Below are 72,089 nucleotides of genomic sequence, written 5' to 3' on the forward strand. Positions count from 1 at the left end.
TTTTAAGCCAAGCATGTCAAACTCAAGGACTAACAAGGGCCAAATAAACAAGGTTTCAGTTTATATGGGCCACACAAAAAAAACACAAAGGCTTCAATTTTCATAGAAATGTAGGTTTATTTAGATAGAGACATGCTGAATACAAAGAGCTGAAATCAATGAGTAATTGTTAATATAAAATGATAGAACATTTTAATAAAAATTAATATTTTTTTGAACATTAACTTACCAGACACTGAGTAACTACACAAATAAACCTTTTTTTCTTGTTCTCCAAAAGTGAAATATTTCTTGTTTCACACACCAAACAAGTCAGTCCAAGACTAATGACTTGGCAATCAGCTGCTAAAATATTTGCTGCTAGTATTAGTGGAGAGAAATGGTGTGTCTGTGCATAAGGTGGGTAAGGGAAATGCAACGATTACAGTTATCAGTCATTAGCAAACGTGGTTCGTTATTAATGTGTAACAGGATATTGTAAAAATTAAGTTATAAAATTTTTATTAAAACGTTTCTTACATATTGGCTGGGCCTTAAAATATTTGTGGACTGTGAGTTTGACATGCTTGTTTTAAGCCATTACATCTTGGGGTAATTTTTATGCAGCTGATGTGATCTGGGCCAAAACCTTGAAAAATAGAGGAAAGACGTTCTTTGCTCTCATTATATCTAAAATCCCTTTCTTCTGGAGAATTCTTCAATTCTCCTGTGATATGGATGGAAGTTCAAGGAAGGGTGTGAAATAGGACAAACAGTTGAAATGTTTAATGGAGGTCAATATTAATGGAGTTAATTATTTAATGTTTAATTCAAGTTCAGGGTTGAGTAGTAACCTCAGCTTCTATTTAAGGAAGACCATGTTGGTGGCAGTGTGTAGAATGGATGGAAGGAGAAAACATTAAGCACAGAGAACAGTTTGAACACTTTTGATCATCTGAGTCAGGGCAAAACAACAAACAAGAAGAAAGGACTTTGGATTCAAATGGATGGGGTGGGTGAGATTGTTATTTATTTGGAAGAAAAATTTAAAATGGAGTCTGAGATTTCCTGGTGGGACATCTGAGAGGATGATAATATTTACCTGAGAACAGGAGCAGAGAAGTTGTGTGTGCTTATTAAGGAAAGTAATAATATGCAAATTAATAAATTCCTCACTAGTTCCTCATCACCATACCAACTCCAGGATGTTTAGCATCTTACATAAAGTCATGATATAAGCTCTGCCTACCTCCTTGAATTCCTGTCTTGGCACTCCTCCCCTCCAATAGATGTTTTCTACCTCTGCCCCAGGAGACAAAAGCACACTGCTGTTGCCCTCTGTTGTCTTCCCTTGACTATGCTATTCCTTCAACCTATAATTCCAATCTCTCCCTTCCCTACCATCCTCACTCCCAACTCAGCTCATCCTTTAATAGGAGGCACTGATGGTCTCCTACTCCAAACTGTGTTTTCTGACTGTTTCTACCTACCCCCCACCTCCTGGCAAGTTAATCACTTCCCCCTTTCTACTACTTCTGTTTCATATACAATATAATTCTAGGAATGTGTAATAGCATGTCTGGAGAGGCATGTCATTGCTCTGATGAAGTAAACATATAAGTCACCAGGAACATACCAGAAGCTCCTCTTACTGATACAAATGGAAGAAGAGTTAGGTACCCAGTGCACCAGGGAGAGTATGTAATAAGATATCCTGACAAAACAATTCCTATTAGCCCAAACCTATACAGGGAAAGTTTGTCCGGGAGAGCCTCTGAGAGGAAAGAGATATCGATCTCAGCCTCTTTCTTGTCCAGGTTCACCATGATTAGAACCGCTCTGATGACTGAGATAGTCCTTGTCTCACTAGCACAGGGTCCTAAAGAGAAACTCTTCAGAAGGAATAGAAATCTGAGCTAATCAATAGTTCAACGGCAGAGCCTCATGGCCACAGGTAGGGCTAAGTTATGAAATCCACCCCAATTCGGTCACCTAGGAACTACCCATGTTTTGGGGGGACAGTGTCCCAGCGTAGAGAAGCTTTGGGAGCCCGTGCTTCCACCATTCTACAACCTGTGCTCCTGGTGCACTGGGGCAGTGCAGCAAGGGTGCTTGGGACTGACAGAGCCAACTCTCAATGGCAACACCAGCCAGCAGCCAAAGATTTTTATTAGCTGAAACTCCAGTCACCAAACTACTCAGAAATCTCAATTCCCTCTCTTTTTTTTTTAATATATATTTTATTGATTTTGTACAGAGAGGAAGGGAGAGAGATAGAGTTCGAAACATCGATGGGAGAGAGTCATCGATCAGCTGCCTCTTGCACACCCCCCACTGGGGATGTGCCCACAACCAAGGTACATGCCCTTGACCTGAATCGAACCCGGGACCCTTCAGTCCCCAAGCCGACGTTCTATCCACAGAGCCAAACCGGTTTCGGCTCAATTCCCTCTCTTATCTGCAAACAAGTCTAATAACCTCTTTGGGCTGATTAGCTCCTATTAGTTTTGGTGAACTAGGTGAAAGAGGCAACACCAAGAGCAAAATTCTGGATTTCCTAATAAGGGAATTAATTGGGCAATTTGTTGGGAAAAATAAGTCATATGGAATGTTATGTGACTTTTACTCCAGACTAATGAAGCAGATCATACTGATTAAAAATGTATGTGCACACTTGTGTCTTTACAGTAGCTATATCCTCAGGCTCTGTACCGTGCTAGCACATAGCAGGTACTCAGTGGAGGAAGAGAGAGGGAGAAGGGAAGAAAGAGAAACATCAATGTGAGAGAACAACACCGATTGGCTGTCTCCTGCATGCCCTATACTGGGGATCCAGCCTACAACCTGGGCCTGTGTCCCTAACCTGGAATCGAACCAACAACCATTCTGTGCATGGGACAACACCCAACCAACTGAGAGCTCCCTGACAGGGCTGTCTGATAATTCTTGCTTGTGCACTCATGATCTTTGGTTGTGTGGAACAATTTTTAAAGCCCAAAACTAGCACTGATTAAAAAGAAAATTGCTACCAACATTTAGCTATTCAACTGACTTTGTTTATTTACTCTTTGGTATCTAGTCTCACATTACTTTGTTTCTTTTCTGTGAAACAGATACCAGAAGATGATTATTTAAGCATTAATGGAGAGCTATGAGAAAGGAAGCTATAAAGAGACAAACAAAAGAGGAAGATTTCCGGGCTGCAATGGACTTTGACATCCAGACCAATGGTCTTATTTACAGATGAAGACAGGTCATAGGGAGAGGTGAGTTCAGGAGTTGAAGCGACTTGGCCAATGTTTTGTTACTAATTAATGGTAGAATCAGTATTACCTCTCCTATTCAATCACCTGTTTCTATGCTTTCCCACTTCTTTCCTCTATAATATAGTTACATTAAGATAGACCCATTCAGAATAGTAATGTAATCAGTGTTGGTACCCACTATATTTAGATATTTCTACTTAAAGTTATTAAATTCAGGCTTTAATAATCAAAATAGGGTTATTTAAAATTAAATTTTAAGTGACACCATAGATAAATAATGAGTTCCATTAAACAATTTTATTTAAGATTATTTCCTGCAGCATTATTTGGAATTACAAAATAATGGAAATTAATCAAACATAGGACATAATTTGTAAAATCTTTGGTAAAGGTGCAGAATGAATTCTATGCAGCTATAAAAAATAATAGAGATCTCTGTGAACTGAAATGAAGTAATTTCAGAAGAAATCATTAAGTTACAAAAAAGCAGACAACTTTATATAGAATGCTATCTTTTAAATAAAAAAGAAGGGAAAACAACACACACACATTTTCTAATCATTGTAAAAGAAACACTAAAGGAGAAAACAGATAAGCATGAATCGGTGGTATCTGGGGGTGGCAGGAAACCGGATGGAAGGAATGTGAAGGGAGTATCACTTCTCTGAGAGTAGGTGTTTTTTTTTGTTTGTTTGTTTTTTGGGGTTTTTTTTTTGCATAATTCTTACTCTTGAAGTATATTTATGTTTTACATATGAAATTAAATTATACTACTAAGAACGAGAGGGGAATTAAAAACTGAAAGGAAAACAAAACAAATGAACCTAATTGTATTTCAGATGAAACCATAACCCAAACTGGAGTGGGGGGGCAACAATAAGAAAAAGAGCTAAGGAAGGAAGGAAAGGTGGAAGGAAGCCAAGTAAATGATGAACAAATATTTGAATATTCAGTCATGGCAAGATGAAGGATAAGAACAAATTACAAATGAATCCTGAGCTCATGTTAGAAATGTCTTTATTGTAGTATTATGGACAGAGTGATTCTGAAGCTATTTTAGAATATATTATAGGATTGAGCAAATGTATTGATGTTATTGGTAACTGCAGATCCCAAGAAGGTAGAAGAGACATAGAAATATGTAATGGAAGAAGACAAAAAAGGGATCTGAGGGGATGGATTAGAACTGGGGTTCTCAGGTGTGAATTTATGAAATCTAAAACATGTAGATAGTGTGTATATGCATATATAAGTATATAAGTTCATGTATGTAAGTACACTAGAGGTCTGGTGCATGAAAATTCATGCACTCGAGTAGGGGGGTGTCCCTCAGGCCAGCCTGCCCCCTCTCACAGTCAGGGAGCTCTCAGGGGCAGGAAGCAACCTGGCAATCAGGGAAGGAGATGTCCCATCACACCTCTGCTGCTGCCACTGCTGGCAGCGCAAGCCTAGGCCGGCCCTGGTTACTTGAGCCTTGGGTAACCCTGGTGGCTCTGGACGGCTGGGCAGCCACCATCTGAGGCTTGCCTGCGCCTTGGGTGTCAGCTGGGAAGCTGCCATCTGAGGCTTACCTGTGCCTCGGGCCAACCCTGGACAGCTGAGGGGCTGAGGGGACTGGGCACCACCATCTTGTGGCTGTGGGTGCTGCCATCTTTGAGGGCAGGGCAGTCAATTAGCATATTCCCTCCTTATTAGATAGGATTTGTTTATGTATTTGCAGGTATTGGTGAGGAATAAACTTTCCTCTACCTTCCAGGTTCTTTTGCCTGGTCTAATTAAATCTGCATCTGACAGATTAACAAGAAAAAATTACCAAATTTAAATACACATTTATGTATGTATGTACGTATGTACGTATGTATGTATGTATGTATAAGAAAGTCAAAAATCCTATATATACATGAGAGGTTCAGAGATAGAAAGAAAAATGAGTTTGTATGACATTCTGAACTAAGGATGAAGTAAGGCGCTTTGGGCTTTAGTCGGGAGGAAGGTCATTTCCAGGGCAATAAGAAGAGAGTTGTTCCGTAATTAGTGGTTTTCCCTGCCATAGAGATATGTTGGTAAGTTTATCTCTGATAATCTCTTATGGGCAATGCCCCGAATTTAAATTCTTCTTAGTAGTTGAGGGAGGGGGTGAACTGAGCTTCTCTTGAGCCCATAGTAGCCTTTAGCTCAATCCACATACCACAGAGCCACATCTTGGGGTCATTCATTCTGAACCCCTACACAGGTGTATAATTGTATATCTGTATAATATATTTCTTAATTTTGTTCACTAAAGGGGCAAGAAGCAAAAATACTTTGTTACCTAGATCTTGATCTTTTAAAAATATTTTATTGATTTTTTTACAGAGAGGAAGAGAAAGAGATAGAGTTAGAAACATCTATGAGAGAGAATCATTGATCAGCTGCCTCTTGCACACCTCCTACTGGGTACCAAGGTACATGCTCTTGACTGTAATCCCACCTGGGACCTTTCAGTCCGTAGGCCGACGCTCTATTCACTGAGCCAAACCAGTCAGGGCTAGATCTTGATCTTTAACATCATTCTTTACTGACAAACTAGAGCTCCTCAAAAAACATCCAGTTTCATGGATGGAGCAGGTTAAGTATAAGATGAGCCTAGAACATCTAGTTAATCCAGAAAATAAGGAGATGATTGAGAAATTATGAGCATGTGTCACATGAACACAAGAGCCATTTAGAGGATAATCCTTTTGCCTAAACATGGAATAATTTAGGCACCAAAATAAGTACAGTAATTGAAGAACTAGAAATTAATAACTTAATATCTATAATAAATAAATAATGCAGAGAGAGAGCTCTTGATACAGTGGAATGCTAAGGGCCAAATGGTAAATGCGTAGGAATACACAAGTGGAAAATTATCATTTTGCAACATAGTAAGGATTAAGTAGGACAAGAATTACCAATGGATGTTAAATCTAGGAGGAAATTTTGGTAAGAAACAGGATATTTTCATAATCCTAAATTATCCCCCCATAGACCAACCATTAGTTACAACAGAGAGAAAATAGTAATTTTACAGTGAACAAAATGAAAAATGTCTTGACTAGGCAGTCCAAATTAAAGTCAATATGGCATAGATAGATATCTCATTTCTGTAAATGAGCTCCTCTATAAAGGATATATCTCTTATGCAGTATTCTGGTCTAGAAGGCATAATGTGAATCTAATCATGAGCCTATATAAGGCACATTTAAAAAGGGCAGGTACTGTATTTGTCAATCTAATCAGAACCTATATAAGGAATATTTAAAAAGGGTGGGTACTGTATTTGTCAAAATATCAATGTCGTAAAGGCAAAGAAAGGCTTTAGAAATACTCTAGATTAAAGGAATCTAAAGAGAGGTGACAATTAAAAGCAATAGCTAATCCTAAACTGGATTTTGTATTGAGGGAGGAGAGAGTAAGAGACTTTGTTAGGACATTATTGGATTAATAACTGACAAAATCGGAATATGATTGGTAGAGTATTATATTGATGTTATATTACTGAAATTGATAAATATACATGGTTATATTAAACCATATCCATAGTCTAAGAAATACACATTGAACTTTTAGAAGTAAAGGGCCATAATTTGGGAGTAAAAGGATTTAAAATGGTTCAGGGGAAAACACATATACATATACATATACATATACATATACATATACATATACATATACATATATACATGTACATATATCAGTACATATACATATTAATATACATATACAAAAAGAGAAAGCACACACACACAAATGATAAAGCAAAGGTTAAATATTTATAATAGATAAATCTGGATAAGGAATATGAGTGTTCTGAGCTATTTTAATTTTTGTAACTTTTTGTAAATTTGAAATTCATTCAAAAGAATAGGTTTTTTAAGAAGAAAAAATTAAATATTAATTCATGAAACTCCATAGCAACCTTATTCATAACAGACTAAAACTGGATATCCCAGTAACCATCAATAAGAGAGTGAGTAAACAGCTTGTGTTATATAACTACAATAAATACTATTCAACAATAAAAGAAGAAATATTGATAAGTACAGCAATATGGACGAATATCAGAAACAGTGAAAGATATGTATATGCATACTCACAAAAACATGCACACACACAAAAACATCCTTGATTAAATGAAGTACAAGAACAGGCAAAATAAATTTATGATAGAAGTCAGAAAGTGACTGCATTTTAAAGTGGAGTAAAATTGGCTGGAAGATAGCATGAGGGAACTTTTGGGAGTGATGAAATGTTCTATATTTTGCTTGTGTGATGGTTTCATGGGGCTTACTAATGTTAAAATATTCTTAAAATAAATCTACAATTGTGAAATGTATAATTAATTTCAAAACATAAGCCAGTTTGTAACACGGAAAAATGAATATATTGCTACACTTCCTGGAAGGACTTCTAAATTCTGCTACTTGGGGTTTTGTTTCATACTTGTAAGGAGTGGCACATCTTCATAGAATTGGGGCCTTTTTGGGCAACATTGTGTCCTGGGCATGTGGGCCCATCTGCCTATGCTGGGCACCCACTAGGGCTGCAACTACACACGTTAGCAAGTTCCCCACTTCAGGCATTTATCTTTAACGGCTATGGAGTTCGTTTTATTCAAGTGATAAAAGGATTTGTTAGAAAACGAAACTCCCCCATAGAAATAATGTGTTTAAATATCTGTGCCATATTTCAAGTACTCACAGCGAGAGTAGTGATTTATTGTAGTTCTAGAGCTGCAGCAGCTGGTCCAGATCCCGGCGGAGCTTCCGCCTGGCGGCGGGCGGGTGATGTCCTGCGCTGGCCCTGCGGCAGCACTGTCTTCCATCAGGCTGCCACTGTGGGTTCTTTCTCACCTTTCTGGCTTCAGAGTGCCACACTGGTCCAGTCGTGGGGTCGTTTCAAAACTAGTATACAAATTCTAGAGTTTCTTTTTCTTTTCTGTTCCTCAAACTTCAGTTTCAAGGGCACAGATTTTACCAATGATACTTTTAATGGTGTGGAATGTTGTGCTTCTAATTGCTACTCCTTAAATCTTTGCAAAACAGGGACTTCCATAAGAAAACCTTTACTGATGCCTTGTGTCTGAGCTCCTCTACAAATGCTTACAGACCCCTTGCTACAGCCAGAGGTGAGAGAAATAAAAATCATGTGGATTAAGACTCTCCCTCATCACACAAATGCCTCTTGATCTACAGCTATAGCAGTTGAAATCAAAGCAACCGACTTGCCTACTACCTGGTGGGTGTTTTACAAATTTTCCATTTCACACTCACTCATATGTGGGTTGCAGACTGATCTGAGTTCGTGCCTTTGGACAAAATACCAGGAAGCAGAAAGAACAACGTGCTGGGAGGCTTGAGTCTGATTTTCACCTCAATTTTTGTCATAAATAACTGGTTGACCTTAATATCTGATTCTCAGCTTTCTTACATGTGAAGTGAAAGGGTCGATACTAGTTACTTCCGAAAACGGGACTTGGAACCATTAGCTGCTGGGAGAGACGTCCAGACTCAAAGGTCTGACACTGGGGCAGACAAGGACATGCCAATGGAATCACCAAAGGAGACGAGCTCTGACATACTAACACATACAAATGACCAAGAGAGAACTATTTTTCATATTATACCTTTTCTACCACTAAACAAAAATGTACATATATTACTTGTAAAAATTTTTAAAATACCAAAAATTTTGAAATAGAAAAGTTTTAGGCAAGTTGATTCCTAATATATCTTAGTCCTTAGAAATGTTATTGAAAATGTTAGCATATGTGTTAGGCCAGAGGAAGGAGTTCACCCAAAGGGGCTGTGGTGGTGAACACTTGACTCCATGCATTTAGTAAAACTAGGTTGTATGCCACAAAGAGCAAACTTTACTGCAGGCAGCTTTATTTATTTTTTTAAATATATTTCATTGATTTTTTTACAGAGAGGAAGAGAGAGGGATAGAGTTAGAAACATCGATCCGCTGCCTCCTGCACACCCCCTTCTGCGGATGTGTCCACAACCAAGGTACATGCCCTTGACCAGAATTGAACCTGGGACCTTTCAGTCTGCAGGCTGACGCTCTATCCACTGAGCCAAACCGGTTTTGGCACTGCAGGCAGCTTTAAAAAAATAAATCAGGACGTCAGGAATCCCAAGTTGAAGCACAGATTAACTATGACAAATGCATCTAACTGTATGAAAAATGTCTAACAAAACTACATGGGAGTGGGGAGGAGCTGACCTAGGTAATCTGGGAAAGCAGTGCTCTACAGTAAACTGTAAGCCAAAGGCAAAAAGAACCGACAAAAGCTCTGCACTCTTCCTGATAATTGTTTCCCACAAGAATACAGGTTAGCAAGTCTGATACTGCCTTCTGAGTACATTGGGGTTGAACAACAAGTGCATAAATTGTAGAGAACGGAAGTGATGTTTCTCATTGTCAGAGGAAATAAGATAACAAATAAGCCAAGGAGGGAAGGCTAGAATGAACTGTGTGGAGTTGGAGGAGTCAAGGATATCAGCATGAATTCATATAGACAGAGAGCTAGATAGGCAGGAGAAAGATGATACAGAATAAAAAGAGCTCTTATTGACTAATCTTGGAACAATTTGAGCAACAAAATTAATGACAATAACATTCAAATATAACCCAAAGAATAAAATAAGTATTTATTAGTAGATACTGATACAAATAAATGATTGAGTAAATAAATGGTAGAGAAGGGAAAACTCTTCCTTACAGAAAAATTTCAAAACTTCAAATAACAAATGTAGACAGAATGAGGGCAATAGAAAAACCACCACTTGAACTCCATAGCAATAATTATTGTGGACAAGATTCAAGGTTGAATAATAAGATTAGTGGGTGAAACTTTAAAAAGAGACAGAATAGAAGCATAACCCCAAACTATCTCTCCCAAAATATTTGTTAAATGCTTTTGTGGTTTTTAAAAAATGTCCACAAATTCTTTGATATTCCTCCCTCCAGGAGATGTAATTTATTTTCCCAGCCCTTGAGTGTTATTAACTGGACTTAATAACTGTTTCTAATGAATAGAGTATAAAAAGAGTAAAAATACTATTTTTACAGTTGAGAAAGCTGGCAGACAGCACCTTAACCAAGCAATTGAAGTCACCACCTCCAGTAATAAGCTGACTAGTACATGCTTGCCTCGTGTTTCCCTGATATGATACAATGAGAAGGGCATTTCATCTCTATGGTTTTCTAAAAAACAAAAAATCCATACTCCCAGTCTAAACATGAGAAAACATCATACAAGTTCTGGTCCCAAACTGAAGTACATTCTATGAAATATCCGACAGTGCTCTTCAAAAGTGTCAATTAATGAAAAACAAGGGAAAACTCAATGCGACACAGATTGGAGGAGACTAAGAAAATCTGATGACTGAATGCAATGTGATATCTTACTAAATCCTTAAGTGAGAAATGGGTGAAATTCAACTAAAGTCTGTAGTTTAGTTAATAATGCTGTAGCAATGTCAATTTTTTTTAGGTTTGATAAGTGTAATAGATAATGTAATAACAGAGGAAGCTGAGTATAAAATATGTAAGAGTTCTATAATATCTTTGTAACTTATATCTAAACCTTGATTGTTTCAAAATAAATAGTTTAGGAAAATGTTATAATAAAATGCATTCAGGCCCTAACTGGTTTGGCTCAGTGAATAGAGCATTGGTCTTCGGACTCAAGGGCCTCAGGTTTGATTCCAGTCAAGGGCATGTACCTTAGTTGTGGGCACATCTCCAGTAGGGAGTGTGCAGGAGGCAGCTGGTCAATGTTACTAACTCTCTATCCCTCTCCCTTCCTCTCTGTAAAAAAATCAATAAGATATATATATTTTTAAATGCATTCAGTATCACACACACAAAAAAAGATGCATGTCTAAGCATTAGCCTTATTGTTGAATTCAGAAATTACTTAAGAAACTAGCATAAATAAATAAATCCTAAAAAGATTTAAATCAAAAGAAATATGGACAACACCTGTCTTTTTTCTTGAAATACTGACCAACAGCATCTCACACCTATCAGCAAAGCCTGGGCACATAGCTTGCACATCATGTAGACTAGACTTATTATTTTGTCATTAGCTTGCTTTTTATATCTCTAAAGTAACCTCAAGAAATCATCTTATCAAGGTTGGGGAGCACTTTGTTCACACTCAGGCCCATAGACCATAAAAAAAAAAAAAATCATTAGCCTTAGTACAAAGCAACTTAATGCCACTTTGTTAGTTTTGAAGTGTTGTGGGGTTTTTGTTTTTGTTTTTCTTCAGAAATAGAAATATGTGACATTATATTCATGTGATTTTTAAATTAAGAAGAGTTTACTTAAAATTGTTTCATAAATATGAAAAAGTCTATCCACAGTAGAAAGTTATGGAATGAAAAAGAGACAGGAAGGGTCCAAAAAGGAGCTGCCTGACACTCCCGGTGGCGTTGCCGGCCTGGCTAACCCCCTTCCGGTGACAAAGAGAATGAGGTTGAATGGGGTGTTAGAGTGAAGCCACCCAGAGGGAGAAGCACCCGAGAGGAACTGCAGTCTGCGTCCTCATAGAGGATGAGCATTCAGGGTCAGTAGTGAGGTGTTGCCGCCAGGTCCCTGGAGTGAAAATGGAAAAACAATATAATAACTAAAGCTTCCATGTGTAGTAGCATATCTCACTTTATTCTCACACTAGCCCTGAGAGGTAGCTACTACTATTAGTCTCCTTTTATTACTGGGAAAACTGATGCTAAGGTACATTAAGAAACTAGCCCCAAGTCCCACAGCTGGTAACTGGGGAAGCCAGAACTGGAACCTGGATCTGTATGACCTCAGAGTTTGAGCTTATAACCACAACACAAGAAAGAGTCTGAAGTTGAGCAGACACAAGGAACCAAGAAGAAAAAGAAAGGACAGGCAGGAATAATGAGAGAGAGTTTTAGCATTTGCCTCAAGTACTGAATTCACTTTTAAACAGCTGCTGGGATTGGTTTCCTGGTTTAAAAAAACAACATTGGAGCAAACAAGGAAATAACCTGGAGACAAAGACAAAATGTTCTTTCTCTCTCCCCTGCTCCTCTTCTCTGCCCGCAGGCATGTGGTGTGTGTGTGTGTGTGTGTGTGTGTGTGTGTGTGTGATGGAGGGAGGGAGGGAGGAAGACAGACTCACAGAGCAAGTGGAGTTATTAGGTCTAGTAATAATTAATGTCGTTTTCTAATATGATACTTTTAAAAATCGAATTTATTTAAACAATACAACAAAATTTAATCAACAATATAGTTGCCATTGTTTTCTACTACTTGTGCCCAACGCTCAGGAAGCATTTTAATCCCTCTGTTGTAAAATTCTTGTGATTTTGATGCAAAAAATTCGGTCAGTGCATTTTTGAGGCATTCTTCATTATTAAATTTTTTTCCAAGAAGAAAGTTTTGCAAAGAACGAAACAAATGGTAATCGGAAGGGGCAATATCAGGAGAATATGCAGGTTGAGGGAGAACTTCCCATTCCAACTGGCGCAGTTTTTCAGCAGTGATTCTTGCAGTATGCGGTCGTGCGTTATCATGGTGAAGAATTACGCCCTTCCGACTAATCAGCGCGGGTTCTTTTTCTCTTAAAGCTTGGGCTAACCTTTCCAATTGGGCACTATACACTGCACTTGTAATGGTTTGGGTAGATGGTAAAAGTTCATAATGAAGAATTCCTTTAAAATTCCACCAAACACACAACATCACTTTTTTCGCATGCAAGTCAGGTTTTGGCGTGGGCTGCAGAGCCTCATTTTTGTCCAACCATTGAGGCCGCCTTTTCAAATTAACATACAGCACCCATTCTTCATCTCCAGTAACAATTTGCTCTAAAAACGGCAAACGGTTTTGACGAGAGAGGAGCGAACTGCAAATTGTGACTCTTTGATTACGGTTGTTGTCAGTCAACTCATGAGGAACCCATTTTCCAAACTTTTGGACTTTGCCAAGTGCACGCAATTGATTGGAAGTTGTTTTCTGTGAACAATTTAAAGTTGTCGCAAGCTCTTGTTGGGTAATTTGAGGATTTTGCACCAAAAGAGCTTGAAGAGCTTCTTGATCAAAATTGGACACACGGCCTCGACCACTCTTGTCATCTAACGAAAAATTTCCTTCGGGAAATTTCTCAAACCAATGCTGGCATTTTCTGGCGCTAACTGCATCTTGACCAAGAGCACTACAGATGTTTTTTGCAGCCTCACTTGCTTTTCTTCCTAATTGGAACTCGTAAAGCATGCAGTGCAGAATATGCTCTTCATCCGCCATCTTCTTAGCCCTAGTTTTGCAACAAAAACCAAACCAAACACAAACTTTTTCAAGCAAAACTTGTTAATTGCACTTCACACATTCTGTAGATACCACGTGTTTGAAGGTTATGTCAATACAAGTCAACGCCAAGCAAGATTTTAAACGAATGTTGAAAAACGACATTAATTATTACTAGACCCGATAGAACCACCAAAGACAACCACACACACCTACAGCAGCTGTTCTGTTTCCTCTACCCTCTTCCAGCACCAGCTCTGCCTGGCTCTCTCCTGTGCAGGCTGGAGCTCAGCGGAGCACAGGATAATGACTGGGAGCTTTTAATGACTGGGAGCTTTTCCACCACTACAGAAGTGGTTTGTTGTTCTCATGTCTACCAGCTCGTGATCCTGAGATAAATGTGTCTCCTGAGAAGTCTTCCGTGACTCTCTGTTAGGTAGGGGCCCTGTTGTGGGTTAAGATAGCACCCACAGTTCTCCACTGCGTGCTTTATTGTAATGATTAACTCAGCATGTGAATGAATGTATCTGAACTGTGCCTTTCTCACCTCTACCTAAGGCCCACAAAGACAATGATTTATTTTTCTTTTCTTTTTTTTTTTAAACATGTGTCTCCAGTGTTCAGGACAATACTTGCCACATAAAAATACTCAATATTTGTTTATTAAATAGGGTGCCACACGAGCAGTGGCACCCTGTCTAATCAGTGCTGGCAGAGGCTAGTCTACTCAAACTTCTATAGTGTTACAATCTAGAATTAGCACCCAGCCCTGCACACCAGCCTAACAGGTTGGAGTTCTAACCTCCCCCTCACGCTACTTTTTGCCAGGTCCCTTCTCCGGGTCTGGATCCTACTTTCCTCTAAAAAATGGGGGAGGTCATGCTGACCAGGACTGATGTCTCTGAAACTGGATCTCGACCTTGAAGACAAGCCAGCTCAGTCTCCGGGTTTGGCCTCTGCCCCTGGGGTCCTATGTATAATTCTTTCTTGGCCTCATCTCCACCTGATAACCATTTTCCTCCTGGGAGCTCCCTTTGCCTCACAGTCAGAGCACAGCAAGTATGAGTCACATGGATGCTAAGGAGCCAGAGCAATATACTATCGTGCTAGGTACTCTCCATTTTAAACAAATAGCAGCACTGTTTAGGTTAACGTATTATTTCTCTTCTTTTTGATAGATCTACAGTCTTATATGAAGAACACTAGTGGTAGTTTATGTTTTAGGTTTGAGGTAAAACTATGATGGGATTGATATCACTCAAGGATGCTAATGGAAATTTGTGTGTGTGTGTGTGTGTGTGTGTGTGTGTGTGTTCCATATTTTAGGAAAATTTGTTTTTCATTTGAAGAAAAAAGAAAGAATTGTAGTGGATGCAAACGGGGAAAGGGCGGTAGTGGCGGTTTGACTGGAGGACAGAGTCAGATCCACTTGCCAGCTTTTCACACTTTGCTCCGTGCCCTGAGATCTTGACTTTATCAGCAGCATTAAGTAGGTTGCCAGCTGGGCTTGGCCAGTGGGAAGCACTGGCAGGAGACTGGAAAATGGAGGACAGAGAAAGGCTGATGGATTTATTCCCCTGATTGCCTCCCTGCTGGAGACAGGCTGTGTGTTTTTATACCAAAGGTCAGGGTTCCTTCTGGAAAGCCCTCTCTCTGTGGGCTACAACTCACACTAAAGCTCTCAGGGGTTCCAGCAAGCCCTCTCCTGGCCCTTCCGAGTTTAGAGATGCTAATGACTTCCTGCTGTTGCTAGCCTTCTGGTACCCCACCATCTCTTGTAGTTTCCCTATATCATATCACACCTTTGTAAAAAGCAATTTCATTGAGCTTGCTCTAATACCCCTTTTGAGGGTCTTACCCCTTTCTTGCCAGGCCCTGGGCTGAATTAAAGAAGGAGGGAGATGGCAGCAAGAAACAAAACAAATGGCTAACCTTTTTGCTGGGGAGACTATTGGGGCACAGATTACTCAAGGCATGGGATGGAAAGACTAAAGGCAAAGCACTGGAAGATCAAGTGGCCACGGAGATGGCAATGATGGTGGTGCAAAAACTGTGTGATTTGGGATGGCCACGTTTCCTAATCCTGGAGAGCACACACAGAAAAAATGGCAACTATTAAACACTGAATGCCCAATTCAGGGCATGGGTGGATAATCTGAAAATATCTATCACATTTTTAAAAAGAATCCCTTAGAGCCTATAGGCTCAGGGTGGATGTGACTGAGAGCTAAACACAGAGCCTCACTGCAAAGTTGCGGTGTCAGTTACATCACCATTGGGTCTTCCGTGCTAAGCGAAGACATGGACAAGAAGGGAGTGGGAAGCTAAGATATGTGGTAAGGACATTTCAGCAGCAGAGGTGGTGCTGAGTACTTGGCTGAGCCCTCCTTGCCAGCAGGAGCATTGCCACCCCCTGTTCTGAGGATACCACACTCTCCCTGCGTAAAAAAACCTACTGATGACTTCACTGTCCAGTTTAACTTTTCTAGTTGATGACAAAAACCACTGAGGTCTTGGAGGATGAATGTGGATTTTTGCTTAATTAGGTGATTATATCATTTGCAGCCTGGCATCTGATATGCAGATACTGACTTAGAAAAAGCTTTTATTCAGTTACTGTTAGCAAAGGTAATCAAAAGCAGTTTACCTTTACAGGAAAGGAAGCACAGCAGTATGCTATTATTTTCTATCTTCTTTATCTTTTAAATTCTGACTATGTATTTATTTGTTTACTTTTTAATGTTTTTCAATTACAGTTTTCATTTAATATTTTGTAGTAGTATCAGGTTGCTCAGCATAGTGGTTAGACAATCATACACTTTCCAAAGTGATCCCCAGTATACCATCATTTTCATATTTCAGGGCTACACCACTCTCCTGTTTCCAGTCGAACTAGAATACACCAGGAAATACTTTATCTCAGTATCTCACAGATTATCACGCTGGTCCATTACATTGATAGCATTATGCTAATTGTACCTGGCGAGCAGGAAGAAGCAAGCACCCGACATGCCTTAGAAAGACATATGTATGCCAAAGGGTGGAAGACAAATTTTGAGAAAATTCAGAGGTCTGCACACCAGTGAGTTTCTGTGGATCCAGCACTCTCAGGCATGTTAAGATACCCCTTTCTAAAAGTTACAACAAGTTATTGTTCCTAACATCTGCCATCACAAAGAAAAGGCCTTTGGATTTTGGAGGCAGCCTATACCGTATCTGAGCATGCTTCTCTAACCCTTTGAACAAGGTAACACATAAGGCAAACAGTTTTGAGTTGTGTCCAGAACAAGAAAAGACTCTATATTAGGTTCAGGGTTCAGGGCAAGTTGTCCTGCTTCCTGGGCCTTATGACTTTATAGGCCCAATGGAAGCATCTCTTCTTTGTTGATTAAGGTAAAGCCAACCTGGATATACCCCTCTTCATGCTAATTAATTATTCCAAAAGAAAGTGTGTGTGTATGTGTGTGTAATGATTTTCTTCACCCCCTTCTCATCGTCCTTCTTCTTCTTCTCCCTATCTCTTCTTCTTTCTCTTCCACTTTTCTCATTCTCTTTCTGAATAAGTATTTATTTAACATCTCTTATGTGCCAGAGATAAGCATTCCATTTTTTTATTTTGATAGGAATTACTATAACAGCCTATAATAGATTTTTTTCCAGACAGACTTCTCAAAAAAAGAACAAAAATCTCTATATAAAACAAATTTGTTTTGTTTTCAGATTTAAGGAGAGAGCAGTTATTTTTATCACTTTGATTTTAAAATGATCCTCTTCTATCTGAGATTATCATCTTCCACTGAACTCTTATTTTTGGAAAGTATATGGAATTCAGAGTGAAGATACAATCACTTGACTTCTGGTGACTAATGGAATGGCAAATGTTAAAGTTATATCATCCTTTAATCAGTAATCATTTCAATGTGAGATGGATAGAATGCCAAAGTAAAATTAAAGCCAAATGGCAGATGGGATTGCTTAGGATTATGCTGTAATAATAACTCCCAGATTGCATTGGTATAAAACAAAAATATGCTCATGTCACATTTTTGTTGACTTGCTGTGGACAGCGCTCTGCATCATCTTTACACAAAGGCTCAGGCTGATGGAAAGCCCACCATCTGGTACTCTGCAAGTCACCATGGCAGGAGAAGGATATAGAGCAAATTGTACACTGGCTTCAAAGTGCTTCCACCTGGAACTAACAGGGCATCTCTATGCAAATACCATTGCTTAAAGCAGTGGTTGGCAAACTCATTAGTCAACAGAGCCAAATATCAACAGTACAATGGTTGAAATTTCTTTTGAGAGCCAAATTTTTTAAACTTAAACTTCTTCTAACACCACTTCTTCAAAATAGACTCGCCCAGGTGAGAGCCACACACAAGGGGCCAAAGAGCTGCATGTGGCTCACAAGCCGTAGTTTACCAACCACGGGCTTAAAGCCATGGTTGACTTTAAGGAGATGGAGAAGTATAATTCTGCCATATGCTTTGAGAAGAAACAGAAATATTATTAATATAGATTTATTCTACCAACCCATCCAAATTTATAATTCCCTCCAGAAATCTCAATCACCTGAATACGTTATAATGAAAAATATATTTGCCAAGATTTTTTTAAAATTGCAATCATTAATATAATAATAATTAGAATTTGCAATCATTAATATCCTCTATAATTAGACTGGACGACCAGTGGACTCACCTGGTTGTGATTTTGTTCAATTGATTTAACCTCCTTTGACTTGGTTTACTCACCTGAGAAGTGAAGGTATTGATCAAGATGATCTCTTCATTCCTTCTGAGACCTCAAATACTTTAGGCCATGTGAGGTCCTAAATGTCTATGCTATGGACTGTGAACTACCTTACAAAATGTTCCCTCCAGTTGATTCCTAGTGTCTGGCAAATGAACCTAGCACTTAATAGGTGTTTAATAAATGTTAATCAGAATTCACTTATTGAATAGTCACAATAATCCTTCAGGGTAAATAATATTCTCCTCTTTGTCCATTTAAAATGATTTTATAAAGATTGAACTGACATTCATGATAAATATGAGAATACCATGGTCTATCTACTCCAAAGTCAAGGCACACTTTCCAACACATAAGCAAATTAATTTCATTGCAGAATATCTGTTAAAATTCTTAAAAATAGGATTACCTTTTATCTAAATGTCAAACTAGAGCATTGTTGCAGTATTCTGAATTACTTATAGGACTGTTTTGTAAGACACAGTAAAACGCATTGTGTTCAACTGGCTTCCTAACTGATCTGCAAATCTCTCAAAGTGAAAGGCATTGTGTACAACTGGCTTCCTAAATGATTTGCAAATCTCTCAAAGTGAAAGGCCAAAGTACTAAGTTCTTTTCTCAAAGTACTTAGTACTTTGGCCTTTCACTTTGAGAGATTTGCAGATCATTTAGGAAGCCAGTTGTATGTATGTGCACAATGAGAAATGCATCCAAAACATTCAAGAAGCAAATGCTGATCATTATCTCTAAATTCTTCTTCACCTTTGCAGATGTCAGTGATTAAATACTGTGATTGATCTCCTACTAAACTGCTTTCTCCAAAAGAGAAAGATATTGTATAGGTTGTATTAAAAACCAGGTTAATTGTTTCTGGTAAAACCAATCAGACTAATGCCCTTAGAAGCTCCTTCTTTTCCCATAAGCAAGATTGCTCCTGTAGCATGCGTTAACATTTGTCATTTACTCTGGTTCCTAGATCCATCTTTGGCCTAAACACTGCCTTAGTTCTCTTCTTTGTTCAAAATTCCATAACCTAAAGCTTATTTCATCCTGTTCATAATCCACAAAGAGAATTTAGCTACCTGGCTAAACCCTGCCTCAGTGCTACACAGTAAGGAATTTATTCCCTCAACATCAGAAAAATGCCTAATACAGTATCACAATACTGGATTCTTTTCTCTAGAGGACATAAATATCCCTAAAACAATAAATCCAAATAACTTTTCTTACATTATTTTCAATATAACTGAATTATAGGTAAGAAGATTTGAGGGCAAGTTCAGTAAATTTCTTAGTCCTGAATGCTTTTAATTAAAGTATTAATGGTATTTTTCCTCCCTAAACTAGATTTAAATAAAAGACTTCAAATAAATCATTATAGACACAAAATTCTAAATTCACTACATTTTATTCCTAGCTGCTCACATGTTTTATACACATAAACATTCACAATCATAGTGCCTCCTTTGCAGGGTTGAGGTGGAATTTACCTTAGATTGGAGGCTGATTCACGGGGACTGTTTCTAGAAGTGTGATAGTGGAGACAAGGCAACCAGGACTGTAATTTCAATATAATCATTAAAGGTCCATTTCCAAGAGTCTTCTTCTTTTCTTTAACCAAATTCTAAAAATTGCAACCATCATGTCCTCTTACTCAGGGCTTTCTCCTTGGCTCCTGTGTTCTGTCCAGACTCCAGGCTACATCAGGTCTGAATAAAATATGACCAGCATCAACTCTGCTATAAAATATATTATTTTACTCCTATCACTTTGGTATTCCTTTTTTTGGTAGGATATTTAATAAGCTTGATTATATATGTACATAGTATATATTTTTTAATCAAGCTTATATAAATTATGTATTTACTTTGTTCTTTGGGTAGGATTTTATATTCAGCTATTAACTTCCCACATGATACAAACCTTCTAAGAAGCACTATAGGATGTGCATGCCAATGTCAGTCTATTAGAGCAGACTCAGCTTCTCACAGTAAATTTTTTAGCTACAGTAAATGAGATGAGCTGCTTTCCCCTTACTGTCCAAAGATGAACAGTGATATTTATTTATTTACTTATTTATTTATTTATTTATTTATTTAGTGTGTGTATCTATGTAACCAGCCAATTCTATGAACTAATAATGTGAAATCCAGACAATCTTTTGCACCATTTTATTTTTTCTCTATATATTATTTAATCTATATAACAACCACATGAGACAGTATTTTACAGATGGAGGAACAAGTTTTGAAGAACTATGTGATTTGCTCCAGTGGCAGAGAGAGACTTTGAACCCAAAGCTTTTTAGCTTCAGTGTTCATGGACTTTCCTCTGTGCCATGAATTAGGACAGAAGTACCAAGGGCTTCTTCAGTATAAATGAATTAGTTGGGGGAACCTGGGCAACTCTTTTAAAAAAGCAAATTTAGGTCTGTCCTTTCGAAGAATTGAACAAGGTGACAACAGGGAAGGAGAAAACATTCTTGGTAGAGGACAAGAGAGAGGGAAGCATAAAGCATACGTGGAGAGCAATGAGTGGTTTGGGGCTACAGAATTCAGGGGACAAGAAATCACTCCCAGACAAATCTCAGTGAGGTCAGCAATGGGTTCTGCTCGCCATGTGAATATTTGTTGAATAAATTGACTGAAGAAAAGTCTGAAATCATGCCTGGGGTCAAGGTTTAAAGGGCTGGGTATGAACTTTATTCCATTCTCTACAGAAAGTCAATATGGCATATTGACAATATTCACTTGACACTTTCATTCATGCAGAGTCCAAATTGCTGTTTTTCTCCTACAACTATGTTTTATGAAGCTTAATCCTATGCTTAATTTTTTCCCCCTGTGAGTTAAGTATCTTAATGGGATTTGGTTTTGCAAAGATAAACCAAAAACTGAGCTTGTGAAAGCATTTAAGAAATGGAATTGCTCTTCAAAGCAGAACATTTGGAGTTCATCAGACAATCCAGAAAGGAAGGGATAGAGATGATGAGGAGGAATAAGAAGAGTAAGGAAAAGAGCGAAACAGCAAGGTAATGGTGCTGTGTAGGGTAGAGTGGGGGCTCCAAGAACTTGTAGGAACAGAAATGGCTACTTTTCAATATCTTTTAAAAAATTATTATTCCCCCAGTGAAGCCACCATCACCATTTCCAGTTTCCACCAAAGCAACAGTAGGTAACAGATAAATGACATGAACTGTCTCAAGTCATTCACAACCTATTGTTCATTAGTGGCTCAGAAAATGAAGTGACCCACCCAGGATGAGAGAGTGGTGAGTAGTGGTTTCAGTGAGATGCTCAGGCTTTCTTTCCCTCGAACTTGACAGTAACACTGAGGAGGGCACCAGACTTGCCTTAAATTGTGAAACAGAGATTTAAGCATATTTTAATAGGGCAAGTGTCACATAAGAAAAAGGTTTGCAAATATAGAACCAAAGGCAAATAATTTATCAGAGCACATCTACTAAAAAGAAAATGTTAGGATGAATCCAAGATGGCTGCACAGGTAAACACCTAGCCGCAGCCGCACACAACAATTTCAATAAAATACAACTAAAATATAAAATGGACATTACCCAGAACTACAGGAAAGTCAACTGACTGGAAATTCTACAACAAGAAGCAAGGAGAAAACCAGAAGCAAGAGCAGAGGAGCTGTAAAAGCCTAAGGTACGGAGACACGTGGCATGCATGGAGAGGACGGAACCAGAGAGGAGGGAGGCTGATTGCCTGGCTGGCATTCCCTAGCGGGAAGGAAATAAAAGCTCCAACTGTGCTGGGCCCCAGTTCCGACTGCTCTGAACCCCAGTTCAAGGCCAGACCCCGGGGACCCAGGCTCAAACAGAGGAAGCTGGGCTGTAAGGCGGAACCCCGGGGGAGCGCGAAAGGAGGTCCCAGAGGCGTGCACATTGCTCACAGAGAAGGAACGGTTGGCTGTGCCGCGGGATTGCCCTGGCGGGAAGGAGACAGGGGCTCCAGGCTGCTCTAAACGCCACCTTCAACTCCACTTCCAACTGAACTGAACCCCAATACCGGGCTCATTGGAGGAGAGCTTAGACTGTTTGGTAGCAGGCGAAAATCAAGGGCACCTTTCCCTCAGAGGTGCTTGCAACAAGTACTGAAGGACCCTGAGACTCAGGAACCTCATAGGCGGGACTGACAGAAGCCAAAGCTGTAGGCTCCACCCTAAAACCCTGCCCCATCAGGGAAGCTACGAAAATGCCGAGACGAAATAGATCACAAACGAAAGAAATGGAGGACAAAAAGCGACTGGATATAGAGTTCAAATCTACACTTATAAGGTTTTTCAAGAATTTCCTAGAAAAGATCGATAAGACCTATGAGGATATGAAAAGGGATCAACTAGAACTAATAAGGAATCAACAAGAAATGATAAGGGATCAACAAGAAATAAAGAATACATTGTCTGAAATAAAAAACATTATACAGAGTCCTAAAAATAGAATGGAAGATCGCAAGAATCAAGTCAAAGATTTGGAACATAAAGAGCCAGAAGACACTCCTCCACAGAAGCTAGAAGGCAAGAGAATCCAGAAAATTGAAGATAATATAAGAAACCTCTGGGACAACTTCAAGCGAACCAACATCAGAATTATGGGGGTCCCAGAAGATGAGAGAGAGCAAGATATCAAAAACATACTGAAAGAAATAGTGACAGAAAACTTCCCCCACCTGGTGAAAGAATTAGACTTACAAGTCCAGGAAGCGCACAGAACTCCAAACAAAAGGAATCCAAAGAGGACCACACTGAGACACATCATTATTAAAATTCCAAGCAAAAGACAAAGAGAGAATATTAAAAGAAGCAAGAGCAAAGAAGGTAGTAACCTATAAAGGAACACCTATACAATTGTCAGCTGACTTCTCAACAGAAACCATGCAGGCCAGAAGGGAATGGCAAGAAATATTCAAGATGATGAATAGCAAGAACCTACAGCCAAAAATAATCTACCCAGCAAAGCTATCACTCAGAATCGAAGGCCAGATAAAGAGCTTCACTAATAAAAAAAAAGCTAAAGGAGTTCATCACCACCAAACCAGAATTATATGAATTGCTGAAGGGGGTTCTTTCAGAAGAGAAAGTAAACAAAGATAAAAATTATGAACAACAAATATGTAACTATCAACAAGTGAATCTAAAAACCAAGGAAATTAAAAAAATCTGATGAACAATATTAACTGTTGAATATAATAGAATCAGAGGTATGGAAGGGGAGTGAACTGACGATTCTTGGGGAAAAGGGGAGAGGGGGGAATGGAAAGAGACTGAACATAAACTGTGCACCTATGGATGAGGACAATGGGGAGAGGGGAAAGGGCAGGGGGTGGGGTGGGAACCTGGTGGAGGAGAGCAATGGTGGAGGGGGTGTGTGTGAAAGGAACATTTGTAATAATATGAACAATAAAAATTTATTTTAAAAAATAATAAAAAAGAAAAAGAAAATGTTAGAACTAATTAAACTTCTTATGGCAACTCAAAACAGCCATTATAGTTTCTCTGAGAAACTTAACTTTAAAGATTAAATCTTTAAAAGATTTAATGAATAAAAAAATATTATTGAAAATCTTAATTGTTTCAGTGAATTTCTTGCTTGATCAAATATTCAGTGGACTGCTTAGAAAACCCAAATAGTTATATTTATAATCCTCATAATGGCCCCAAAGGATTCAGAAAATATAAAAAATTTATTATGGTATCTCTTAGCATTTTGATTGCCTTTGTTGAATAGATCATTTTCTGACCTATAAAATAGTTTTTATTTATTCGTATTTTCTGTTCCACTGGATAAAGTACAGCTTTGCATTCCTTAAAACTGCTTTGTATGTAGTAAGTGATGAATATGTGCTGAATTAAATTGACAATCTTCCCATTACAAATCACATGTAATAAAAGAGAATAAAACCTAACTTTCTTAGTAATCTAACATTTGCTTTGAAAAAAGTAAGAATGTGTTTATGAGACTTTAAGACATTTATTACAAAATTAAAACATAATTTAGGATCACCTAGGTTGATATAACCCCTTTCTTCTAAGAAGCTCATTGGTCCCTATGGCTTTCAAGGCCACCATCTAAGTTATAGATGATCATTGCTGGTCCACAAAGACTTCTGTCCATCCCCTGGCCCAGAGACAGATGTTTTGCTTAGGAGGAAGAAGTGGCACTCTGAAAGAGAGAGAGAGAGAAAAAGAGGGAGGGAGGGAGGGAGGGAGGGAGGGAGAGAGAGAGAGAGAGAGAGAGAGAGAGAGAGAGAGAGAGAGAGAGAGAGAGACGGAGAGAGAGAGATTGTTTATAAAAAAGTAACTTATTCTAAAAATTTGAAAATGAATAACCTCTGTAAACATTTTGGTAAATATTCTTTCAGTCTTTTATTTCAGAACCTTTTTTCATAGTTATGATTATATATTATACATTATACATACTGTTGATATTGTGTGTGTGTGTGTGTGTGTGTGTGTGTGTGTGTATGCATGCAGGTGTATGTGTGTTTCCCCACTGTTTATGCAAATTTCAAGCCAAGTCCTAGTGACATAGATAGACATCTTCGGTCATTTTTTACATCATGGGTGATGATGGATGGAAGATTCACAACTTAGAGGTAAGGGCTCTGAAATGTAAAGTTCTTTGGAAGATTAGTTACAAATATTTTCCATGGTCAGGAAAATAGAATTTGTCCATGTATGAGACAATGACTTATACATACAAAGTACCTTTGAAGCATCAAGTGCATGACAAAGGAATGTTGACAGGTGGCTAGGGGTGGGTGAGTGTGGCTACCATCAGGTGATAAGTGCTTTGTGTAGGAGCATGTTTATAGTCCTCTGACCTCTTTCCTCTTAACTGCTCCACTTTAAGTGTGGTCTTTTGCTGTTTGTTCTCTTTCCTTCTTAACTCGCTCTCTCTCCTGGAGTCCCCTCAGGTGTTGTAAAATCAAAGTTCTTATTCCAGTCCATGATTATATTTTATTTGCTCAAGGCTCCTTCTAAACTTCCTGGAATACCCATTCCAAGAGGATCTCCTTTGTTCCCCAACACTCACCTTGAAGTATGTCCACTTGCCCTTTTCCTGGGTTAAGAGCATGCCCCAGTGCTCCACTCTGGAATAAGCTTCCTGCGATTTCAGGAAGAATAAGATCCAATCTGCCCAGATCTGGTTCCTACTGCATACAATCTCAGCTCTCGGGGTGGGGTGGAGGGTGGGGTTGGTGTTTCACTGCTGTGGCTACCACTCTGCTTCCTGTTCCTGGCTGCCTTCCAAGTCATCCACAGTGACCACCATTTTCTTTTCACTAAGTTCAGCCTCTGAGCAACTCACCTGGTCCTCACGTGGTCCCTTCCTTTTAAAGCCAATAGGTCCTCTGCTCCTATCTCCCCATCTACTGTGGACTTTGGACACTCCCCCAGGCTTTCTGATCTAATTTTGTTCAGCACTGCCTTCCCTAAGGGCTCCGAGCAGCCACTCGCAACTAAGAATGGTTGTCTGCATTGAGTGGGAAATACCTCTGATTGAGAAAGCCTCTTCTCTCACTCTGCTGGGCTCCTAGAATCTTTCTGGTACACCTGAGACTGCTGGGCCTGGGGAGCAGAGTAAATCCCACAATACTCCTGAGTGGTTTTAAGATACTGTCCTTCATCGCAGAAACACCCACAGTCATGCAGGGATTGACATCTGTTTTAAGTGAAAGGTCAGTTTCAGAAACTGACTAAAAATGATGGAGTTAAGAGCAATAACACTTAGGATAAAAAATGTATGTGTTAACTGCCATTTACTGAGTATCCAGAATGGGTCAGGTTCTTTACATATGTTATTTCATTTTATTATTACAGAAAATATGGGGAAATAGATATTATTATCCTAATCAAGGTGAGCAGAAGCTGAGAAGACTGAGTGACTTTCCCAAAAGTTCATGGCTGGTTAATGGCAAAACTGACACTCACATCAGGCCTGACTGACTTTAAACCCCTGGCTCTTAGTCACCAGGCGACCAGCCTCCCACAGAGAAAGCACTGAGATCCACCTCGCTGACGTGAGAGCACTGGCCACATAATAGGGCGTTTGGAATTTGTCCTAATCAGTCAATGATTTACAGGGCCCAACTACATGCAAAGTCCATTGGCAAGTACAGTGAAGGACGTGCCAAAGGACAATGCAGCCCTTGCCCTGAAGGTGGAGAGATGACATCAAACTGAGTGCTGAATAAAAATGCAAGAGGTAAGGGACAGTAGGGACGGTGCCAGAGATGCCACAAGTAACACCTGAGGGAATTTACCATGTACCAGATCCTGTTCTGTAAAAATTTTTTATTGTGGTATAATATACTTTTTAGCCTTTTCATGATATACTGTACATGACAAAAATTACCATTTTAACCATTTAAGTGTATATTTTAATGGCATTAAATACACTTACATTACCATGCAACTATCGCCACTATCCATCCTCAGAACTTTTTCATCATCCCAAACTCTATATCCAATAAGCAATACTCCCCATTCCCTTCTTCTCCCAACTCCTGGGAACCACTGCTCTACTTTCTGTCTCTGTCTATTTTACTCTGAGTATTTAGCTCCCATAAGTGGAATCATGCAATATTTGTCCTTTTGTGACTGGCTTCTTTCACTTAGTATAACGTCTCAAAGTTCATCCATGTTGTAGCATGTGTCAGAATTGCATTCCTTGCTAAGGCTAAATAATATTCCATTATATGTAACTATGACATTTTATCTGTCCGTTCATCTGCTGATGGACATTTGGATTATTCCAGGCAGTTTATTAAGAATTAGATTATGAGGTTATTATTATTATCCTCCCCATTTTCAGATGAAGAAATAGAAGCTGAGATAAATGAAAGAATTTTCAAGTAAGTGGTGAATTTGAACCCAGAGGCCTGAGTTAAAGAGCCTGAAGTCTTAACCATTATGCTCTGCTGGCCCTGTGTTTTCTTGCGAGAGGCTCAGGTGACTAACTTCTGTAGATGTAGGGGTGAGGAAATCGCACAGATGGGTTTGGGAGGGAGTGCTTCATGGCAGCTGTGGCTCTGGCTCTGAGGCTTAGGGAAAGTGAGAGATTTAAATAAACAGTGTGCCATCAGAGCTGAGGAGCAAAAGGGCAGGGACAGGATTTGCTTTGGAGAAAGGTTATATAAGTGCTTGCAAGACTGGCCATTTTCCACAAGGGAGATGATGTGCCAAGCAAAATACCTGCAGAAAATGGAAGGCAAACAGCAGCTGCCCCACAGCCTGCTTATTAGGACACAGTCTGGTCAGGGCATGTCCTTACAATCACTGGGTACAGCGATTAAAAGGGTTTTGAAAACTGAATATGCATTTTCCCAAAATCCTATAGTAAACTTTTAAAATCAAATGACATTTTAGGTGCCCTAGAAGGACTGGCTACTTAAAGAAACATATTTCTTTTTTATGTAGCATGGATTACAGGTTGTTTCTTCACTTTCTATTTCACCATCTAGAGATAATCCCTCTTTTCACTGTTTTATCTCATGTCTTTCTGATGATGAAGTGTGAGTGGGTGAGGACAGCATGAGAAGTTGAGAATTAACCTAGAGCTCTCTGAGACTTTAAGATTGTGAGCTCTGAAAGAAAAAACTTTGTCTCCTTTACATGTGCATCCCTTGGAACCCAGCACAGAGTAATCATCCAAAAACTTTGAAATTATGGTCTGTAGGATGGCGTGGGACCTAAAGGCAGGGGCTGCATGGGGCGAAGAGGAAAGAAGCCCCTGGTCTGGACGCTGTGACCACCAACACATTTTCAAATGTTCTGGCATCTGCATCCTTACTTTAATAGTGGAAGTCATAATGCTGTTATTAAGAATAAAGATATCTGTTTATTTCTCTTTTCTATTTCAGCCCATGACTTCTCAGCTTAGATGTCCACCCACCTATTGAGAAACCCTTGCCCCAGTCCAACACAGCTGGTGTTGTAGAGCCAAACTCCCAGCTTGTAGTTCCTAAAGGGATAATACTTTGGCAATTACATCAAAAGAAAGTTAATGGCCAACTACTACTATACCAAGTCTGCATATGATGAACTCAGCAAAGTCAGGCAAAATATTATGGGATAGGCCCTAGTCAGGTAGCATCATCCCAAAACACCAAGGTTGGGGGTTTGATCCCCAACCAGGGAACAAGAAATGAAAACATAAATAAGTGGAACAACAAATCTTTCTTCTCTCTCTCTCTCTCTCTCTCTCTCTCTCTCTCTCTCTCTCTCTTCCTCTCTGTCTAAAATCAATAAATAAATAAAAAATGTTTTTAAATATCATTGGATAGAGGACATGAAGAGTTCTTATTTGATGGGAGTAGAGTTTCAGTTTGGAATGATGAAAAGTTCTGAAGATGGATAGATAGATGGTTTCACCACAATATGAGTATACTTAACATGGTACATTTCAGCCCTGGCCAGTGTGGCTCAGTTGGTTTGGTGTTGTCCAGTGCACAGAAAGGTTGCTGGTTGACTCATGGTACATACCCACGTTGCAGGCTCAATCCTTAATAGGAGGTGTTTTGCTCTCACATAAATGTTTCTCTCTCTCTCTTCCCCACTCTCTAAAACTCAATAAAAGTATTTTTAAAATAAAATAAAATGGTACATTTTATGCTGTCTTTTTTTTTTCTTAAATATATTTTATTGATTTTTTACAGAAAGGAAGGGAGAGAGATAGAGAGTTAGAAACATTGATGAGAGAGAAACATCGACCAACTGCCTCTTGCACATCCCCTACCGGGGATGTGCCCTCAACCAATGTACATGCCCTTGAACGGAATCAAACCTGGGACCCCTCAATCCACAGACCAATGCTCTACCACTGAGCCAAACCGGTTTCGGCTTATGTTGTCTTTTTAACGTAGTAAAAATTACTTAAGCCTGGCTGGTGTAAGTCAGTGATTGAGCATCAACCTGTGAACCAAGAGATCATGGTTTTCCCATGGTTTGATTGCCTGAGTTGTGAGCTCAATCCCTGGTAGGAGGTATGAAGGAGGCAGCCAATCACTGACTCTCTCTCATTGATGTTTCTCTCTCTCTCTTTTTCTCTTCCCCCCTCCCTCTCTCTCTCTCTCTCTGAAATCAATTTAAAAAAATACTTTAGGATGCCCATAATAACATTATATTATCTGAATTCTTAGGGGTCATAATCAGGATTACAAATATAACATTTTGGGTTTTAAAAACTTTATCAAGGGTATTTTATGAGCTGATTGGAGCTCAGAAAGATGAAATGGGAGCTCTGGCAAAATTGGCTGGTTGGCACCTGTTACTGCAAAGCAGCTTGAGGGTGGATTTGGCTTGTCCCCAAAGCCTGCCCTGTCCCAAAGCATCCAATTCTAAGGAGCCTTCGCCAGTGCCTGAGATTTATGAGCCTGAAGACAACGATGCAGTTTGGCCAGGTATGGCCCAGGGGTTGAGTGTCAACCTATGAACCAGGAGATGATGTTTTCATTCCTGGTGAGGCTACATACCTGGGTTGTGGGCTCCATCCCCAGCAGGGGGCGTGCGGGAGGCAGTTGATCAATGATTCTCATCCTTGATGTTTCTATCTCTCTCCTTTTCCCTTCCTCTCTGAAATCAATAAAAATATATTTTTTTAAAAGAGAAGAAAAAGAGGAAACTGTGTTACCTTCCAAATGTCATCTGCCAAGACATCCATATGAAGACTATCTCTCCTCTCCCTTCCTCCATGGATCTGCTTATTCAGAGCAGCCCTGATTCTCCCACCAGTCGCAGAGGATACCACCCACTTCTGTAGAACAGAACAATGAGGAAGGAGGAGGTCAAGAAATGGGAGATCAGAACTGTTTTCTCACAGACCCAGCTCTGTGTACTCAGTGGGGGATTTTAGAGACAGAAATGCCTCAGCCTCACACTGCCTCGTTGGGTGTTGTCCCATGCACAGAAAGGTTGCCTGTTTGATTCCTGGTCAGAGCACATGCCCAGATTGCAGGCTTAATCTCTGGTAAAGGGCATGTAAGATGTAGCTTGCTCTTATATCTATGCTTCTCTCTCTTCCTCTCTCTTTAAATTCAATCTAAAAATACGTTTTTTAAAATACTGTAAATATCTCAGACTTCCTCAGGCAGCTGCCATGGCGGGGCAAGAGGATCCTGTGCAGCGGGAAATTCTCCCTGACTGGGCAACCTGGGAGTATGTTGAAATCACCACCAACAGCGTCAAGAAAATCTCGAACTTTCTCAACTCGTTCGATATGTCTTGTAGTTCAAGATGTGAAACACTACATGAGAAATTGACAGCCCTTTAATGGAGAATGGAGTACATTGAAGCAAGGGTGACACAAGGTGACTCTCTCTCATTGATGTTTCTCTCTCTCTCTCTCTCTCTCTCTCTCTCTCTCTCTCTCTCTCTGTCTGAAATCAATTTTAAAAAATACTTTAGGATGCCCATAATATTATATTTTCTGAATTCTTGGGGGTCATAATCAGGATTACAAATATAACATTTTGGGTTTTAAAAACTTTATCAAGGGTATTTTATGAGCTGATTGGAGCTCAGAAAGATGAAATGGGAGCTTTGGCAAAATTGGCTGGTTGGCACCTGCTACTGCAAAGCAGCATGAGGGTGGATTTGAACTGTGTCAGGCTACTGCTAGGAAGTTGTTTACAGGACACGGGCCTACGTGGGAAAGGTCCCCGCAGCCTTCCACTCCTTCCTCTCTCCTTAAAGAGCAACAAGACTTATTCTTGTTTTTCTTTCTTCAAAAACGTGGCCTTTGGGCTCTGCCATGTTCATCTGGCAGTGTGATATGGCATGTGGGGAGAAGTCCAGGGGAACTCTTGAAAACATTAGGCATTTTACCTTTTCAGTAACAGTTTGTAGAATTACTTGTCAATGTACTAGTATTTGAGGCACTGAGAGCCAAAAGCCTGGCCCTTATTAAGGTCTTTCCACCTCTCTCTTTCTCTCTCTCTCAGATTTTCCTTACAGTTCTCATTGCCTCTGCATTGATTCTATAAACAGTGTTTTTTTTGTGTGTGTGTTTTTTTTTCTCCCTACCTTTGTTGGGAGGTAGCAGACAGTCCCGGCTGAGAGACTCATGCCCTGGCAAGGTGGCTGCCAGAGAATATTGTTGCTAATCCACCAGTTTTTGTCCTTCGGGGAGGTCAAGGTCAGGTCCCCACTTGGCTTAAAGAGATATTTTCAGATTTATCTTTCTGTCAGTTGGGGTGTTTGCCTCTGATATTTCCCTACTAAATTCCTCAACGTTAAAAGGGGGGGGGGAGGGGGGGGCAGGAAGGACTAGTGTCTCACCCTCCAGCAGATGCAACAACTTTCCAACATTCTGATCCTTAGCTACAAGTAGATTAAGACCTAGGTTCCAGAACCAGAGAATGAAATGCAAGAGGTGGCAGAAATACAACTGGCCAAAGAATGGCAACCGTGTGACTTAGACGAGCTCAGCAACCAGAGTACGTGGGCCTCTTCCTGCCACCAGGGAGGCCCAGGGAACCTTTTAGAAACCTTTCAATGTGGAGCAACCCGGCCCGCAGTAACCTAACCTGCAGCCACCATTCCTGGAATAGCCCTTCTTGGACTTACCACTCCTGGAATAGGAAGACCTGGTGCTCCCAAGACTGCAAAACCCAGGCTCAGAACAACCAGGCCTGGAACAATCAGTTTTGTAGTTATGGAGGAGGATCCTTGCAACCCCAGATCTGGTTCCAACAAAATCCTGTCAGTGATTTGGAGCAACCTTGGATGCAATACTGCAAACCCTTAAGTATTGTAGTAACCGGCAAACCATGAATTTATTCCAAGATTACTCCATGAACATAAAGCCAAGAACACAGTGTGAGCATGGGTATGCTACCCTTGATCTTAGCCAAAAGGCTGAGAAGCGATGACAATGAGTTTCTTATTCAATCTCAATTTGGGCAGTGGCTGTATTACCTCTCCTAGGATTTTTCTGTGTATCTCTGCCTTGACATGCTGTGTTTCATTATGCTTATTATGCCAATTGGAGCAGAGCTCCCCTGTGGGAGTGCATGTGGGGTGGGGGATATGACTGGAGACTAATCAAAGAGGCTTCTGTAGCCTTGCTGCTGTAGACAAATGATAAAGATGTCTCTGGCTATAGATGATTAGATATAATGCTATTTTGGTTAACTCTAGGATCTAGAACCTTAACCTCAAGAATAGAAATAAAAGTACTTTTAAGTGTTATTCACATTTTCTGGGATTGGGAGGCCTGTTAAAAACCTCAGTTCAGCATAGGAGGTCACAGTTCGATTCCCAGGCAGGGCACATGCCTGGGATTTGAGCTCAATCTCCAGTGTGGGGCATGCAGGAGGCATGTGATCAATGATTATCACCCATCATTGATGTTTCTATCTCTACCTCTCCCTCTCCCTTCCTCTCTGAACTAAAAAAAAAATATATATATATATGAAAAACAAACAAAAACTCAGTTCAGGTGACCAGTTGAGCTATAACATGCTTTGCTGATTTCTTCTGCCCTGTTGCTATTTTACTACAACACTAATTTGTTTATTACCCAAGTATTTATAAAAGATTTTTTTTTTGCTCTATCATGATAATAATACCAATTTGGCCAATTGGTTTACAAGTTTAAATACAAATAAATAAAACTTCTATTTTACTGCTTAAAAAAAACAACGATGAAATGAGACTTCCTCTCTCAATCTCTTTCCCTTCTCTCACCCTTCCCTTCTCCTACTCCCTTGTTTTTAAATTGTTCTCTGATTGGGAAATAGTGAAATAAGGTTTTTAACACAGTAAAAGTGGACACTGAAAGGAAGCACACACAACAGCCAGGATGCAGTAATTGTCAGGGTGACAAAGGCTTGTGTGCAGTTAGTTGATGTAGGAATGTGACACCTGAAAACAGTTTAAACTCATCTCTTAAAGAATGTTATAATAAACTAGAGGCCCGGTGCATAAAAATGCATGCACTCTAGTGGGGGGGATGAAGGTATTCCTCAGCTGAACCTGCGTCCTGTCCCAGTCCAGGACTCCTCAGGGGATGTCCACCTGCTGGCTTAGGCCCCCTCCCTGGGGTATCAGGGGGTATCAGGTCTAAGCTGGCAGTCAGACATCTCTCTGGCAGCCTGGAACCATTAGAGAATGTCCAACTGATGGCTTAGGTCCACTCCCTGCCACAGTCGGGCATCATTAGCACAGCCACAGAGGCAGAAGAGGCTCCCGCTATAGCCGCTGCACTTGCAGCAGTCAGCCCGGCTTGTGGTTGAGCAGAGCTCCCCTGTGGGAGTGCATTGACCCCCCGGGGCCAGCTCCTGTGTTGAGCGTCTGCTCTCAGATGGTCAGTGCACGTCATAGCAACTGGTTGTTCCTGGTCATTCTGCCCTTAGGGCCAATTTACATATTACCCTTTTATTATATAGGAGGAGAAAGCAAAAAAACAAACCACAAAATCACAAAGATGGCACACTGTACATGCACATTTATATTAAAGACATTTATTGTGTTATCATGAAAATGAAGAAAATTGCCTTATTGAAAGACGTTTGCACCTTGGGATTATACTTTTTTTTTTTTAATGTAAGTGACAATATCCTCATGTAGTCAAGCAAGCATAGCTTAGTAGTTGAGTGTCAACCTATGAACCAGGAGGTCACAATGTGGGGCCTGCAGGAGGCAGCCAGTTGATGATTCTCTCTCATTTTGATGTTTCTCTCTCTCTCTCTCTCTCTCTCTCTCTCTCTCTCTCTCTCTCTCTCTCTCTCTCTCTCTCTCTCTCTTTCCCTGCCTCTCTGAAATCAATAAAAATATTTTAAAAACATATATCCTTATGTAGAAAAGGTAGAGGAAGTCTGGAAAAGTTATGAGTTAATATATAATTTATATATAATGTTACTTTTATTAGTTCCTGTTTGTTTTTAAATTGTAAGAGTTAAGTAAATCAGTTCACATTTAAAAACTCATTTTAAGAGTTTTCATTAAGAAACTTGGCATTGACCTCATTTCAAGGTAATCATTACAAAAAATGACATTGGAGAACTTGGAGATGTCTATCATAAGAGAGTCTTTTTAGAGATTTCAGTCAGAAAATAACAATATTGAGAGGTACGACTTATCCAGTGAAGTAGGCACTTGCTCTTTGTACCTTAAATGCTTGTCCTTCCCAGGTACCTGACAGAGTCATATCAGCCGTCACTCCGTGGAACAAAGTTCATGTCCTATTTTAACTAAGTCTCTCTTCACAGTTTGTATACTGAAACAAACACATGCACAAACATCAAAGCTACAAAATATGTGAAGCAAATACTGATTATCTGCAAAGAGAAACAGATAGATATATCTGCAGTTACAGTTAGAAACTTCAGCATTCCTCTATCAACGGGACAGAGAATCGGGAAAGATATAGAAGAACTCAACAAGACCATCATACAACAAGATCTAATAAACATCTGCTCAATAACAGAACATATATTCTTTTCAAGTACCTGTGAAACATATCACAATATAACTATATCCTTTTTTTTTTAGTTGAAATTACACACAAAAAAAGAGTCAAGATAGAAATCAGTAACAGAAAGTTAACAAGAACATCTTCAAACACTTGAAAACTAAGCAACATGGTTCTAAATAATTCACAGGTCAAGAGAGAGAAACAAAATATATGTTGATTGAACTGAATGAAATGAAAGAACAAAATATCAAAATTTGTGGTACATAACTCAAGTAGTGCTGAGAGGGAAATATATAGCACCAAGTTAGAATAAAGAAAAAGTCTCAACTCAGAAATTTAGACTTCTACATAAAAAGGCCCTAGCTGGTTTGGCTCAGTGGAGAGTGTCAGCCTGCAGACTGAAGGGTCTCAGGTTTGATTCCTGTCAAGGACACATGCCCCGGTTGTTGGGCATGCAGGAGGGGGCACGTAGGAGGCAGCCAATCAATGATTCTCTCTCACCATTGATCTTTTTATCTCCCTCTCCTTTCCTTTCTGAAATAAATTAAAACATATATATTTAATGTACCTAAAAAAGAATACATTACAATAAAGGACAAGTCTCAAATCAGAGACTTTGCATCAAGAGCCTAAAAAAAGACATAATAAAGATTAAAGCAGAAATCAATGACACTGAAAACAGAAAAGAAAAAAAGAAAAATCATGAAACAAAGAGCTGGTTCTTTTAAAAAATTAATAAAATTCACAAATATCTAGAAAGACTGACAAAAAAATAAAAGGCACAAATTACCAATATCAAGAATAAAACAGGAGATGTCATTACAGATTCCATAGACATCAGAGGGGTAACAAGGATTAAGTTGACAACTTAAGTGAAATGGACCAATTCCTTAAAAAAAAAAAAAAAAAAAAAAAGAGGCTACCACAAAATCAATCAACATGAAATAAGACCAATTGAATAATTGTAAAAGTATTAAGGAAATTGAATTTGTAATCTTAAAACTCCCTAAAATGAAATAGCCAGGTGCATACAGTTTCACTGAAGAATTCTACCAAACAGTTAAAGAAGAATTAACACCAATTCTATGCAATCACTTCCAGAAAATACCGTGTTTCCCCGAAAATAAGACCTAGCGCGTGGAAAGATAAGACATCCCCTGAAAATAAGACCTAGCGCAACTTTGGGAGAAAAAATTAATATAAGACACTGTCTTATTTTGGGGGAAACAGGGTAGAAGAGGCAGGAATATTTCCCAATTCATTTTATATAGTTAGTATTGTCCTCCTGATACCAAACCCCAAATAAAGACAGTACAAAAAAAAGGGTGGAAGATGCTCAAAACCAATATGTCTCATGACTATAGATGAGAAAACTTTAACAAAATATTAGCAAATCAAATTTAGCAAAGAATTATACAGCATGACTAAGTGGGGTTTATTCCAGGGATGCTAGATTGATTCAACATTCAAAATTCAATTAATGCAATTCATCACATTAGTAGGCTAAAGAAGAAAGATCATATGATCCTATCAAATGTAGAAAAAGCATTCAACAAAATCCCAAACCCTATATATTGTTCCATTGTGTAAATTGTATTTATCAATCAATTCTTGATGGGCAATGAGGTTCATAGAGTTGTTTTGAAGATTGAGTAGTATATACTGAACTTCCACAAACTGAACATACACTAGTAACCAGCACTCAAGTCAAGAAACAGCCATAGTTGGTTTGGTTCGGTGGACAGAGCATCAGTCTGCACACTGAAGGGTCCCGGGTTCGATTCCAGTCAAGGGCACATGCCCAGTGGGGGGCATGCAGGAGGTAGCAATCAATGATTCTCTCTCATCATTGATATTTCCATCTGTCTCTCCCCCTCCTTTCTCTATGAAATCAATAAAAGTTAAAAAAAAAAAAAAAACAGAAGCCTTCCTCCTGTTCCCCTCTAGTGACTGTGCCCCAAGAGTGACTGATATTTTTATTTCAAATATTATTTAATGTTTAAACATAGTACCTGACTATTAATTGTTGTTATTGCAATTAGAGGAGATCTCAATTTATCTTTTTGTGTCAGAAAATCATTTATGATCAATGAAAATAGACCCTCACTATTGAGAAGAGAAATCATTAGCACCTTGAAATCATTATACAAGGGTGGAGCTGGGGTATAGCTGAGAAGTCAATCACTTTAAGTCACTCAAAATAACTAAATAAGTACTTGTTATCTAAAATGACGATTGATACTTTATTCTAAAAGATAAACATGTCACCCTGACCATCTCCTTGACATTGTACTATTCTGTTAAGAAACTAGGGAACTCTCAGATAACAAAGCATTCTGACAATAACAAGCCTTTCATAATTGTGGCTTCTCTGTGTTTTCTTTTTCTTTTTCTTTTTCTGTTACTCTTTACCATTTCTTACTCTCTCTTTGTCTAGAGAAAAGAATACTTGAACTTTTAAAATTTAAAATCCCACATACCTTGAGCATCCTCATCTTTGTCTGTCCATATAAAAATGAGGCCTCTCGAGGCTCTGACTTTTATCTTCAAAGCCCAGTGTGTTACAAAAGACACTTAGCAGTTTGTTGAGCTCTATATTCAGATCAATTTGAACCATCTGCTTCACTTAGGATCTTTTTAAAAACAACCTTCAGATGCTTGTAATTATTGTGTTTATAATAAAAGATTTTAGGGGGGGGAAGGGATACATGTTTCGATCCTGTGATATTTTAGACTTATCTCAAATGTGAAGTCTTTCTATCTCAGTTTCATTCACAATAACACACCTTATGGTTCAAAAAAATCTGGAAATGAGTTATGCAACACTTCTATAGGAGACACTTTTTTATTGAATATATCAGAGTGATATTGATTAATAAAATTAGATAGGTTTTAGGTATCCTATCTAATAAAAAGGTAATTTGCAAATTAACCACCACTCCACTACACCTACAAGCCACACCCACGAGCCAATAAGGAGATAGTATGCAAATTAACCCAACTAAGATGGCTATGGCCACAGAGAGAGCAGGAGGGAGGCTTGGGTTTCCCTGGTAATTGAGGAAGCCAAGCTTTCCACATACTTTGGCTGGCCCAGGCTTCTGCTTAAGGCTACAAAGTTTCAATTATAGAAGAGAAATAAATGCCAACAGAAATGGCTGCCACCACAGCCCGAGCAGGAGGCTTGGCTTTGTTCTAGGCTACAAAGTTTCAATTGTAGAAGATAAATAAATACCAGGTACCAGGGCCTCTGCTTGGGTCACCGGGGGGAGTGGCCGGCCTGCAAACCACCACAGTTCCCTTGCCCAGGCCGCCTCAGGCCCAAAGGGAACCCCCATCCTGATCTGGGACACCCTTCAGGGCAAACCAGCCAGCCCCCATCCATGCACCAGGCCTCTATCCTATCTAATAAAAGAGAAATATGCAGATTGATCATCACTCTGACACACAAGATGGCTGCTTCATGTGGTCAAAGATCCTGCTCCCATGTGGACACAAGATGGCCACCGTAAGATGGCCAGCAGGGGAGGACAGTAAGGAGGGACCGAGCCTGCAAGGGAGGGAAGTTGTGGGTGATCAGGCCAACAGGGGAGGGCAGTTAGGAGTGACCAGGCTGGCAAAGGAGGGAAGTTGGGGCAGGGGAGCAGTTAGACATCAATCAGGCTGGCAGGGGAGTGGTTAGGGGGTGATCAGATTGGCAGGCAGAAGTGGTTAGGGGCAATCAGGAAGGCAGGCAGGTGAGCAGTTGGGAGCCAGCAGTCCTGGATTGTGAGAGGGATGTCCTTAAGGGGTCCCAGATTGGAGAGGGTGCAGGCTGGGCTGAGGGACACACACTCTCTCCCCCCTCACCCCACCCCCATGCACAAATTTCATGCACCGGGCTTCTAGTACAATTCTATAATACACCATCTGTATATTGTATTATGTGTTTACCACTCCTTCTATTACCATTTATTTCCCCTTTACCCTCTTCTACCTCTTCTCACCTCCCCCTTTCTTTCTTATAATCACCATACTGTTGTTTGTATTTATGAGTTTATTTTTTTTTCCTTTGCTTAATCCCTTTCACCCGAGATGACTTCAGTCAGATAGCATTAAAGGACTGCTGCTCCAGGATTAAGCAACTGTACACTCCTGTCTAATCACACAGACCCACCCCTTGATAACTTCTGTCCCCAGACTTAACATGCCTTTCCCCTAGTTTCTTTGATAATTTAAAAAAATAATTGTGGGAAAAGCATCCGATAGATAACTGACAGTAGTGGAGGGCGGGGGGGTGGGGGGGGGGCTGTCAGGGAAGATGAACTACAGAAATGTCCTGATGCAAAGCCCACATTTCCCTCCTGGTCACAGGTGGGGAAGAGTGTGATTAGCAGCTGAGAGCTCTCAGTGAGGAAAGGGAAGAAATGTCCCAGGACAAAGGGCAGGGGAAGCAAAAGTACATTAATTGCCCTAACTGGTTTGGCTCAGTTTATAGAGCATCAGCCTATGGACTGAGCGGTCTTGGATTCAATTCTGGTTAAGGGCACAGGTTTTGGGCTCAATCCCCAGTGAGGGGCATGAACAGAAGGCAGCCGATCAATGATTCTCTCTCATCATTGATGTTTCTATCTCTCTCTCCCTTCCTTTTTGAAATCAATAAAAGATATTGTTGCCAAAACCGGTTTGGCTCAGTGGATAGAGAGTCGGCTTGTGCACTAAAAAGGCCCAGGTTTGATTCAGGTCAAAGGCATGTAACTTTGTTTTGGGCACATCCCCAGTGGGGGGTGTGCAAGAGGCAGCTGATCTATGTTTCTCTCTCATCGATGTTTCTAACTCTCTCTCTCTCTCTTCCTCTCTGTAAAAAATCAATAAAATATATTTTTAAAAATATTGTTTTAAAAGAGTAAATCGATTGATCTGTATATTGATTACGTCTGTCCTCTCTTATTCCAAATCATTTAATATATGGCTAATTGTATTATTTGTATTATTTGTCAGGTAATTAAAATTCACAGAATATTTAACACTTTGTTAGAGGCAGGAGTTCCTTATAACTATATAAAGTTTGGGTTAAAAGTATATATATATATATATATATATATATATATACACACATATATATATCAGAGATAAGATTGAGGTGCTGCTTGTCTATTTTCTCAATGGCAACAGAGCAACTATAAAAGTTAATAAGAATAAAAAGATTGTAAAGCAAAGGGTCTCTTCTTAAAGGTTGTATTTGTTCTACAATAGATGGCCTTTGAACAGGTGCTTAAAATGAACATAATATGAAATAAGAGCTCACATGGTAACTTTTGGCTGCCTTCCCAGGTGTTCAAATAGGAAATGAAGTTAGATATTAATGTTTGGCCTCTTTTCTTGGTCCAGCAGTAGGCCTTGCAGGTGAGCATGGGAGGGTGAAGCTGGCCAGCAGCCACAGATTTGGGGTCCAAATCCTTTGTTTCTCAAGGTAGCCTTGAGAAACAAAGCATAATATCAATTGAAAGGCTTTAAACCCCAAGTAACACCATAGTGAGAAGTGATAGAGTAGTGGTTGTGTCTGGATTCTGAGCCAGATCTGGGTTCAAATCCTAGCTTTGTCAGTTAACTAGCTGTATGACCTGAATAAGATATTTAAGCTCCCTGTATCTTAGTTTCCTTTTTCTCCCAAGTGAAGGAAATTATAAACCTACAGGTTTGTTATAAGCCTTAACCACATAAATTCATTTAAGGTACTTAAAAGAGTGCTCAGAACTCAGCTTGATATATGGCAACAAGTAATAGAATCCCCTACGCAAACAAACTTAAACATTTCAGAAATGTGTTATGTTTGTAACAGGAAGTCCAGATGGAGAGTGGGCGTCACCCTTGACTGACTGAGCAGCACAACACTGTCATCACCTCTGTTCTGCAATCCTGAATATTGCCTTCATTTTCAGGCTGGTAGAGAATGGCCACAGGAGCTCTAACCACCCCATCAGAAATAGGATGTGTTTCTTCCGCTGGCCTCCTTTTAAAAGGAAAGGTTACAAACAACAAGTGTTGGTGAGGTTGCAGAGAAAAAGGAACCCTCGTGCACTGCTGGTGGGAATGTAGACTGGTGCAACCACTGTGAAGAACAGTATGGAGCTTCCTCAAAAAACTGAAAATGGAACTCCCATTTGACCTAGTAATCCCACTCCTAGAAATATATCCCAAGAAGCTAGAAACATCAATCAGAAAGGATATATGCACCCCTATGTTCATAGCAGCACAATTTACAATAGGTAGGATTTGGAAACAGCCTAGGTGCCCATCAGCAGATGATTGGATCCAAAAACTATGGTACATTTACACAATGGAATATTATGCTGCCATAAAAAAGAAAAAAATTCTCATCGTTTGCAGCAACTTGGATGGAATTAGAGAACATCATGCTGAGTGAAACAAGCCAGTCAATGAAAGAGAGACACCACATGACCTCACTTATTTATGGATGATAAAGAACATTATAAACTGAAGAATCAAAAGATAGATATAGAGACAGTAAAGCAACAAGCAGACTGTCAACTTACAGCGGGGAGGTTGGGGAGATCTGGGGGAGATAAGAGATCAACAGAAGGACTTGTATACATGCATATAAGTACAACCAACGAACACAAAACTCTGGGGAGGGAGGGTATGTACAAGAGGCGGGGGAAAGGGTATATGTACAAAAATAATAATAATAAATATATTTAAAATAATAAATAAAAGGAAAGGTTACCACTCCAGAGAAGTTCCTCCTCAGACTTTTCTAACACATTGGCCAGAATTGACTGGGAGGTGAGGTCGCTTCCCCTCGCTGGTTGGAAGTGAATGCCCAAATGGTGTTTGGGTTCCATCAGGAACTCATCCTGAAGGTGGTGGGGAAACAGTAGAGAATGATTACTGGTTAGCCAGCAAACAGTGACTACTACAATAGGGTGGACAAAGAGCAAAAAGAGAGTGCAAGAGGCAGAATCTGGAGAATTCCATTTGAGGTAATTTTACCTTCTGAGAGGTGGCTGTTTAAAGACCAGGGTTATGGCCCTAACTGGTTTGGCTCAGTGGATAAAGAGCATGGCTAAGTCTGCAAATGGGGAGAAAACAGTGAAGTACACCAACTACACTTAGTCTCTCTCAGTTCTTCTTTCATGGCTGAAGAGGAACCAATGATCCTAAGATCACTCGGAAAGCTTTAGCCCATTAGAAGCATTATAAATAAGATGTATTGATGTCAAGAACTGTAAAGGGGTCTAACATTTTGCCCTACTTGCAAACCAAGACGTTAGTCCACCACAAATTTGTGCATGTGAGTTAAGGATTGAGACTCTTGGATCAAAGGCAAAGGACTTTATTACTCACAGCATTAGAAGTAGTCAGAGCATGAGCATTTGTCCTGGTTCCCCAAGCCCCAGATCCCAAAGTATAACACACAAAGAGCTAGCTGACACCTGCACTTAATTAATTAATGGGTTCCATCACAGAAGAGAAATCCTGAGCTTAAAGAACCCAAGTACTTTATAAAGAAAGGTAAATCTACCTGCTCCTGCTATAAAATAAACCTTATCTTTATTTTACTAGACCAGCGTTTTTCAACCGCTGTTCCGCAGCACACTGGTGTGCCGCGAGATGTTGCCTGGTGTGCCGTAGGTGCAGACAAGACAAGAATTTTATAATTTTTCACTATTTTGTTTACTTAATATTTCATAATAAAGTAATTATAAAATACTTTCTTTGTGTTTATTTGATTCCTATTCAAGAGAATTACTTTATATATAGTCAATATAGGCACAGAGTTAAATTTTTTAACATTTTCTAATGGTGGTGTGCCTCGTGATTTTTTTCATGAAACAAGTGTGCCTTTGCCCAGAAAAGGTTGAAAAACACTGTACTAGACAATAAGCATGTCTATCTACACTGTCTTGGATTCTAAAAAATTTTCCATGAGTATACTATTCCATTGGCCAATCTGATTAATCTGAACAATAGAGAGACCAAATCAGTTCTATTTGTCTCATACAGCATTTAATTAAACTATTATCAATAGAACTCTAATCAGCAGGATAAGGTCAACCTGCAGTAGTGACCTCACCCATGCACCCATGGTGCTAGACCCAGGCAGTTGAACAAATCCCATATATCTTCAGGTTCTACCTTAGAATGTTGGGGCATTTTGTTTAAGATTCTATATTGATCTTTCTATTTGGCCTCAGACATTACATCCAGATTCAGCAGGATGTATCAGTGATTGCACAGGCTCTGTCTTGGGCCTCAAAGAGAAAGCCTAGGGAAATTCTCTCAAACATAACAACCCTGACCACTGAGATATGGCAACTCAAGTCCGGGACTAATTTTGAACCGCCTGCGATAGGAATAACTGCCCAAAAGGTGTGCATAAATTACAAGTCAATTATCTCTCTGTGGATTTCCCCCAAGGAACCAAGGATAGCTTCTTTTTGGAAAGAGTTTTGCAATTCTGAGGGCTACATGATCTACTCGTAGTGCTCCTCTGAACACTTGAAGATTTCTTATGGCCGCTGCCAGGTTGGGAGTAACTGTATTTTCAGAAGGAAGGAAGGTTAATGCCTGGGTTCCACAAAAGCAGAATGGTCCAAGAGTGTGCATCATGCCCATGGAGAAGAACGTGTTGTTTATAATTGTTTAGAGACCCTAGGTAGGACCTATATCATTTAGAGGAGATGTTGACAGTGTCTCCAACATGTCCTCCTGGCCAAGTAAGCCTTAAAATTCCCAGCTCAGCTTAAATAGTTAAATTTTGTCTTGGTTTGTAGGACTGTCTGAGGGCAGTCAGTCTAACCTGTCTGGGTTGTCCACACCACCAGCTGGGTGGCTTTGTTCATTGAGGAAAGTGACTTGTTGATACTTATGAGAATAGGGATGGGGAAGATTGTGGGATGTGTAGGAGTTGGAGCCATCATCTGCTGTTTCTGATTAACTTCTCAGTAAAGTTAGGGGATCCGGTGGTCAAATTATAGTCAGAGCCAACTGGCAAGGATCTGCAGCCAGTTAAATCCAGGGCACTTGCAATGGTTTGGGAAAATTTCACCAGAGTTTTTTTTTTCCTTTGCGAGGAAGGGTCAAGGGATGATTCTGAAAAACAAAGATCATTCAAACCTCTCTGAAGTGCTCTCATCCAAGGTGCTGTTCTTGTCTGCCCTCTGTTGCTTGAAAATTGGTGCATCCAATTCCAATACCTATATTTCACCTTTTTTTTTTTTTTTTTTTTTTTTTTTTTTTTTTTTTTTTTTTTTTTTTTTTTTTTTTTTTTTGCAGTCATCCCCTAAGCACACTCAGACATTTTATTAAGAAAAAAAGGTGCACTAGGGCAATGGAAGCTAAAGAGAAAATAAACAAATGGGACTACATCAAAATAAAAAGCTTTTTTACAGCAAAAGAAACCATCAACAAAACAACAAGAAAGCCCACAGTGTGGGAGAACATATTTGCAAATGATACCACTGATAAAGGTTTAATCTCCAACATCTACAAACAGCTTATACAACTAAATAAAAGGAAGATAAATAATCCAATTAAAAAATGGGCAATGGACCTAAATAGAACATTTTCAAAAGAAGACAGAAGGAAGGCCAAAAGGCACATGAAAACATGCTCAAAGTCATTAATTGTCCGAGAGATGCAAATCAAAACAACAATGCGGTACCATCTCACACCTGTCAGAATGGCCAACATCAACAAATCAACAAACGACAAGTGTTGGTGAGGTTGCGGAGAAAAAGGAACCCTCGTGCACTGCTGGTGGGAATGCAGACTGGTGCAATCACTGTGGAGAACAGTGTGGAGTTTCCTCAAAAAACTGAAAATGGAACTCCCATTTGACCCAGTAATCCCACTTCTAGGAATATATCCCAAGAAACTAGAAACACGAATCAGAAAGGATATATGCACCCCTATATTCATAGCAGCACAATCTACAATAGCCAGAATTTGGAAACAGCCTAAGTGTCCATCAGCAGATGATTGGATCCAAAAACTATGGTACATCTACACAATGGAATACTATGCTGCCATAAAAAGAAGGAATTCTCATCATTTGCAGCAACCTGGATGGAATTGGAGAACATCATGCTGAGTGAAATAAGCCAATCAATGAAAGAGAAACACCACATGACCTCACTCATTTGTGGATAATAAAGAGCATTATAAACTGATGAACCAAAAGATAGATATAGAGACAGTATATCAACAAGTAGACTGTCAAATTACAGCGGGGAGGGGAGGAAGATCTGGGGGAGATAATAGATCAACCGAAGGACTTTTATACATGCATATAAGTACAACCAATGGACACAAAACTCTGGGGAGGGAGGGGATGTGTGGGAGGGAGGAAGGGGGGCAAAAAAATCAATAAAATATATTTAAATAAATAAATAAATAAATAAATAAAAATAAATAAATAAATAAAAATAAATAAATAAATAAATAAATAAACAAAAAGAAAAAGAAAAAAAAAGAAAAAAGGTGCAAGAGTGACTTGGATATTATAATAAAAGTTATAGAGACTCATTATGACTCCCACACATTGGCTTGTGTGGGCTAACTGTGTGGGGATTTTGTGACCATATGCTCAACCAAGTGGCAATTGTTCTTATGATCTAGGGCCATGTCAATCCAGTGAGAGAATTCAGGCAGCAGAACCAGAATTATGTTGAAATCTTCCAGGCTCCATTTTGTCTGGGCTGTCATCTGGGAGGTCTACCAACCAGACTGACCAGAAAAACAGCCAAAGGAAAATAATATTTGTTCTGGGCCCAGTGTTTTCAGTGACCAAATGGCCTTATTAAAGTGCATGGACCAGGAAAAGCAGAGGGAGGTACAGTCAGAAATATTTTAGTCAATTTTTAAGGAGGCCATTCCAATGCCAGATTCCTGTAAACAGGAGGGGGCATGGAAGAATAGTATAAATTAATATTTATACTATCAGCAGCTGAGGTGAGGGTACAGTGGGAACAGAAGGTGCAGGGGGCACAAAGGAAAAGAACCCCTCCAGGCCAGGCTCCCTTAGATGAAGAGCACTTGTCTTTTGAGAGGAAACAGAGGAAACTTCTGGCTCTGAAGTCTGAGTTAATTGCAAAGTCTTGCTTTTCTTTGCTGTGTTCTCTGTGTATATATGTCCTCCTGTCACCTTAGGAGAAGAGATTGGCATCTAAAACAGAGTTAAGATAATCTTGTACTCCAGCAGGGCCTAACTGAATCCAAGTCTCAACATGTCACCCATTCCAATATATGAGACAACATCTGTCTCAAAGACATCCATCATGGCCCTACTAAGTCTTTACTCCTTGAGGATAAACACTCCCTATTTCTTATTATTTTCCCTCAAGTGAGGTAGGTTTTATATTCTTACTCATTTAGCTCACTTTCTAAAGCAGTTATGTGATGCTCCATAAATACATGATGAATGAATTCATTCATTAAGTAATAAATATGCTAATTTACTGATGTCCTTCTTAAAACATCACCAGAACACGGTAGCATTTCAAGGGCTGTGTATCAGAATGCCTTACATTGCACAACATAAAACAAAAAACAACAACAACAAACAAACACTGACCTTGAGCTGACTTAATAATGGGATTCATTCATTCACAAAACAAAGAGTCCAGGACTTGTAAAGATCCAGCAGGCTTAGCAAGAGAGGTTCTCATTGTGGTAGCTGCAAGGCTCTCTGATTATCCATGATGCTCTCTGCTCAGCTGGGCTTTCTCTTGATAGCAAAGTACCCGCAGCCACTCCATTCTCACCAGGGCCAGTCATGCCCACACAGAAACAGAGACCATCCCTTTTCCTAACCACCAAGCAAAAGGGCTTCTGGATCACACCAACTTGGGCCACCTTTCCAGCCCTGGACTGTTTGACTTAGGCTTGGGGAGGCACCCACCTCTGCACCAATGACTGCTGCCACTTGACTCCAGCACCTACCAGTGGGAAAATCTTACCCAAATCCCACAGCTGAAAAAGATATTTCCTGTAGGGAGAGGGGTAAGGGAACTTGACTTTTCATGTATTCAGCTGGTGTTTACTCAGTACTGTGTGCTGGACATTTTTCTTCACCCAGGGAATGCAGCAGAGGACAAAACATGGGAGGTCCCTACGGTCATGGGGGTGAGGAGAGATAGAAAGTACACAAACATAATTAAAAATAAACAAGTATAAGCAAGCTAAGTAGGGTAAGAGCTCCCAGGCCTGCAGAAGAGCAGTTATTGGGGCTGTTATTTTACAGAGGGCTGTTGGAAAACCTCTCCGGAAAGGTGACTTTTGAGAAGTGATTTAGAGGAAATACGGGAGGGAACCATGAAGTGGAAAGAGTGAAGAATGCACTAAGCAAGCACCGAGTGCCTGGGATGGGAAACTGCTTGTTGAATATGAGGAACAACAAGGAGTGAGGGCAACTCATTTGTGGATGATAAAGAACATTATAAACTGATGAACCAAGAGACAGATATAGAGACAGTAAAGCAACAGGCAGACTGTCAACAGTGGGGAGGGGAGGAAGATCTGGAGGAGATAATAGATCAACCGAAGGACTTGTGTACATGCATATAAGTACAACCAATGGACATAAAACTCTGGGGAGGGAGGGTATGTATGTATGTATGGGAGGCAGGGAGGGGGCCAAAAAAATCAATAAAATATATTTAAAAAAAAAAAAAAAAGGAGTGAGGGCAGAGAGTGTGGGCCCTGCTAGGCCATGGCAAGGACTGTGAGAATGAGAGCTAGCGAGGAAATCAACCAGGTCTTTTAGGGGCAGGGGTGTGATTTTTAGGCTGCAGTGAGCACACTTGGTTCTGTCACTGCCATTTCCACTTATTCCTTACCACAGGGCTCATCTCCCATGAAAGACCACGGATACCAGATATTTGCTTTCCCTGCCTGTCCTACAGCTGGGGCATGAGCAAGTAATCCAAATTCCCCACTGTGTTTCCATGAGTTGTATCCTATGGGTAGACAGATTGGAGAAGGGAGAGATTGCAAGCCACAAACCAGTCAGGAGGCTTTTGCCAAATTCTAGAACAGAGGTAATGGATGAGAGTGCAATGACAGAGATGGAAGTGACAGGTTCTGGCAACTGGACAGGGAGAGAGAAGTCAGGTGAGGAAGTGGTGAGAGTATGGCAGAACCTAGAGCAAGAGCGGTCATGTATTGTAGTTAGAGAAAAAGACTTCAGTGACATAGTGGCTGTCCATTTGACATGGAGCACGTCCACACGTATGGGTAAGGAAAAAGACCCCCATATTTGGGGAAGAATATCTAGAAGGCAATAATAGAAAGAAATCAGATTCATTCACAGATCTAGTCTTTGTAACATGTGATTTATTCTGCCTGAAATGCTTGCTGCCTGGCAAACTCCGATCCATCCTTTTATACCCAATTAATTGCCACCTCTTCTGTGAAACCTTCCTGGATTACCTTGAGGCAGAATTAGTTCTTTTATTGACACCTACTTGCCTCACTTACTCCTCACAATGCATTGTAATTTCTCTGTTCCCTCTTTAGGGCTAGGCTGCAGGTGCACTCCTAGGGCCAGCTTAATGCTTTTTGTATCCCTGGCATTTAACACTGTGCATGGAATAACATAGGTAATTATCAAATGACTGATGAATGAATGAAATATTGATAATGGGGAAGAGGGGAAGCAGAGGTTGAAAGTGGTAGCAGAAAAGGGTGAAATTTTTAGACATTTGAGTCAGAATATTGAGACATTCTTTGAGATGGTGGGAGAAATGAAGCTACCTTTGGTAACTCCTAGAAGGTAACTTCTATATGTGGAAGGAGGAGATCTAAGTATTTAAGCTACTACTAAATAGGAAGGAGAATTACATTCATTACCTGAGAATAGCTCAAGAAGAAAGGTCAAATAGATAAAATATTAAATATTAAATGATGTTGAAAACCAGAGCCCACGGAGAAGCTAAAGATCAGGAAGTCATGAGAGTCAGCCTTTTCCAGGTTTGGGGGAAACATAACAATGACATTTTATGATGCGGTTATATGCTGCAGTCATGGAAAGCTTACATATTTGAGGCTGATTTTCCATAGGACTCAATGTGCTAGTAAAAGGGTGGTGTGTTCCCAGGCAGCAGGGGGGTATTTTTCTGGGAGCTCATCTTGCAGCCAAGGCCAAGGGCATTTTTTTTCTTGTGTTCATTCTTCTCCACCCATCTCAGGACAAGTGGAAACATTAAAGCTATCCCACCTATATTACTGCTTGTATTTCATAGTATATTCTGTCTCTGTGGTTCTTATCCCAGGAAAATTTTGAGCACCGCTGTCCACTTCCTCCAAAAAGTGATGGTCACCATTTCCATTCTTGAGGTTAAAACTTGAGTTTATCTATATACTTCTTACTTTGCCCTTCAGATTTACGCAAACAAATTCATGTTTGCTACCTTGTGATTTTTTGGGCAATTGGCAAAAAAACCAAAAGCAGGAGAGCCAATGTCTGCACAGTTCCCGGCAAAGGGCATTATCCCGGAGCTGCTTTTCCCAGTTCCGTGATGTGCCGCATGAGGGCGCCAGAAGACTCCTTTAGAAAACTTGAGCGTCTGCTTTTGGTTTTGTTAAAATTGTACCAAAAAGTCACAAGATGGTGCCAAAAGATTCCTTTTGAAAACCCAAGTGGCTAATTCTTCTTTGGTGTTTTAGTTGTAATAAAAAACAGCACATGTTTATCCTATCGAATTGGAACAATACAACTCATGAGGTCAAGTGCAGACATTCCAATTCAACAGAGTCCAAATCTTTTCCTCTGTTCTAGATCCTAGTCATAGGGAAAACTCCTGGAGAAAAAAAAAATTGCTATCAATCTATTATTTTTATTTAAAAATGAATTTAAAAAAATCACATTTCACTGGAGGTGATTTAGCAACCCTGTCGCGTAGGAAGGATGGGGTTCTGGGGATCTGCTATAAAGAGCCCCAGTATCCTGTTTTGATGGATTCCTGCGATGAAAGAACTGCTTTGGTGACTCCCGGTTTCTTTTCCATGACCTGAGCCACTGTGAGGCAACTCCGGCAGCACAGCAGCAGGCCTCTCCGGAGTCCTGGGCTTTGTTCAAAGAAAAGCTCCAAGTGTGATGTTAGACAGACCTACCGGGCTGAGAACCCTCCTGTCCCGGTTCCTGTCTCCTTCCGGGGTCTAATCCTTTGCAGCCCAGGGCAGAGCCTGCGGAGCTGCACGTACCCGCATCACATTCCCGCCGGCTGGTCAGCCCCTGACCCGCCCCACCCCTACCCCCAACCCCTGTGGGGAGGAACCCAGCTGAGGGACACGTGTTCAAAACAGCACATCTGAATCATGTTTGAGAGTATGACATAACAGCCACCAAAACGGGACTTGAAGTCTTTCAGATGTCGCCAAAGAACTATTGGAATAGTAATGATTCCTTGGACATTGTTTTCTGGAGTTATTTTGTTCTCTGTCTTTCAGATGTCGCCAAAGAACTATTAAAATAGTAATGATTCCTTGGACATTGTTTTCTGGAGTTATTTTGTTCTCTGTCTTTCGTACGTATGTAAAGGATGGTGGCTGAAGAAGAAGAATGAAGAGAGAGCCCCCGAAGTTTCCCAATTTTGTCACGTCAAAATTGCCAGGAGGGGCAAAGTAGAAGAGGGAGGAGAGTGAGAAAAGAAGGCAAGAGAAAGGAGGAGGGGATAAGGATCAAATGACCTCTCTGTGCTGGCAGTCTCAGCGCCCACCCAATGCTAATTCATTTAATCCTCCCAAGAACTCAGCTGCTTTGGTGTTTTTGCCTTCATTTGACAGGTAGGCAAACTGAGAATTCAAAAAGTCATTTTTTTTTTTTTTCCAAGGTCACCTAGCTGGTAAGAGGTGGACCCAGGAGTCAAACCAGATAGCTAAGAAATGCCAAGTATGCGGAATTTTAATAAAGGCTGAAAACTAACCATCTGTAACCTTGATTATTTGCTCTGTGGTTGTTGTTGTCGGAGGAACATGTGGAAAACAGGTTATTTGCTCTCTTTTGCTTTGACTGGAGGGGCAATGACCACAGAGGATAAGGATGTGACTTGGGCTCTGCCCTGGGGGTCCCAGGATGCTGGGTGGTCTCCAGTTGAGAGTGGAAGCTTCCTCCATGCTCTCCCTGGCTTCCTCCAAGGTGGTAGTTTCCCTCCACTGTTTATTGATATGTTATAAAAAGAAAGTGCTTGTAAACAACTAGAGTGCATGAACAATCTAATTAAAATAATTAAAGTAATAGCTTGTGAAAAAAGCAGTAAAACTAATTATTATAGAGCAGCCGTGTGGGAAGACGAAAACTGCAGACATTCTTTGGGTCTAACCTGCTCCATTTGGCACAGAGAAAACAGACAGCTTGCCAGGCCTCTTCTGAGGAGGCGGTTCCTCCCTCCCAACCGAGATCCAAACTTTCTTGCTTCTCTTCTCAACAGTTAGCTTCCTTTGGGTGGCAGCCATATGCGAGCAGCCCTCGGATGCCTCTCACTCCACATTGCCCCTAGTCAAGCACCTGACTTGTTTCTTTTTAACTCAAAGAATCATGAGAGTTCTGAATTTGAGAACTTCAGCACTGATGGGACCTGTAGATCCCCAGTAAAATGACCCAGAGGATGCAAGACTCTACTTACATCCTGTGCAAAGTAGCAGCTAGTAGTAATAGTAGTAGTAGTAGTAGTAGTAGTAGTAGTAGTAGTAGTGTAGTAGAAGTGATGGTGGTGGTAGTGGTAGAAAATGGTAGCTATTGCTGTACTGATGCTGTCAAATACCTTTTTATTTTTGTTCTAGGCTATATCCTGTCCCTTTAATGTCCAATTAGCTTATTTGGACATTGGGATCATATGCTATACTTTGGGATCCTAGAGAATAAGGAAAATGCCTCTATTTGAGGGCAGATATGTGTCAGCTCATGCCTTCCTAACCAAACCTACTAGGTGTCCCGCGTCCAGGAGTGGATCCCAATTGAAAGGTCCCAAGGAAGGTGTTCACCTGATAGGGCTAAAAGCAGCCCGCAGAGGGGAAGACCAAAGCCTTTGCCAGGAGGACCAAAAGTCATATCAGAAGGGAAATGGGGTGAACATCAAGTTCAAAGATAGAACAGAGAACAGAAGAAACTGTCAAACAGTAAATGTGTTAGCTCAGAAAGCCAGGACTAGATGGAGTAGACTGAGAAACTGTAAGGGGAATAGGTCCAGAAAAGTAATTCAGAACTGAAACCATAAATAGTAAATTCTTATAGGGGCTTCTGCACAGTGATTCAAACATATCCTGTGGCCATGCAGGGCCAGATACCCTCAGGAAACTGTCAATTCTTTTATAATCCATCCAGAATCGTATTGAACATCTCAGCAAATAACTGTCATTAGTTGGTAGAATCCACCTGGCCCTTGAGGCCCGGGGGCAGGAACGATGGAGGAGTCACTACAGCTGGGAAAGAGGGATGAGCTCACTGATGAAACATCATCTGGCTAGAGCCTCGAGGAAACTATTGAATCCATAGAGCAAGAGAGAGGTTTTCTTTAAAAAGGAGTGGGGACTCTGTGTCCTTGTTCACAGGAGGGGAGGTTGTGTGGAGAAGAAATGGAACGTTTTTAGTGGAAAATAGGGAAATCGAGGTTGAAGCAGGCCTTCCCAGCCACCATCTCTTAGAGAGAGCCACCAGCCCTGTGGGACTGTGGTCTTCAGACTGTAAACCCTTCGAAGGCAATAGAGTGTCAGCCAGAGATGATGCTGAGGAAGGAAGGTGTATGTTCTTATCCGCAGACTGACGGCAATTTATTCATCCTCATAACTGCTGTTAGTTTTCAGGTATTATTTCCCTTGACTTTTAGAACAATTCTTAAGGTGGGTTCCATGAAAATCCAATTTTTGAAATGAGGCAACCAAAGCAAAGCTTTACAATAGAGCTGCACTTCAAACCCAGATTGTCTTACTCTAGAGTCCCCTTCTAGAACACCTAAAGTTTTCTATCACTCCTTACTAAACTTATTCTGTTAGCAAGCCCTGCTCTGGGTCCCTCAGTCTATTTCCCACTCCTGGCTCCAGGCCTTCTCAGAAGCTCATCCTATGTCTGAAATACCCTGCCTTGCCAATCTGCCAAGAAAACCATTGTTCCATCACCTCTCTGCAAGGATTTCTTCTTGTGCACCTTTTCTGTCAGATTCCCCCCCACCCCCTCTCCCTCTCATGTTTTTATTGATTTTAGAGAAAGAGAAAGGGAGAGAAAGAGAGAAAAATTGCCCCGACAAAGAATGGAACTAGCGACCCTTTGGTGCATGGGACAAAACTCAACTAACTGAGCCACACTGGCCAGTCCAAGGTCTTCTATTGGTAGATGAATCTGAGACTGAGATTCTCTTGCTCATGCATGCACTGTATGATGCATGTGTTTCTCTATCACTGGATGACCAACTTTGTGGTAACCTTTGTGTCTATAGCAATGTCAGGTCCGTAAGACTATTAGAGACTTGAAGCAGGGAGGGATTTTTTAATCTGCTCTTAAACCTTCCTTAACTGCCAGTCTCTAGTCTATGATGCTAGTTAACAAGTAACATTTAAAGAATGTGTCAATGAGCCAAGACTGGTTTGGCTCAGTGGATAGAGCGTCGGCCTGCTGACTGAAAGGTCCTGGGGTTCAATTTCAGTCAAGGGCATGTACCTTGGTTGCGGGCACATCCCCAGTAGGGGTGGTGCAAGAGGCAGCTGATGGATGGTTCTCTCTCATCGATGTTTCTAACTCTCTATCCCTCTCTCTTCCTCTCTGTAAAAAATCAATAAAATATATATATATATTTTAAAAAGAATGTGTTGATGATGCCAATAAGTGCTTATTTACCAGCCTTCTCTATAAATACCAATGTCCAAATGTCCAAAATCCACTAAAAGGATTTTAATTGAGGTAACTTTTCTTAAAATTAGATTGTTTTATTTCTGAACTCATACATATCTAGGCCCTTGGTAATTTTACCCCTGTTGCTTGCAGCAATTTTCTGTTTCCTCCCTGGTTTGTTTCTAGAAATGTGCTAAATTTACTTGGCTCTGATTTCTCCTAGTATCTCTTGTCTTTCCAAGGAGTCAACCAAACACTGCATTAAGGCAGCATTAATCTCTACAGTTTTTTCTTCCTCTCAGGAGTGTCTCTTCTTGAGTCATTTAATTTATTGAAGGGAAATTCCTAATTGCCCTTCATGTATCACTCTTCTGACACTGTTTCCATTTCTTATATGTTTTATGGGCCACAGGAAGCCAAATTAAAATAAAGTAAAATAAAACCTAGTTCAGTTTTTCAAGTTCCTGAAAGTTCCCTCCCCTAATGGTCACTTTAAAGAATCTTTTATTTAAAGAATCTTTTATTGTTGTGGCTGTTCCTAAGGCCAGCCTTCCATCACTGTCTGCTTTAGATTTTCTCTAAAATCTAAAGTAGGCTTTTATAGCCTGTCAGTATTGTTTCAAGGACCAACACACACTCTTAAAAAAAAATCTTTTTAGTGTGTTGATTATATAAATCAAGAACCTTCTGTTTTTTCCCCTGGTGACTTTTGGTCATTCTTATTCATTTATTAGTTTGTCTAAGCAGTTAATTTATTTCCTGGACACAGAGAATCTCTAAGAATCTTTAATTTGCCTTATTATCCACTTAGGCTCTTCAATCAGCCCTTTGTAATAGAATCTGGTTCTTCTAATCTTATTTAGCATCCTCATCTACTTTGTAATCATCTCTCCTCCTCCTTTTCAATAACTCTAACTGCTTGGTTCATCCTTCTGCTTGCTTCTCCCATAATTTTAACATCTTGGCTGGCTAAAGCTGAGCTTCCTTAGCTTTCTTGCCAATAGATTTTTTAAGAATGAGTAAACAACAATTTTATTTTGGGCTCACAGTAAATCTTCTTCTCTTGTGCCAATAATCATGGGTGATAAACCCATGGACTGAAATTCTTATTTTCATAAAATTGTCCTTTTTTCTATCAGCTCCTACTATTTATAGGACATTTCCTCCTCTTCTACTTCATTTTGATGATCATAGAAATTACTTTTAAACACCTTTATAGGTTTTCTTAAAAAAAAAAAAAAAAAAATCAGCCCTAGCCAGTTAGCTCAGTTGGTTATAGTATCTTCCCCATATGCCAAGGTTGTGGGTTTGATCCCTGGTCAAGGCACATACAAGAATCAACCAATGAATTCATAAATATGTGAAACAACAAATCAATGTTTCTCTCTCTCCCTCCTCTCTTCCGCTAAAATCAATGTTAAAAAATAAAAAAAAATTCATTTTAATGAATACTTTTTTCTTTAACTAGCTGTACTTGCTAATTAATACTTACACTGTAGATGTTTCTTGTGGTTTCTGATGGAAATATTTTGCTTACCGACCCAACCTTAAATTAAACTTTAGCCCTTTCGGATGGTGGGGGCCAGGTTTTTCTAAAGTAATCATGAAATCATTGCTATCTGGAATTCATGATATTTGAATTCTGGTTAATTCATAGTAATCTCAAAGAGCTGCATGAATAAAGATAGCTGCCTTAAAGTTTGGCATTCCGAGGTATGAAAGAGTTAAATTATGAGCCACTGCATCCAAACAATACAGCCCTGACTGAACCGAAAGAAAGCCAGCATTCCTAAGTCAGAGCTCCACTCCTCTCAGCCCCACCCGCCAGTCCCCTTTTGTTGCTGGCTTGTTTCCTCTGATTGTAATTCATTCTGTATTCCTTCCTGCTCTTCTGTCTTGGCTAATTGTTCTTTTCCCACACTGCTGGGTTTTCATTTCCTCTAGTTATCGCCTTCACATCAATGTCCCCACTTCCTCCACTCTTTCTGGCCTGTCTCCTGCTCACCAATGACTTTCAGTGACGCTGCAATGACTGCTCAGTTTCCACCGGGCCTTAGTTTGCCCGTTGATAAAATGAGTATCTCTCCCTTTCCTGCATCAAAACCCAGTCACTCCAGGACAGTCTTACCATTAACACATGAAGGAGTGCTGAGTTGTCTCATTATTTTTATGATTATTACAATTAGTTTCACTAGCAAAGCTGGGAGCTGAAGAGATATGTTATCCTGTTTAGTTCACTTTTCTCTGTTTTTTAACTTTGTGAGAGAATCCAATGGTACAGATTCTAATTAATGTTTCTGTGTGGCACACTCACTTGCAAGAGCAATCTTCTCTGTGCTCTAAAAATTGGGCTACATTTTGAGCAAACACACTCTCTTTTTAAAAAAATATATTTTATTGATTTTTTTTTTTTTACAGAGAAGAAGGGAGAGGGATAGAGAGTTAGAAACATCGATGAGAGAGAAACATTGACCAGCTGCCTCCTGCACACCCACCACTGGGGATGTGCCCGCAAACAAGGTAACATGCCGGCAAACAAGGTACATGCCCTTGACCAGAATCAAACCTGGTCCGCAGGCCGAAGCTCTATCCACTGAGCCAAACCAGTTTCAGCCACACTCTCTTTTCTTTAAGGAAAACTTTTCTTTCTACCCTTGTTTCTTCACAACATGGTGTTGCCCTAGGAACTCCACCATAATGCAGACTCATAAGCCAAGTTTATGCAGGGTTTCATTTTTTTTAAATGACAACCATGCTTCCAAAAAACCTACTCCCGTTATTACATCGCACGAGGGGGGAAATCCAGTATTAAACGTAGAGGAATTGATCCCTGGTGTAAAGACGGGGAGACTCAAGCTTGCTATTGTTTCGTGGGATTTTATTTTGCTCTTGAAAACTCCTTCTTTTCCCTCGGAGTGCCGGGGGGCTGGGGAAGTGAACCGTCCTCTGACTGAGGAGGTGGAGTGGGGCCTTTGTTTTAAGACGCTGGTTCTGATTACACCTGACAGGGCTGAAATTTGATTCGCACCGAGTTTACTCGCACCTTATCTTCTTCCACCAGCGATGATTACGCCAGGAATGCAGCAGAAGTCGACACTGTGATTCAGTTTGTGTACGGCTGAGAATGATAACAAAAATCAAAGTTCATTTTTTCTCTTGAAATCAGCTCCAAGGGGAGTTCTCCCTTCCATCTTTTTTTTATTTTTTATTTTTATTTTTTAATTGGTCAACACAGCAAGTTTTCTTCTCAAAGCTGAATCTTCAGGTTCCTGGCTGAGATTCTCATAGTTCAGGAATAATCACATTTAATACCAAAAAAAAAAAAAAAAAAAAAAGTCTGCCTGAGAAAAAGACCCACATAACCTGAGCTGGAGCAATGATTTTGTGGTATTTGGATTCATGTCTGTAAAAATATTTGGACACCAGATGGTGGATTGTTAGGTGCATTTATCCCAAACTAAAAGTTAAAAAAAATAATAAAATTCACACACACAAAACATGGCAGGGGGAAAAATCATCAGCGCGTTTTTTTCCAGTCATGTTGTGTGAGTAATGGTGAAAGCAACAGCTAAAACAATAAGATTACTGTGTTGAATTCTTAATGCGTTGTCAGGAATAAAGACTTCAAGTAGTGCTGAAACTATTTTCTCCCTCTGAATAATGCATACCTTAAGTACAACTCACTTTGACAGCTTACCAAGTGTACATATTTTCTAATAAACAAAATCGTCCTGCTGGCAGAGGAAGCTCTATGGGGTGACCTATCCCCTACCTACATAGGACTGGTTTGGGACGGAGCCAGATCAAACAATGAGCCAACAGCCTAGGGCCCAGACTTTAATCCAAAATAACTTTTACTCTGCAGGTTGGTTTTGTTTTTAACAGTCAATTTTCAACTATCTACTCTAATGGGTGGGGAGGCACAGGATGAATAAACCAAACAGGATAATAGAGAACTAAATTTATACTTAACTGTGGAATGTATGATATGTTTGTGGGAGGGTTGTTATTTATGTCACACAGTGGTCATGCTTCATGGGGTTCTGGCTGTCCGTTTGTTGTTTGTGCTAGAGCCAACGGGAACTGTTTTCTGAAGGAAATCTGGCTCTTGCCCACAGGTACGCCTTAGTCTGCCTCTCTCAGGAGGTAGGTCTATGCAGGCACCTGACCTGGTTAGGAACCTCCATCTTCACAAGTGGATGCCAAGCTCTTACTACAATAGATCTGCATCTAATCGGAAATATGGAGTTCCAACATGTCAGGTCCCACGCTAACAATTTATTCTTGATTTCTCTGTGGCTTGCAACACCAAATCTTGGCTGGAGGAAATGAGATCTATGAAAGAATACAGTCTATTGTTTCTTTTAGATATTTTCAACGGAATCAAATCATATAATTTGAACTACATCATTTGTTCCCTCAGAGAGATGAATTTTTGGGGCTGTCACTTCAGGCTTGGTAAGCGACACTATAAGAAGCAGCTTTTGAACACTCACTTGCTTTAAATGTTGTTCATGACATCAGTACCTCTTTTGAGAATCTATGGGAGATAGGTCTTTCAGGTCTTAAAACTCCTGAGCCCCTAGAAGGTATCTTGCAGAACATCAAGAATCCTACATAGGTCTGTTTCCTTCACTGCTCAGAGCCATATTTTGGTCCTTCCTTAGTAACAGCTTGAGTCCCACCTGGAATTGCTATGCAGTGGCTTTTTTTCTTGCATCACTTTTTTATGGTGGGGAGCTCTCCTTGTTCCCGCCAGTTGCTGGTGGAAGTGAGCTTCTTGCTTTATCCCAAGAAAAATAATTTTCTGAGACGCGTACAAGAAGATGAGATATTGTAGAAAGCTTTATTTCTGTGGAATTACACGCCTGCATTTCCATGGTGCCATTTCCTTTTATCCCATAATAGAAGAAGTATAACTGTGGCTTCAGTGGAGTTAGGATTAAAGCTGCTGCCCAGAGTTTCTGTTCCATGTGTGCATCTAACCCACTATCAGACTAGCTTAGCTATGTTCCCCACGGCACTTCAATGCCTCATTGTGTGTGGGGTCCACAGGGCCACGTGGTTTGGAGGGAACATGGGCAAATGTAGGGAAGCAGGAGCAAAACCAAAGGAACTAGAGAGACAAAGACAAGAGTACCAAGTGAACGAGCTCCTCTGTCCAGGGGGTTATGTGTTCCCAAATTATCCTTGGCTTTCATTGGCTTTGCCCCCTCTAGCCAATGAGCTCTGTTTCCAGGTCTGATTGACAGGTATCTTCCTGAGGTTACCCGGGCTTTACTGCACATGCATCTCTCTCCCCTTCTTTTGATCCTTTCCCCCAGTGATCTGTGGGGAATGGGCTGGTGATTCCCTGGGGAGTATAAAACTGCATTTTCCTGATTAAGCTGCCCAAATGGCCATGCTTATAATATTTGGTCTCCCTTTTGCTCCTTCCTATCTACGCTAATAAAAGAGAAAGATGCAAATTGACTGTACCTCTGCAATGCCCATCAGCCAATCAGAGTGATTATGCAAATTAACCCAACAAATATGGTGGGTTAATTTGCATATGTATGCACAAGGGTGAAGACTGAAGAGGCTTGGCTTCTCCACTACGGCCAGAGCAAAGACCTGGGTCACAGGTACTAGAGGCAAACTGGTGGTATCCAGGGTAAGGAAGGTCTATGGCACGAATCTTCATGCAACGGGCCTCTAGTTACTAATAACTAGCGAATTACAACAGTATCAACTTTACTGTCATTATCTATTTCCTGTGATTTATCTCTTTTGTTTCAATTATATTGCATGATTTTTATGTCACCCAAAATGCATTTGGAAATGAGGCAGGGGTTAAATGTATATTTGTGTTATTCTTATGGTATACCTGAGCAAACATCAAGAAAATACTCCTGGAAATACCCCACAAAGTGTGACTGCTTAGAGGGGGAAATTTAAGGATGTTTTAATTATCCCAGATAATTAAGAATTAATATACAATGACAGCTACTTTAACTTAATATGAGGCACAGAGGAAATTGAAGGACATATTGATCTTAGACTTGAGAATCAAAGGACTTTATGCATGCCTGTAAGCCTAACAAATGGACACAGACACCAGGAAGATGAGGACAGGAGTGGAGGTGGGCTGGAGGGGTATTGGGGGATAAGGACACATATATAATACCTTAATCAATAAAGAAAAATTTAAAAAGAAGAAGAAGCCAAACTTGCTGTTGGGTAGGACTCTCTTATTGAGAAAACCAGAACTCACAAGAAGTTAGGAAGGTACCAGCTGACCCTTCATTGAGTAGGAGATCATCCTAACCAGTTGAACTCAAGGCCTACTTCATCTGTAGGGAAGGCTTACTGTGCTGAGACAGTGAAGCAGGGAGGGAATTCATGCCTAATAACACAATTCAATGCTTTATCTCCTTTCTTTATCTTGTTTATTATTATTATTATTAAACATAAGTAAATAATAACTTGATCATTATTTCTACTCAAATAATGATATATGATACTCATATCTACATGATAATGAAGCTTATTTATGAAGAGAAAGACTGTCAAATACATTCATCAGTGTGCCTGGCACTGAGGATAAATGAATAAGCCAGAATCCCTATTCTCAAAGAGCTCACCCCTTTTTAGCTCTTTTTGTTTGTTTCTTATGCACACAGTGGTTTTTTTGTTTGTTTGTTTGTTTGTTTGTTTGTTTTTGAGTATAAGAATTACTGTGGGAGGGCACTGAGTTATAATGATTTAAGGGGCAATGCAAGCCCACCTGAGGAAGTAGCATTTAGATTGAGACCTGAAGACGAGGAATTGGTCCAGAAACCAGGGTGGGAAAGGAGAATGCTGAATTGTTGAAATAGTATAATATATGCAAGGCCCTTAGGTGGGAGACGGCTAGGGTGGCTAGAGAACAGTGAGGGAGGGCCAATGAGCAGAAGATAAGGTGCCAAGGTACCAGGCGAAGTTATCCTGTAAAAGGCATTTCCTCTTCTCCCAAAAGAGACCTCAAAAACACATCCATGGCCCTTTACCTCCTTCAATTCTTTGCTCTAGCCTCCTTCTCAATTAGACCTACCCTGACATTTCCATCTAAATTGAAGCAGCCCTCTTGCTTCAAATAATTTCCTTTGCATCTATCACCTTCTAACATAGTACCAGTATAATACATTATTTATTTATTATGTGTCTTGTTTGTCCCCAACACCCTCTCCCATGAGCTCCAGGAAGTCAGGAATTGGTGTTTGTTTTATTTAGTGATATATCCCCAACATCAAGAACAGGGCCTGGCAGGTGGCAGATAATCAATCACTACTGCATGGGATGAAATGGAAAAGCAATAAATATTTTAAGCAGGTGTGTGAACTTGTTTTTATTTTGAAAGCTAATTCTGGATGCTGAATGATAAGTATCCAAAAGACACTTTTCTGAATTGTTCCCAACGCCTGAATCTAAAGCCAAGGCTTGGCCAGGAAGATGTTAACCTTCTTTTCTTTCCTTTTTAAATCACCCAGGTAGAGAAATAAACAACATGGGTATTAGGGAGGCTTTAGGCATGTGGGCAAGAGCCGCAGAAGGAAAGCCACCCACCCTATCAAGTCAGGTCAAGCCAGAAGCACACACGGTGAGCATGCCTACCAACAAAGTCCCAAATAACTGGGATCACTTAAATGACAGGTTACAAAAGGTGTGTTTGTGTCTTGATTCTCTTTGCTGAGGCTTGCTACTGCCTTGAGGAAGAAACTGTTTACTTTTCATATCAGGTGTTTTTTTTTCCAAGTTTCACTCAAAAGCAAAGCAATTTGTACAGGTTAACTTTTTAAAAAGAAATCTATTGAAAGAAATTGCCTCAGGATGAGGGATTCATACTCCATTAAGAGGAGATTTATTGGTTACACAGGCTTAGAAGGCCTACTCTAGGCTCATTCATTTATTCAGCAAATATTTATGGAACATTTTCTAGGTACATGGGCTTGCAGGGGAGTTGAAGGTACAGTTCTTATAGAGGTTCTTTATAACGCTTACCTGCTAGTTGAGGAGTTCATCTATGTGCACGTGAAGGTAAATACAATCAGCAACACTCAATGTGGCCCAAGGCAGTTTGTGAATAAGGGTTACACTGGTGGTGGAGACTAGAAGTGCAACAGAATCGCTCCCCGAAGCCACTCTGAGTAATTTCCACCACCTCAGTCACACAAGAAAGAAAAATGTAGTGAGTTTTTCCAAGGCTGAGTGTACTGCTTTGGAGGAAAAAAAAACACACACAAAAAACCCACCCAAACCAACAACTGTCATTTTTCTGAGATTTATGCCTTTTGTGTTTTTTGAGTTATAAAATTTTTTTTAATTAGATAATTTTGATGGTACTTTTTAAAAGTCTTTATTTTGGAAGAAGAAAAACGTGGCAATCCTACATGGGACTTTATTATTATTTTGAAAAGTCTTTCTGGCCCATTAAATCTAGAAACTGCTGCTATTAGGGCAAACAGGATTGTAGCAAGCAGGATGGACAAGGAGAGGTCCCCAACTGAGTGGGATAAACTGGGTAGGATTTTAATGGTCAGACTGGAGGCAGATGGACATCCTATTAATTCTTGGCACATCTTTGCTAAGTTGGGTTAAGCCACTTTTTGTGAAGATGATGTAAACAAAACCGAGAGGTGACAATTGAGACAGCCTGCTTGAAGTCTCTGTATATATCTATAGGTGATTATTAGGAAATAAATTTGAAGAGTAGAATTGTGGCAGATGATGAAGAGCCTTGAACAGTTTCAAAGTGGAAAAGTAACATGAAGGAAGATAATTTTTAAAAGATTAATCTTAATGTAAATTATAGATTTCAGATGATACTAATGAGTCAGTGTAGATTCATCAATTGTAACAAATGCACCACTCTAGTATGGGATCTCTATAGTGGGGAAGGTGGTACCTTAGGGGAAAGGAGTATATGGGAACTCTGAACTTTCCACTCAACTTTTTTGTGAACCTAAAATGCTCTTGGAAATAAAGTTTATGAAAAAATAATAAAAATTAGTCTGGCAGCTGACTGCAAAATGGGTAGAGTGGGGGAAGATCCTTTTTAGAAAGTTCTGAAGCTTATATAGTTTTGGGAGTCTTCTTTAAGAGAAGGAATATAAAGTCACAAATACAAAGTTAGGTACAAACAGTTGAAAGGGGTCTGTCTATGCCAGCAGGGTGTCCTGGAGTTTAGGGTTGAATACCAAATGGTAAACCCACCTCTGGAAAGGAATGACTCCAAAGGCACAGAACGCAATCAGGAAGCAATTCTAATACCCCAGACTCAGTAAGGGCTGTGAACCAAGTACCAGCAAAGAAAATGGAAACAGTGAATGAGTGTGGGCACTGACAGGAAGGAAGACATATGGGATCTGATGATTTCAGCTGCTCCTTGAACAACTTGTGGGGTTAGGGTGCTAACTCCCTATATGTTCAAAAAACCGTGTATAACTTTTCAGTCCCCACAAACTTAACTAATAGCCTACTGCTGACTCAAAGCCTTACTAATAACATAGTCACTTAACACATATTTTGTATATTATATGTATTATCTACTGTCTCCTTACAATAAAGTAAGCTAGAGAAAAGAAAATGTTAATAAGAAAAACCATAACGAAGAGAAAATAAAGTTACAATATTTATTGAGAAAAAGTCCACATGTAAGTGGACCCACACAGTTCAAACCTGAGTTGTTCGAGAGTCAACTGTATTTGGGATCAGAGGGGAGGGAGGGAGGGATCAGCCGAGGTGGCTATAAGACTTGGCAGCTGGGTGATAATTGCACTGTAGTAAGAAATAGAAAAGGCAGGATAGAAAACTTTTGGGAGGGCACAGAAAAACTGGGTGTATTTCTCTGGGTTGGTGGCAGCAGGCCTCTGAGGAGGGAGGAGTCAGTTGGCAACATTTCCTAAGTGCCAGGCCCAGCATCTTGCTGGGAGCCAGGGCCATGAATGAGATTTCTAAGCTAGAGAATCTGAGTCTGACAGAGCAGAGCTCTCAATGGGAGGAGATTTTCAATCCTGTGACACTCCCACTTCCGTTCTGGGCCCCAAGAAATCTTAGAGGAATAGAAATTGTATTATTTGCTCCAAGAACCCGAATAAAGACAGGAAGCAGTGGTCACCGGTTACCTTTTCCGGGAGAGGCCCAGAGGATGTTTACAGGAAAGATTCCTTTCTGCCCTCTGACCTGTAGAGCTTTTAGACTAGAAATAGGGCCCCCAGAGTAGAAGTGCTGGGGTCAGAGCAGATACAAATAGCAGAGAACCAAAATGGAACTTCCTCAGATACCATGCACATCCCTGAAAAAGAAAGGAAAAAAGCTCGGAGGGAGTACGGGGAATCTCCTTTAACGTGGGATTACATGCCTCTTCTTTTTGCACCCCTCTTCAGCCTCACCCTTTTCATTTTCCTCTCTCCTAAATTCCATCAACTAAACAATAATATTTCATGGAGGTGAGGATAGGAAGATCCTATATAAGAAACTAGAGGCCGGATGCACAAATTTGTGCACTGGTCCTCTCATAATTCGGGACCCTTTAAGGATACTGGACTGGCAGTTTGGGTCCCATCCCCACAGGCCAGGCTGAGACCTCTCTAGTATGCATATGTGATCTTTGGTTAATCTCTTCCAGCTCCCCCACCCCACCCCCGCTTCCCTCTGAGATTCATCAGTCTGTTCCATGTTTCCATGCCTGTGCATTGAATGTCTTCCCCTTGATGGTCAGTGTGCATCATAGCTACCAGTCAAATGGTTGAAAGGTCTAACAGTCACTTAGGCTTTTACGTATTGAGATTTTTTCCCCCAGTCATAAGTTATTTTAAAAGACCAGCCACCATCATCATGCAGTTATTTCAGGTGAAATTATAGTTTTACCAAATGCACACGTAAATTAGTAAGAACTAAAGTCATGTTTGACCTCCTATAGTGCTCAATAGAGTTAGTCTCAAATGCCAGGGTACACTCTTGTATCTCAAGGTAATTGTGGTCAAGTTCTCTAGTTTCTTCATCTGAGCAGTAGTGATAACAATAGCATCTATGTAATAGGGTTGTTATGAGGATGCATGAGGCAGCCATGGAAGGTAATCAGCAGAGTCCTGAAAAAGGCAATAAGTTCCACAGATACAGGTCTAGGGATCTGAAAATTATGTAACTTTGGGGACCTTTTTAATAGAAAAAAAAAGAAGACATGCTGAAACCGGTTTGGCTCAGTGGTGGAGCGTCTTGTCTGCGGACTGAAGGGTCCCGGGTGCGATTCTGGTCAAGGGCATGTACCTCAGTTGCGGGCATATCCCCGGTAGGGGGGTGTGCAAGAGGCAGCTGGTCGATGTTTCTTTCTCATCGACGTTTCTAGCTCTGTATCTCTCTCCCTTCCTCTCTGTAAAAAAATCAATAAAATATATTTAAAATAATAATAATAATAATAAAATAAAAATTAAAAAAAGAGGACAACCTTACCTTTGCAAGTTTTGTGTGAACATATGACTCTGTGTATGCGATGCTAAGGCCTCTTCCAGGGTCCAGTGAGGGCTTGTTAAAGTGAAAGGTACTGAGGCTTCTACTTTATCAGCTTTAAGGTAAACCTACCTCTGAAAAAATGTTCAACACAGATGTTAGCCTTTGTTATTATTTATTTATTTGAAAAATGTTTGTGGAGCACTGACTATGTGCCAGGCTGTGAGCTCCCACTAGATACTGGGGGTGTTGTACATCTGGAAAATCTATGCCCTAGCTAAAGGGAAGGTCATTAAATATCAAAGCAAACCAAACTTCTTATCTAAAGAATGTACTTAGATTTGACAAAACATCTCAAAGCTAATAAATGACTGCAAAACACTTTACAGACCTCCTTAACAGAAACATTGCACCAATGGAATAGATGAACTATTTGTAGTCATTACTTGTGTTTTCACTTAAAAATTTATGATAAAATACACATAATTTAAAATATACTATCTTAGCTGTTATAAGTACACCAGAGGCCCGTTGCACGAAGAGATTCATGCAATAAGCCTTCCTTCCCCTGGCTCCTGGCACTGGTTTTCCTCTGGCACCCAGGACCCAGGCCTTCGCTCTGGCCGCTGTCTTCAGTTTTTGCTCCAAACAGAGTAACTCTCCTGTAGCTCCCTCCATCCTTGCCCTCCCCCTCATAGCAGGCGTCCCTCCCTGCTGGGCTGCTCTGCACCTGCATGCATGCTGCCCAGAGGTCCAGAGCAGCTGTGGGGTGGGGCTGTCACCATCTTTGTCAGGTTAATTTGCATACCTACTCCTGATTGGCTAGGAGGCATTGTGAAGGTACTGTCAATTTGCATCTTTCTCTTTTATTAGTGTAGATAATTTTAGCTGTATTAAGTACATCCATATTGTTTTATAACCATCACCACCACTCATCTCCAGAACTCTGTATTCCTGAAACACTAAGTGTCCATTTCCCTCTCCCCAGAGTCTCTGGCAACCACCATTCTACTTTCTATCTCAGTGATTTTGACTACTGAGAGTACTCAAATGTTCTCAGAGTATTTATAGCTTAGATCTATAGGTATCCCCTTCAGAGTACTCTGTCGATGATCCTTGGGTTGCTTCTGTGTTTTAGTCATTGTGAATAATGCTGCTGTAACCTTGGATATAGAAGTGGTCATCATTTTAATGTCGCTTCAGAATATTTGCATCCCCATGATCACTTACGGTATTAGATTGTACTTGGATTATTACTCTCTTTGGTCACAAGTGAATTAAATAAAGCAGTCAAATGCCTATGAGCCAGTAATCAAAGTTAAATTCTTTAACATGGCCACCCTGCCACTGCGATGGCTCAGTGGTTGAGCATGGCCCTATGAACAGGAGGTCATGGTTCAATTCCCCATTGAGCACATGCCCAGATTGTGGGCTGGATCCCCAGTAGGGGTCATGCACGAGGCAACCAATCACTGATTCTCTCTCATCACTGATGTTTCTATCTCTTTCTCTCTACCTTCCTCTATGAAATCAATAAAATATATATTTTACAAAATGAATAAATTCTTCACTGTAGTTGACCTTATCTCTCATTGCCCTGGGTAAAGACAATGAGTCAGTGGAGCACTGATCTAGGACTTAGCAGAACTGGGCCCTGGGTCCAGCAAGGCAGTGAGTATTGGCTACTTATGTGATATCAGGGCAAATCCTTTCATCTTCTGGGCTTGTCTTATGAGTGATTTGGAGTGGGATTTCTTTTCATGGATGATCAACTCAGCCTGTGTCTTGGGAAATTCCTCATTACCAGGCAAACTGAGATGGTGGGTCATCCTCTCTTCAGCAACTACTCACTCAAATCTGACACCAGATCTTTTAAATGTTCTAGATTGAATGGCATAAAGCAAACCAAACTATTTGTAGTCATTACTTGTGTTTTCACTTAAAAATTTATGATAAAATACACATAATTTAAAATATACTATCTTAGTTGTTATAAGTACACCAGCTGTTATAAGTTCCCCATCCTCCCTAGGGAATATCAAAAGGGAATTCAGCAGCTGAGTAAGGCTGGGACAAAATTCCAAATGTGTAATTTTTAACAGGCCTTGGGGAAAGGGTTGATTTCAGATCCTGTTAAGAAGTCATCTCTCACCAATGTTCTGGTTAGGAAGGTTTGTATGTTAACGATTAGACAAGGGCTGTTAAAATCTCAGTTGAGCAGCTTAAAATATTTCCTACTTTAAAAAAAGAATTTCAATTGAAGTTTATTTATATTCAGATGTCTTTCTACTTTAGTCATTAAAATATTGGCCACAACCCTAAACTCCAAAAGAAAAACAAATAAACCTCAAAGAGACAAGACATATTAATATCTGAAAAAAATTATTGACATAATTTTTCCTTTGGAGGTAAATCAGAATAGATGTGGAAACTGTCTTTCTGTATGGTCACTAAATATTTCCTATTTTTAATAAATAGCCTGGCTTCTCATGAACCAACCATTAAGTAGGTAGGATTTTTTTTTTTCCTATCAAAGAGCATCATCCTACATCATAGGGCAAAAACAAAACAAAACAACAACAACAACAACAACAACAAAAACAACAAACAAAATTAAACTAAGGTGTGCTCCTTGTCTGATCTGCAACTGAAAGGAAAGCTCAGCATGGACTATATTGAAAGTCCCCCTCCCTTATGTAGGAATGTGCAGACGTGCCTGCCTGAAACCCCAAATGAGCCCACTTTACTGGGAGGATGATTCAGCCAGATTCCAAGACCATCAGCAAACAGGCAGGACTGGTGTGAATGAAGTCAGTGAAGATTTGAGGACTGTTAACTTCTAGGAGTGAAATAGTGTCCTGGCTGAATCAATTGGGCAAAAGAATCAATTCAGCTTCATTCTGTCAGTTTTATATTTTTAAAATATTTGCAAGTTTTCTCTTAGGTCTGTGGGCATTATTGATATAGTGCATTATTGAATAGTGCATTATTGATTTGATTTGGTCTTGATATAGGGCCTAAAAGGCAATCTTGGGCCTACCAGTACAACCTTCTCCCTACATGAACACTGAAATGAAAAAACAATTCCCCATATCAATTAGTCATTCCTATAGACAACAGTTTAATGGCCTACTTTATGATCTGTCATGATAGAATCTATACTTATAGATCAAGTCATATTCTATAAAACCTTTGCACATGTATATCATTCAAACCTCATACATGAAGATAATATGTGTAAGACATTATTATCCCCATTTTATTAATGTAGTACCAGAAGCCCAGAGCAATTAAGAGTCTTGACCCCAGTGCACTAAACTGGGAAGTGGTAGAGCTGGGCTCAAAGCTGAATCTTCTAAATCAAAATCAGGACTCTTCAGTGAAATTCAAAGCAAAATGTGTTTTTCTGTTTAAAATATTCTTTGTTGCATTGTTGCTAATCTTTCTCATACTATTGATAGCATCGAAAGATAATGATTAATAGGAGTTTAGAGAGAGTGCTAAAAGAGGTCAAAAACAGTGTTTGGTAACACCCACACTTACAGGACCAGCAGAAGAAAGAGAAGCCAGCAAAAGGGTTCATGCATTGGTCAGAGAAGGGGTGGAGGACCCCACCAGCTCAGCGCTGCCTCCAAAGAGAGGGAGGAGAGAGGAAACTTCATCCACAAAAATAACAATTGACAGCAACCCCTGGGTTTGGTGTTTAGGGAACTACTGCTGACCTCAGGGAGCACAATTCCACAGAATCATAATGTTGGGTTCAGTTAATCTAAATATTCACCCTCACCCATGACAAACTCCCCATATGCTTGCTGCTTGCCCATCCCAGTGATACTGATGAGCAGCTCTCTGAGGAGGCCATTCACTGCACGTTTGAATAACTTTAAATCTTTAAATAGACTGTCTACTACATACCACGTACTATTGTATTTTAAGTGGTAAGTGATGAAGCAGTAAACAAAACTCTGTCCTCATCAACTTATTGGGGAGATACATTTTAAATCAAGAATCATATCAGATGGCTACAAAGAATAATTAAGCATGGAATGACTGTGGGAGGAAGAAGAGGGACTTGTATCTCCTTTAGATACCATAGTCAGGGGAGCCCTGGCCCATTGCTAAGTGGTTAGAGCATAGTTCAGTCTGTGGATTTGATTCCCAGTTAAGAGCAAGTACCTTGGTTGCAGGTTCGATCCTACATTGAGTGTGTGCTCCCGATGGTCAGTGCATGTCATAGTGACCAGTGGTTCCATAAGTCGTTCTGCTGTTCAGTCAATTTGCATACAGTATTAGGATTTTACATAGATAGATTCTTAGGGGGAAGTGGCATCATGGGAGGAAAGCTTGACTGGAGTATTTTTAAAAGAAAATGAGAGAGGAGAAGGTAGAGGCAGCAAGAATGACAACTTTTTCAACTAATTTTGTCATAATGAGAATCAAAGAAAGGAGACAGTATCTAGAAAGCGATATGGAGTGAGAGATATGTGTTCATTTGCTAAAGATGAGAGATATTACAGCACTTTTACATATTTTATCTGAATAAGCCAGAATGAAAGAGAAATTGATGAAGCCAGAGAGGGGGCAATAGCAAGAGCAAGATTTTTGCATAGAGGGCAGGGGAGAGAAGCAGAACACAGTGGGATTGGCCTTGGAGAGGAATAGGGACAGTAGAAGGAGCCTTGCAGCAGGAGGATATAAAGATACAGATGCAAACATTTCATAGACTTCATGGTACATCTGTGGAAGCCCTCTCATTATGCTCTCATTTTCTCAGTAAAATAAGGCGTATGCCCAGCAGCTGAAAGCGAGGAGGTTTGAGGAGAGAGGAGAGTCTGTGGAATCCTCTCTCTAGAGAATGGGAGAGTGAGTCAACTGAGGAAATCAGCTAGGGTTACCAGGCAGCTCTTTAAGGTCACTTAAAATTCTATGTTGTTTCTGGGTCATTAAGATTAAACTTTTATCAACCAAATTCCTGACCTCCCTTTGACCCCCCTCCCTTCATGTGATCTCCTTTAAAACATATATCATTTATTATTGCATTTGATCTACAAATACTTACATCACATTTATCCAAGTCCTAGGAGCATAGGTGCAATCAAGGGCACATTCTCTCCTGGGTCAGACTTAGAGTGGACAGAAAAGAGAGAGAAGAAAAGGTTGACTCCATTAGGACCTTAAACTTCCCTCTCCAACCATCAACAAATGGAAAGCAATTTTTAAAATATATATATATTTTTTTGATTTTCCACAGAGAGGAAGGAAGAGGGATAGAGAGCTAGAAATGTCGATGAGAGAGAAACATCAACCAGCTGCCTCCTGCACACCCCCACCAAGGATGTGCCCACAATCAATGTACATGTCCTTGCCGGAATCAAACCCGGGACCTTTCAGTCCGCAGACCGATGCTCTATCCACTGAGCCAACCTGGTTTCGGCTGGAAAGCAATTTTTACTATTATTTTTTAAGGCAGCAATCTCCCTTCAGGAGGAAGGAAACAAACAATTGGAGAACACGGCCTTGATTTGAGAACAAAAAGAATTTTTAGACACTGAAATCTAGGATTAGACAGGCCTATCTACCCAGACCTTGTCTGAAAGTTATAGCATGGGGGAGAAAGAGCAGAAACGAATGACACTTTTAGGTAGTTCAACACCACGAAGAGAGAGGCAAGGAAGGTGTTCCCAGCTGGTGCAGATCCAATTTCTTCTTCCAGACACCATTTAGACACATTATTACATCTGGTAAGGGTGGAGTGGGGAAGGGGAGCAAAAGAGTAGCCACTAATTCACACCCCTCACACATAAGAAAACTTATGGGATAGGAAGGTTCTCTCCCAACAATCATAAATTGAAAGGCCTTGGACCATGAGAGGTGTCTTGTCCCATGCTGGGCCTTGGCTCAGCCCTGTAGCAAGCACTGGATAGATGGTAAGAAATGATAAATTTTAGGGTATAGAAATTGATTACTATGCTGACCTATGAAATGGGAGCTAGTCAACAAGGGAAGTGAGGTAGTGAAAAGGAGGTAGATCCAATCAATTAGATCAAGAAATGGCTGGCTTTGAAGTTTTAGAGCAGCGATTTTCAATCTTTTTCACCTCATGGCACACAAACTAGTTACTGAAATTCTGCAGCACACCAAAAAATATTTTTTTTTGCTGATTGGACCAATAAAAAAAAGTATAATTTTGACTCATTCATACTGGATGGCTATTGTTGAGTTGGCTATTGCCATTTTTTTTTTTTTTTTATAATCTAAAGGAAAAGAGATCAGTGCCCCTGGCTAAATAGCCAGTCATTGCATGTTCTAAATATTCTTGCAACATACCAGTGTGCCACGGCACCCTCGTTGAAAATTGCTATTTTAGAGGGAATGTGCTGGAAAGGTCATAGCTTTTCCCACATTTGAAAATCACTATTATATTCTCTGAAGTCTTTTTGCTAGGCTTAAACATATCCAGTTCCTTCACTGGTCCTCACACGAGAATGTTTCAAGTATCTTTAGCAACTGCCTGGTTGCTTTCTACTGAGCATACTCCAGCTTGTTTCTTTGAAAGGGTGCCACTTGGAGACCACTACAACGTTGCATCTGGCAGGAGCGGGCAGGAACCATCTTCCAGGGTCATGGATTCTCCCTCAGCTGAATAGGAAGCCGTGGACCTGTGTCCCTGTCCCTGCTCAGCCACCTTGAGCTCTCTGGCTACTGCAAACCCCTGTCTCTCTTGCAATACTATTGCCAGGGGAGGGCTCTGTCACCTCTTAGCTGGGCAGTTGGTTGTTGTTGTTTTTAATCTCATGTGTATATCTGCCCCCATAAAATAGCAATGGTTGGAGGGATGATTTATTTGTGGGTCATTTCAACTCTTATGAAATTCCTAATGACATTTTTCCTCTGTCTTGATCCCTTAGTACTAGTCTCAGAAGTTTTTGGCAGTGAAGGAAAGGAAGTGTGTGATTTATTTATATCTATTATATTTATTCAGTGATCACAGATAGTTATTGAGAACCTTCTAAAAGGTCAGGACTGGGATACAGCCATAGTCAAAAAGGAC

General features: G+C 40.1%; 1 long non-coding RNA gene and 2 pseudogenes across 2 annotated transcripts; all 3 read left to right on the plus strand.

The window, feature by feature from the left end:
- The first annotated feature begins 341 nt into the window (after window positions 1-341).
- Window positions 342-26,913, plus strand: LOC118724158. Of its 2 annotated transcripts, XR_006742154.1 has the most exons (4): window positions 342-399; window positions 3,093-3,245; window positions 14,379-14,497; window positions 26,414-26,913. It is a non-coding gene; the product is annotated as an uncharacterized LOC118724158 (long non-coding RNA). The 2 variants fall into 2 exon arrangements; XR_006742153.1 differs by lacking the exon at window positions 26,414-26,913 and having other exon boundaries at window positions 14,379-17,007.
- A 3,508-nt stretch (window positions 26,914-30,421) lies between these two features.
- Window positions 30,422-30,645, plus strand: LOC123651033 (annotated as a pseudogene).
- A 747-nt stretch (window positions 30,646-31,392) lies between these two features.
- On the plus strand, window positions 31,393-32,200 carry LOC118723065 (annotated as a pseudogene).
- Window positions 32,201-72,089: the final 39,889 nt, after the last annotated feature.

This window comes from Pipistrellus kuhlii, unplaced genomic scaffold (assembly GCF_014108245.1).
Source record: "Pipistrellus kuhlii isolate mPipKuh1 unplaced genomic scaffold, mPipKuh1.p scaffold_m20_p_2, whole genome shotgun sequence".
Taxonomy (NCBI): Eukaryota; Metazoa; Chordata; class Mammalia; order Chiroptera; family Vespertilionidae; genus Pipistrellus; species Pipistrellus kuhlii.